Below are 72,089 nucleotides of genomic sequence, written 5' to 3'. Positions count from 1 at the left end.
TTTAATGCCCCACAGAAGAAACGTGGAGATCCCAGTAGCTTAACAAGACGGTTTTAATGCCCCTTGGAAAAGTGGTGGAGGTTGCAGTAGCTTAACAAGACGCTATTAATGCCCCTCAGAAGAGACGTGGAGGTCCCAGCAGCTTAACAAGACGGTTTGAATGCCCCTTGGAAGAGACGTGGAGGTCACAGTAGCTTAACAAGACGCTATTAATGCCCCTCAGAAGAGACGTGGAGGTTCCAGCAGCTTAACATGACATTTTTAATGCTCCTCAGAAAAGTGGTGGAGGTCCCAGTAGCTTAACAAGATGGTTTTAATGCCCCTCAGAAACGTAGTGGAGGTCCCAGTAGCTTAACTGGCGGGTTTAAATGCCCCTTGGAAAAGTGGTGGAGGTCACAGTAGCTTAACAAAACGCTATTAATGCCCCTCAGAAGAGAAGTGGAGGTCTCAGTAGCTTAACAAGACGGTTTTAATGCTCCTCAGAAAAGTGGTGGAGGTCCCAGTAGCTTAACAAGACGGTTTTAATGCCCCTTGGAAAAGTGGTGGAGGTTGCAGTAGCTTAACAAGACGGTTTGAATGCCCCTTGGAAGAGACGTGGAGGTCCCAGTAGCTTAACAAGACGGTTTTAATGCTCCTCAGAAAAGTGGTGGAGGTCCCAGTAGCTTAACAAGACGGTTTTAATGCCCCTTGGAAAAGTGGTGGAGGTCGCAGTAGCTTAACAAGACGGTTTGAATGCCCCTTGGAAGAGACGTGGAGGTCACAGTAGCTTAACAAGACGGTTTGAATGCCCCTTGGAAGAGACGTGGAGGTCCCAGTAGCTTAACAAGACTGTTTTAATGCCCCTCGGAAAAGTGGTGGAGGTCACAGTAGCTTAACAAGACGCTTTTAATGCCCCTCGGAAGAGACGTGGAGGTCCCAGTAGCTTAACAAGACGGTTTGAATGCCCCTTGGAAGAGACGTGGAGGTCCCAGTAGCTTAACAAGACAGTTTTAATGCCCCTCGGAAAAGTTGTGGAGGTCACAGTAGCTTAACAAGATGCTTTTAATGCCTCTCAGAAGAGACGTGGAGGTCCCAGTAGCTTAACAAGATGCTTTAAATGCCTCTCAGAAGAGACGTGGAGGTCCCAGTAGCTTAACAAGATGGTTTGAATGCCCCTTGGAAGAGAAGTGGAGGTCCCAGTAGCTTAACAAGACGGTTTTAATGCTTCTCGGAAAAGTGGTGGAGGTCCCAGTAGCTTAAAAAGACGCTTTTATTGCCCCTCGAAAAAGTGGTGGAGGTCGCAGTAGCTTAACAAGACGGTTTGAATGCCCCTTGGTAGAGACGTGGAGGTCCCAGTAGCTTAACAAGACAGTTTGAATGCCCCTTGGAAGAGACGTGGAGGTCCCAGTAGCTTAACAAGACGGTTTTAATGCCCCTCGGAAAAGTGGTGGAGGTCACAGTAGCTTAACAAGTTGCTTTTAATGCCCCTCAGAAGAGAAGTGGAGATCCCAGTAGCTTAACAAGACGGTTTGAATGCCCCATGGAAGAGACGTGGAGGTCACAGTAGCTTAACAAGACGGTTAGAATGCCCCTTCGAAGAGACGTGGAGGTCACAGTAGCTTAACAAGATGGTTTTAATGCTCCTCGGAAAAGTGGTGGAGGTCCCAGTAGCTTAACAAGATGCTTTTAATGCCCCTCGGAAAAGTGGTGGAGGTCCCAGTAGCTTAACAAGACGCTTTGAATGCCCCTCGGAAGAGACGTGGAGGTCACAGTAGCTTAACAAGATGGTTTTAATGCTCCTCGGAAAAGTGGTGGAGGTCCCAGTAGCTTAACAAGATGCTTTTAATGCCCCTCGGAAAAGTGGAGGTCCCAGTAGCTTAACAAGACGGTTTTAATGCCCCTTGGAAAAGTGGTGGAGGTCGTAGTAGCTTAACAAGACTGTTTGAATGCCCCTTGGAAAAGTGGTGCAGGTCCCAGTAGCTTAACAAGATGGTTTGAATGCCCCTTGGAAGAGACGTGGAGGTACCAGTAGCTTAAAAAGACGGTTTTAATGCCCCTCGGAAAAGTGGTGGAGGTCCCAGTAGCTTAACAAGACGGTTTTAATGCCCCTCGGAAAAGTGGTGGAGGTCCCAGTAGCTTAACAATACGCTTTTAATGCATCTCAGAAGAGACGTGGAGGTCCCAGTAGCTTAACAAGACGGTTTGAATGCCCCTTGGAAGAGACGTGGAGGTCCCAGTAGCTTAAGAAGACGGTTTGAATGCCCCTTGGAAGAGACGTGGAGGTCCCAGTAGCTTAACAAGACGGTTTTAATGCTTCTCGGAAAAGTGGTGGAGGTCCCAGTAGCTTAATAAGATGCTTTTAATGCCCCTCAAAAAAGTGGTGGAGGTCGCAGTAGCTTACCAAGACGGTTTGAATGCCCCTTGGAAGAGACGTGGAGGTCCCAGTAGCTTAACAAGACAGTTTGAATGCCCCTCAGAAGAGACGTGGAGGTCCCACTAGCTTAACAAGACGTTTTTAATGCCCCTCGGAAAAGTGGTGGACATACCAGTAGCTTAATAAGACGCTTTTAATGCCCCTCAGAAAAGTGGTGGAGGTCCCAGTAGCTTAACAAGACGGTTTGAATGCCCCTTGGAAGAGATGTGGAAGTCCCAGTAGATTAACAAGACGGTTTTAATGCTCCTCGGAAAAGTGGTGGATGTCGCAGTAGCTTAACAAGACGCTTTTAATGCCCCTTACAAGAGCCATACAGTACAGCATTTTAAAAATATTATTCCCATTATTGGGGAGTGGGTCTCCCACAGTCTTTGCTTATGCCTTCCAAGCAAAAGCTGACAAAAATAAGGACGGAGGAACTTTCAATAATGGCAACACGGACCACGGTCACCCTGGTGGTATAGTGGTGGTGGAGGCTGAGGATAAGGAGAAGAACATAAAACAGCCGAAATGAGGAAGCGTATACCCATGTGTGGATTTGACTTTATGTTACTCTGCTGTCATTTGGTGGTGATGAGAAGTCTGGCCCAATCCAGCTACTGTTCATTTTGATAAGGGTCAGCTTGTCAGCATTGTCAGCTGACAGGCGAGTGCGCTTATCAGTTATAATTACCCCAGCAGCACTAAAAACACGCACCGATAACACGCTAGCGGCAGGGCAGGCCAGGACCTCCAAGGCGTACAGAGCGATTTCATTCCAAGTGTCCAGCTTGGATACCCAATAATTAAAAGGCACAGAGGAATCACGGAGGACGCTGGTACGGTCGGCAAGGTACTCCCTCACCATCTTTTGAAACTTTCCACTGCTTGTGAGAGTACCCCGCGCCTCAGGGCCTGTAAGCTGGGCAGGTCTCAGAAAACTGTCCCAGAATGTTGACAGTGTTCCCCTGCCTCTGCTGGATTGGAGTTGCCTCTCTCTCGCTTGTACGCCTTGGTTGGTCAACGAACTGTGACCTCTGCCGCTAGCGTGTTCAGATGGGAATTTTTTTTTAACAGTTCTGCAGCATGAGCCTTCTGGTACTGCCCCATTTTCGTAGACCTCTCCACCTCAGGAATAAGAGAGTGAAAGTTCTCCTTGTAGCGGGGGTCTAAAAGTGTCACCAACCAGTAATGACTGTCACCCAACATTTTGACAACGCGAGGGTCACGGTTAAGGCAGAGTAACATAAAGTCAGCCATGCGTGCCAGACTGGTAACGGGCAAGACTTCCGTGTCCTCACCAAGATGACGACTGACCATGCTCTCCTCCTCCTCCTCCTCCTCCCCCCTGTCCTCAGGCCACCCACGCTGAACTGACAGTATGACAGTTGTACAGGTACTACCGTCTACAGCGCATGATACAAGCTCCTGTTCTTCCTCCTCCTCCTCTCCCTCATTGTCCCCCAATGAACGTTGGGATGAGATGAGGCTGGGCTGTGTGTAATCGACCGCTACGGCTTCTTGATCCATTTCATCATACTCTGGCTGCAATGCCTCCTCTTTAATTCTCTGCAGAGAGCATTGCAAAAGACAGACAAGTGGAATGCTGACGCTAATGATGGCGTCATCACCACTCACCATCTTGGTGGACTCCTCAAAGTTTGTCAAGATGGTACATACAGTACAGACCAAAAGTTTGGACACACCTTCTCATTTAAAGATTTTTCTGTATTTTCATGACTATGAAAATTGTACATTCACACTGAAGGCATCAAAACTATGAATTAACACATGTGGAATTATATACTTAACAAAAAAGTGTGAAACAACTGAAAATATGTCTTATATTCTAGGTTCTTCAAAGTAGCCACCTTTTGCTTTGATGACTGCTTTGCACACTCTTGAGAGACTGCCATAAAGACTGGGAGGAGGGGGCATCTTTGCATGCAGTATGGACAGGGGATTGCCATGCACACACAACAGGTGACACCCGCTGACACTGGTCATGGACCCTGGGGTTCGCCCCACAAAGTCGGGTGCTTTGCTGCCATGTGCCTGATCATGCTGGTGGTGGTCAGGCTGGTAGTTTTGTCACCCCTGCTGATGCTGGCATGGCAGGTGGTACAAATGGCCTTTTTGGGGATATCAGCAGATTCTTTAAAAAAATTCCAGACTCCACCCTCGTGTTGGTGTTAAGGGGAACTGTTGCCGGCCTTCTGTGTGCGGCCACCACACTGCTTTTTTCTGCCTGTTGGGGTACTCTGCCTCCCTCACCCTGTCTGCTGCTGGCCTCGCTCTGCAAGTCCTCCTGCCACATTGGGTCAGTTACTAGATCATCCACCACCTCCTCCTCTTCCACTTGCGCACCACGATCCTCCTCCTCACTTCCTGGCAATTGTGTCTCGTCATCGTCAACCTCTTGTGACAAATTGCCAGCGTTGACTTCCTCTGGCCGTGGCTGTTCAAATATTTATGCATCTCTACATGGGATCTCCTCTTCCACCACTTCAAGCGGAGCAGGCGAGGGGCACAAATCTGGAAATGGACCAGTGAACAGCTCTTCAGAGTGTCCAAGTGTGGGATCAGTTGCTGTCTGACGACACTCGGCATGGTGGGAGGGAGGAGCATCAGGGTGAGGAGGAGTATGCGGTCGAGACTCATGGCTACTAAGAGTTGACCGTGTGGAAGACAGACCGGAGGTGGTGGTGCCCAGGTAACTGGAAGTATTATCTGCTATCCAATTAATAACCTGTTCACACTGATCTGGTGTTGTTCTGTGCTTCCCTAGTAATTCGGTCAAGTAGTGGGAGCGAGAAGATATGGCTGTTGGTTGTGGCACATTTTCACCTTGGCCACGGCCCCGTCCTCTGCATGCACCATCACCAGAACGTCCACTTCCATGTCCCTTGCCACGCGCCTTGCCCATTGTAAAGTAAGTAAAATAGCTTACACTCGCACCATCAATGGAAAAAGGGTAATAAAGTAGATTAGAACCGTGGAAGAGGAAAACCACAGTTCTATTTCTCTGGCCTACACCCGACTCTTTTAAACAATCTGAACAATCAGGGAGAAACTATTACTGTTTTTCTTTACGGAAAAAATACCAAAAGGTGAATAATAGAGATTTTTTACCGTGGAATGGCAAATCCACAGTTATTGTTTACTGGGGTATACTAGAAAATTTTAAATAGAGATATTTGTGTCTGAACAATCAGGAGACAGTACTGTTTTTCTTTACAGCAAAAAATGCAAAAAAGCAGGATAATACAGAGATTTGACCCGTGGAACTGCAAAACCACACTTGTATTTCTCAGGCCTACACCAGACTATTTTCAACAGATATATTTGTGTCTGAACAATCAGGAGACACTACTACTGTTTTTCTTTGCGGCAAAAAATGCCAAAAGCAGGATAATAGAGATTTTTTACCGTGGAACAGCAAAACCACAGTTATAATTTACTGGTGTATATCAGACTATTTTCAACAGATATATTTGTGTCTGAACAATCAGGAGACACTATTAGTTTTTTTTTTTACGGTGACACATATTACTATAACTTGCACCCATAGTGCAAAAAAAAACAAAAACCCCAAAAAAACACAATGGGTTCAACCGTACTCAAATTGTTAACTAGGAGCAATGATTAGTGTGAATAATATAATATTTTGATTGGAGATGATCCAACGTCTGGTTCCACCACTGATCCTGAGAATGAAGGAATGGGGAACCTATCAGCTTTTTTTTTTCCTGCACAGCTGTGCTCCCAACCACCCACAGTGCAAAAAAAAACCCTAAAAAAACAATAGGTATAACCGTACTCAAATTGATAATTGGGAGCAACGATTAGTGTGAAGGATATAACATTGTGATTGGCGATGTTCCATCCACTGATTCTGAGAAAGAAGGAATGGGGAACCTATCAGCTTTTTTTCCTGCACAGCTGTGCTCCCACCCATTGCGCAAAAATACCCTAAAAAAATGCACGTACTCAAATTGTTAATTGGGAGCAATGATGAGTGTGAAGGGATATAATATCTTGATTGGCGATGGTCCGACCTGTGGTTCCGCCACCGATCCCAAGAATGAAGGAATTGAGAACCTGTAAGCTTTTTTTTTTCCTGCACAGCTGTGCTCCCAACCACCCACCCATAGTGCAAAAAATAAAAAAAACAATAGATCCAACTGTACTCAAATTGTTAAATTGGGAGCACGAAAAAAATAATGCATCCACTTCTTTCTAAATTAGGCTGTCAGACCCCCAAGAATGACATCCTAGTAATATGCCATGACTTATACCTCTTTAAATGTATGCAAAGGATAAACCTGGATATCCAGGTATACGTTCTATTGATTGATTTCTATAAGGGCCTATTTACACATGTAAATGTGTATCTGCTACGGACATGAATGATCGGCTGCAGCCCTTCCACTTGGCCAGTCAATGGATCCGCAAATCACAACAAGTAATTCAAGGAAATGGAAAAGTAAAAAAAAAATTTCTAGTAACATTGCATAGCGTACCGGTGATTGCGCTATTTAACTTGCCATCAGTGATTGACAGCATATAAATGGTTAAACAGCAGTGATTGACGCTTCGCTCTGGCCGCTGCTGTTACAGCAAGATGTCAGCTGTGTAGGATGGGGGCTCTGCTCCTGAGCCCACCCGAAACAGCAATCCAATGGACGGTTTCACACACCACATTATCCAGTGGTGTTTAATTTGCTTTTCTATTTAGGAAACAAAACCGTTTTAATAACGTTTTCCTTCTCTGGTATCTAGGAGCCATTTCAGCTATTTGTAAAGGGAATCTGTCAGCAGGTTTTTCTTGGCTATTCTGAGAGCAGCATGATGGGGTGAGCGCCACACTAGGAGTAGGACCACCGAGCCCAGAGCTATAGCAAGACGTGCAGACAATATATACCAGGTATGAATGAATCCAATACAACATTATTGTTACTTGGGAATGAACCTACTTGGATATAATACATCCCTTGATATGTATATACCAAAAGGTCATTATCTTGGGAATGCCTATATTGGCTTTTATTATTTGGGATTATATCCTTTTACTATGTGACCTAGGATATACTATCAGTATGCATTAGCACAATTGGAGCTACTACTATTTAGCCCTGGTGTCTCTGCAATTCAAATATTTACATTATACCTCCTCACTATTATATGGTATTACTATATATATGTGTGTGTGCTCTTTTCTTTCCCGCCATGTACCCAAATTATTATAATAAAGGTCTTTTTTAACACATTGACCCCTTGTCGGATGTACTATATATTGGTTGTTGTTGAGAGCAGCATGATGTAGAGACAAAGACCCTGATTCTAGGGACGTCTCACTTACAGGGCTGCTGGTTGTAGTTTAGATAAAAATCACACTTTTATTAGCAGAAGATTATCACTAGAGGACTAGTAAACCTGCAGCCAGGTAGTCCAACCACGCCCCCCACCACTGATTGGCAGTTTAAATACAGTGCACACAGAAAGCTGCCAATCAGAGGTGTGGGTGGGGTTATTATACAGAGCTCAGCATTCAGAGATCTGCATGAGAAAAAAAAAACTGCAATTTTATCAAAATAACACCAAGCAGCCCAGTAAGTGATACATCGTTGGAATCAGGGCCTCGGATTATGCTGCTCTCAAATGGGATAGCAAAAACCTGCTGACATATTCCATTTAAAGGGGCAGCTGCTACTAAATCCAGACATGGTGCAAAATGTAAATTCTGCTGCAGATTTACTGCTGTAGATTTTTAATTCCTAAAAATCCCTGTAGATTCAGAGGATCTCAACCTTTTCAATGCAAATTATTTTCAAGACTTATTCACAGATATTATGAAATATTACAGTAGAAATAAAAAAAAAAAGCACAATACCTAAACCCCTTCCTTGGGAAAAATATACGGCAAGTATAAGAAAGACAAAAATTTATTCTGGAGTCATATTGAAGTCTAAATAGAATTGTAACCATACAATGTAAACAGCAGCGAATGTAAGTAGGATCCACTGGATCGATATAAGAGGAACGTTTTCCAAAGCTGATCTTCGGAGCCCACCGCTATGCTGGCTGCACCGGCATTGTGATCGTCAGCACCTGGAATATACGTCACGTTTTACTGCAGCTCATAGAACCAAATGATAAGACGCAGAGCAGTGTGAGGCTTGTGACTCGCTATACACAAAATATACGACATGTTTGATGAATGGCATAAAGGAAAGCCGATGCATTCAGATGTCTCTGGGCAACTATATGTTGTGATAGATAAGTTCCTGTCAGGGTGAGGGGCAGCATCCTATCTGCTCACTCATCATGACAGGTTTACAACATGTTGACTCATGGACGTGATCAGTCAGTCAATCGATGACATAGATGCACGTTCTTGATTCCGACAGGTAGGTCAGAGAAGTCCGTCTCAAACAGTTTACTTTCACCCATCTAGGATGGATGGCTGCTGACATCGTTGGCCATTATGTCCATACACAATTATTATCCCCTAATTGTGATGTACAATACAAATTTATATTGTGGTACCGTGTTAGCCAGAAAATTTGATGGAAATAATTTTATGCCCAAAAATGGCAAAAGTATTCTCGGAGTGATACCTTTATTGGCTAACCAGAAAAAAATATATATATATGCAAACTTACAGAGCACACAGGTTCCTTCTTCAGGCAGGATTACAAATGTTATGAATTCATGTGTAATATTGCCTGAAGAAGGAGCCTCTGTGCTCTGAAAGCTTGCATATATATTTTTTTTTTCTGGTTAGCCAATAAAGGTATCACTCCGAGAATACTTTTGCCATTTTTGGGCATAAAAGTATTCACATAGAATTATTCACTAATTAAAACAATTTATTTTTGCTAAATAAATGTATACATTTTTTAAAATTTTATTTTATACATTTTCTCAGAGAACCTCTTTAAGAAGGAGATTTCAGAATGGGCTATAAGACATGTCCAGCTTTGCTTAATTGTCTCACCTTACTGTCCTTGTTGAACTGAGCTCCACTTTGTTCTTGGATGATATTGTAAGGAATGAAGACGTCTAGATGACACAAATCGGGAAGTCCGATTATTCTGTCTTCACCCAAGTCCAACACAAGAGATCTAGCAGAAGACTGTAAAGAGAAGACCAGCGTGGTAACAACGCTTATGTCGCTGAATGCTTCTGTACGGGAAAGAAAGTTGTAACCAACAAGTGCACAAAAATCTAAACTTTTATCTTGATACGTGGCCAACTAGAAGTTACTGTGTAGCTCCACACGTCTCCTACATTAAATCTGACACGTGGAGGAACTGCTCACAGAAAATGCTGAAAAATATTTTTTAGGATTCACACTGCATTAAAAGGGGTTGTCCACCACTTTAATACTAATGGAATATCCTTAGGATAGGTCATCAATATTAAAGTGCCAGGCAACCCCTTTAAGTGAGGCATAATGAATGGTACCAGAATTTCACATAATGTAGCCTTCATTAGGCAGAAGGCCCACTCGGTTATATGAAGAAATCTGGGGTCCCCAAAAGCAAACCCAGTAATCACCAGATTCCCGTGTGGTGACTACTTAATCTGCTTTTTGGGAAGACCAGAACTGACCCCTATATTTAACCAAGTGGGTCCCCTCAAGCTACATTATCCTGTCTGATGAAGGCTACATTAGCTGAAACATTCTTAATCTTCATTATGCCTCATTTAACGCAATGTGAATCATGGACATGAGAAAAATCAAATTAAAAAATAAATACATTTAAAGCATTTTCTGTGCGATTCCTCCAAATGTCGCATTAATATAGAAAAAATAAAGAGCGGCGTGTTCTACACTATTGCAACAAGCCTCTTTCATCATTTATATCATCATTATAACATCATTTATATGCACCAGCACCATGGAATCAATGGCACTATATAATTAAATAATAATATATACATCTTTCCACCAGCTTGTTTTCCCTCTATCTCCTCTCTGGATCTATGAAGCCAGAACTGTCAAAGAAGAGGTGATGGTGGAGATGGAGGGGAAACAAGCAGGGGGGGAGGCTTATATAAATGACTGGTCCCGCCGTGAAGCACTGGGTGTCTGTGCTTGGTTTGAACAGTCGTTCTCTGCTGACAGAGTCGTTTACAGAGATCTTCTTTCCCATTCCAACAGCTTGCAAACAACCCACCATGGTGTGAAAAAAAAATTAGATCATCATCATCCAGCAAATGTGTCACAGCTGCCAGCAATTGGCTACTGTGGACACATCAAAGCTGTGATGATAAAAGTTGGCAGAGGAGGACCGGTAGCACGAGGTTGGCACAGACTTTTAATAAGGGAAGACTATTGGAAATCACATGAAATACAAAAAGGTCACAATCCTAGACCACATCTGAGGGTCTCACCACTTTAGGTAAAGAGATTTCAGCCACCAGAAAACTTGGGTGTCCTACAGGAGGTTCCGCCACAATCATGTAATCTGGTTTCACGGGTGAACTGATAAAAAAAAGGAAGGCAGCAGTATATTGCAAGGGTACACCATCAATTTATGATGTGTTGGGGTCGATCTCTAATATAATAAAGGGGCACTGATGCTGGTAATGAGGAACAGCCCCTTTCACAGTCATTCCCTGCACATTGGCATCATGGCCTCCACTGTGCAGCGGAACGACAGCATGGATCCAGCAAAGTGAATGGGCTTAGCTGCAGTTCTCCTGCACAGTGAAAATCTGGGTAGCTGCCCCACACCAGCATATTCTTTAAAAAGGGCAGCGGGGTTACTTCCAGGCTGCAGCCCCCTTATTCTTGGAGTCCAAGAAGTTGGATATCCTATATCTTTTGTAAGATGGGATTCTAAAAAAAGTAAATGCATGCATTAAACCTCAAAGAAACCCAAACCTTTCAACTTCTGAGATGAGGGACTTGCTTGGAGTTAGCTGGGAGGGTCTGTAGGAAAAAAATAAAGAACATAAAGGCATAATAGTTAAAACAAAAACAAAAAAAAAACAATGTCCACATTGTTCTTGCACCATAACAAGCCATTCTGCAACTTCCCCCATCTGTTGGGTTTAACCCATCACCACGAGGAGTGGGGCTCCCCCATCTGTTGGGTATAACCCATCACCACGAGGAGTGGCACTCCCCCATCTGTTGGGTATAACCCATCACCACGAGGAGTGGCGCTCCCCCATCTGTTGGGTATAACCCATCACCTCAAGGAGTGAAGCTCCCCCATCTGTTGGGTGTAACCCATCACCACAAGGAGTGGAGCTCCCCCATCTGTTGGGTGCAGCCCATCACCACGAGAAGTGGCGCTCCCCCATCTGTTGGGTATAACCCATCACCACGAGGAGTGGCGCTCCCCCATCTGTTGGGTATAACCTATCACCTCAAGGAGTGGCGCTCCCCCATCTGTTGGGTATAACCCATCACCAAGAGGAGTGGAGCTCCCCCATCTGTTGGGTGTAACCCATCACCACGAGGAGTGGCGCTCCCCCATCTGTTGGGTGTAACCCATCACCACGAGGAGTGGCGCTGCCCCATCTGTTGGGTATAACCTATCACCAGGAGGAGTGGCGCTCGTCAAACTTTGTGTCCCTAGGGGAAATGTGGTATTATAAGATATCCAATCAATTGAATGGCCGACTATGTACTGCATGGATGAGCGAGGAACATCAGAGAAGAAGCCGTCAATGCTCAACAGCACCCTACTCTGTCGTCTTTTACAGACTGTATGCCATAGACTTGTACCTTAGAGTTGGGACTTACCCCTATTATGAATCATCGGTTTTGATTTGGTTCTGATATTCTGTTCAAAAATGGATCCCAGGAACTTCCGATTTTTCAGCATTTTCCACTCTGAAGGGAAACCATAGATGATTAACAGGGTCGGACTGGAACTGAAACTCAGCCCTGGCATGTGAGAGGACGCAGGCCCGCCCGACGCGCGTTGAATGTGAAATATTTTCATGAATGATTTGGGTATATGTCACAATAAAAATTGCTGCAAACTGCACTTTATCATCAATAGACAAAAACTGACATAATGTAAAATATAAACTTCCCTCCAGGAAAATGTTAATTTCTTTCAACTGGAGGGACGGACATATTTGTAATATAGAGCTCCAAGTTCCCAAAAACGCTATGCTTGATAGTACCAGGAAAAGCAGGAAAAGTGAATCCTTGCAGATTTGAAGCAGTTTCATGTCTATTCTTTCAGTATTTTTGCAGCGTTTCTAAAGAAAGGGAAAAAAAAATCTCAAAAAACGCAACATCAACGGGATTTTCCTGCCGAGCGACACGTTTTTTGTGCAGAAATGTTCTTCCCTTTCTTTTTTGTTTATATTTTGTGTTATACACTAGTGGCCAAAATTGAGGCAACACTTTCAGTTTTTCACCATCACCAATATTTAATGGAAGTTTTCACTGACCTACTTACTTGTACACACGCCCTCTTCTGCCATATGTATTCTATGTTGGTTTATAGTGACCTGGGTGTGGGTTGTAAGACAGATATTGTGCGATTAAAATGCGGTTTTTATATTTTAAAGCCAGTTTGTCATCAGAAGGTAAGCAATTACATGTTTTCGTTCTCAAAGTGTGCAAGCGTTTTCAAGAGACTGGTTCGATAAAGAATAAACCAGGTAGAGAAAGGAAGAAGGCTACAACTCCTCAGACTGATAGAAGAATTGTTAGAATCGCCCTAAATAACAGGGAATAAACTGCTGTTAACATCAACAAGGAGCTTGTCAACACCGGAGTGACAGTGTCCGATCGGACGGTTCGACGACGATTGGTAAATGCAGGGTTAAGAGCCAGAATACCAGGTAAAAAGCCATTTTTGAAAACCTCACAGCGTCAGAAACGTCTGCAGGGGCCAAAGAACATTGTAAATGGACCATTGAACAATGGTGAAATGTTATATGGAGCGATGAGACACGCATATCCATCTTTGGCAGCGACGGTGTCCGCTATGTTCGACGACGACCTGGAGAGGACTGGTTGCCAGAGGGTACAGTACCCACCATGAAGCCTCCTCTGAGTGTTATGGTAGGGGGCTGCGTGTCCAGAGATGCAGGTGGTCGGCTGCAGGTAATTGAAGAAACAGTTAATGCTGAAAAGTACATCAAGGAAGTCCTTCAGCCTAAACTCATTCCTTCGGCACACGATGTATTTAGTGAAGGGACACCGTTTATTTTAAGATGGAGCCCCATGCCATACAGCTAAAAAATGTCTCTCTTGGTTCAAGTACACTAATGTCCAGCTATTGAATTGGCCAGGAAACAGCCCAGATCTCAATCCTATTGAGAATCTCTGGGCTCGGCTCAAAAGAGCGGTGTCAAAACAGCGGGCTTCACACAAGCAGGAACTCATTGCAGCCATCATCACATCATGGCTTCATATCATCACACCATCTGATTTACACAAACTGGTAGATAGCATGCCAAGTAGATGCCAGGCCGTCATCAAGGCCGAGGGCTGTCCAACTGAGTATTAACATTTAGTGTTAGATATGAAAATAGGACAAATCAATGGCTTTTCTCCCACAGTCATCTGAGTGACAATAGTGTCCAATTTGTTGACAAATGAACAAATTTCCAGCTAATATTGTGTTTCTATATGAGATTTTATTTCTACTTAAAAACTTTACTGTGAAATCAAAAACATTCATGAAATTTGTATTTGTATTGGCAAAATGCTAAAAATTCATAAATCTTGGGGGTGTTGCCTCAATTTTGGCCACTAGTGTATAGAGTTCCTCAGTATATTTATATGTTGTCCCCCATCACCTTTTTCATCTCTCCTTACAAGTATGCCTTGTATCTTAGCTAAAACATGGTAGTAAGTAGCATATTAAACCCTTTTATAATGGGTAGTGTAGAATCGCTGCATATTTCAGGGTTATGCGCTCCTGAGGACTCATTAGTGCTGCCCTCCTCAGGCGAAACCTGGTTGTGACCTTGTATAATATGGGGCTAGCCGGTCTCACCTACCAGTTTGGGTCACAAACCCTTTTTCGTTTGCTTTGATGTTTTACTCATTGTTTATTACGTTTACACCCCAAATCTCTCCTAATCCTGGAGATCAAACCTATGAAAGCAATTTATGAATGATCATAACACCTCTATGAAGGGTAATTATCATCTCCTTCATAAATATACATTTATATGTATAAATACATATGTGGTCAATGCATAGTACTGGCACATGACTTATCACTTTCCAGGACCTTACAAAGCACCAGGAACATTCATAACAAGCGGAGGAGAAGCGATTCTGGCAACTTAATAGGAAAGGATTCTTTACAGTTAGAGCAGTCAGACTGTGGAATGCCAACCACAAGATATAGTAATGGCAGATAGTATAACAGCATTTATAGAAGGGCTGGATACTTTTTTAACAAAACATGACATTGTGGGTTATAAATAATCTAGTAATAGAAAATGTATAACTTTGGAGATAGACCAAGGACATTAAAGTTAAAACTTTTTCAACCTATGTAACTATGCAAGTATGCAGAATGCACATTAGGAAAATGCTTGAAATGCAATTCCCTATAATATTATTTTACAAGTAATTTCCTCTTAATTTTCCGCTTTGTAAAGTGCTAGTTATAAGCCCAATCTATGGATCTAAAAAGTGCAAAACACTCCTGAAACACTTGTACGTATGTTCTATAATCTTTATTTCTTATGGTGCCTAAGGGAAGCCGTAATGATAAGACTCCTGCTTGGTAACAAGTGCAGTTATTTGCCTCCATAATGAAAGTGAATTACCAATGATGAAAGGGTTAATACTTGGACCCTGCATCAGTAACAGCCCTTGTAGTAACCATGACAACTATTGTGAGGGCATAAACAAGTGTCATAAAGAAGATTCCATAAAAGAATGCCGCGCTGCCATGATCAGCGCCATTACTGATGATGCGCCTGAGGACCTTGAGCTTGACCACCCCACGTAATGTGCCAATGTTGGTGTAATTTGGAGGTTCTAGCAGGGAAAGGGGTTGTCTTCTTAGACACCCCGGGGGGAAGGGAAGGTAACAGAGGGGGGGTCCCCAAAACAGGATCCCCTTCTGTTACTATGTACAAAGAGCTGCTCTTCTTTGGGAGTTCATAGATGGATCCTTGACTTTAATGGGTGATAAATTGGGAGGGGGAGGGGATACTCATCCTATTAGGGGTTATCCATAATGAGCAACCCCTGTAACCAAGTACCCAACATCTTGAGAGACGGAGCTGGATCTGTAAGGGAGAAGTGGTAGATCCACCTGGGAAATCAGATCAACTAAATTCGTTCCAGCAATAAATGTGGTGACAGATATCGCAGCCAGATCTCTCCCACATCCAGTTTATCACATTAATAGTCTATATTTGTTATGTCGTTCTCTGTAAATATGTAGAAATTCTAAAACTCCGTCATATATCGGCACTAACTCTCTAAGCCCAAGGGAGGGCAGCCCTCCAGCCATGGTTCCCTAGAGGTTTCCTCCACAGGGGGTTTTCCTCTCCTGAGAGCTGGAGGGTGACTCTTCGTGAGTCGAGGGTTGTGCCATTTTCGGTGTCATGTAAATTTAAATAAAGTTGAGAACGTTTGACACCTAATTGCAATGATTTGTGTATTTATTTTGTATGTGTCTGATTCATTTTGTTTGGGAGTCGGGGTCCATCACACATCACTGAGTCATACGTCTGGACATCTGCCGCCAGAAGTTTTGCTCCAGGGGTTGCCCCTGCTCTGGGGAGTTTGATGGAGCAGAGAAGACAAGAATTACAGAACTCATCCTCAGAATAAGGACTTCTATTACAGTACTACAAGCAGCTTCCTCGTCTCATTCACACAGTGAGTATTTTGGGCACTAATTTACATCAGTATTTGTAAGCTGAAAACCAGAGGGGAACAAACACAGTGAAAAATAGTAACTGAAACACTTTCACCTCTTCTGTTTTGGATCCACTCCTGGCGTCTGCTAACAAATACTGATGCAAAATATCGCCATGGAAGTTCCCTAAATTCTTACTGACTGATTTGACTGTTTGAGTAGCAGTCAAGCAACAGAGGTTGCAAGCGTTAAAGGAGTTTTCTGGTATCAAAAACCCCTGTCCCCCTTGCCATTTTTCTCTATCCTGAACCTGTGCTTCCTGCCCTGATCTCGGACTGTCTGACCTAGTCCTTGTCTTCGCTCTCCTGAGTCTGGTACCCTGGTACCTCCGGAATGCTGCTGCAGTCCCGGGAACTGCACTGAAGTGGTACCTGGTGTCTACCGGAGGCCCAGTCTATCCTCACCACCAGAGGTTCTAGTGGAGACCCAGTAGACACCTAGTCACAACCCTCCCGTGGGGCAGTGGGTCCATATCCACCAGGGTTACACCCACATAGCAAATGTGGTACCAATATTCAAGAAGGGGATAACATCTGAGCCTGGAATTTATAGGTCGGTAAGTTTAACTTGTACTGTGGGCAACAACTTTGAGGGTTTTCTAAGAGATACTAACCTGGAGCACCTCAATAAGAATAACCTAAACATATGATTATGAGGGATCTGTCCTGCAAACTAATCTGAAAAGATTCTATGGGGAGGTAAGTTCAGGTTGGACCAGGGAAACTTAGTGGATGTTGTCTATCTGGACTTTTCAAAGGCATTTGATACGGTGCCATACAACAGGTTGGTACATAAAAATGTTCAATATATTATATGGTAAACTTGCTCCACGAAAGAACAAGTCCTTGTGTGGTCGATGGAAAAATCAAGGAAAAGATCAGTGATGCGGTCGTTACCTCTAGACAGCTCCATTTCGTACTTGTTCTCTAGTCCCTCCATGGCCACGGTGATAAAAAATTCCCTGAAAAGCTCATTATTCTAATAAAAAAAATACAAAGTAAGGAGCTGACACAAAGGAGAGCAGACAGCTCGTATGTCGGAATAAGCAATTGCAGTTACCGTAATTTTCTCAAAGAAGGTGCCATTAATCACTATGTCGTACGCCGAGCAGCCGCCTCTACCTGTAGGACAAAGTGCACCAGGACTTAGATACTTTGCGGTGCCGACTCAATCCATTGACCTTAGTAGGGCTGCTATGAATAAGTGGTATAAGTTCTTAAAGGGGAATCCAAGTAGTGGACAATCCCTCTAAGTCCCAAATCTAAACCAAAAAAGTTCAAAAGTCAACAACAAGATGTCAAACTTTATTCCGCAGACTGGAAGTGGACCTACCAGAACCTGTGGAGATGGCACCTTTGACCATTGAGGATTAGTAAGTTGTAATACTTGCTATTTTAACCCCTTTAAGGATATCTCTGGACTATCCCTTTAAAAAGAGAAGCGCTGTATTAAAAAAAAACGTACTATTATCAACTTCAACGTGGGGCTCTCCAAGGCTCATGGGGACTCGATAGCCGGAGGGATCATCAGATTCCAGGATGCTGACTAACTCCTGCTCCGTCAGGTCCGGGGCCGCTGGGATCTGGTTCGACTTGCAGATGTTAATAAAGATTTTGGTATTTTTGGATGTGCGAGTTTTAATGCAGAAACCTAACACAGAAATAAAAACAAAAAGTGAACAAAAACACAATAAAATCGGCAAAAGCCAAGCAGCATTTACATGTAATCAACTGCATAAGAAATTATGTGACCCCCCACGTTGGTTGCATCATGTGACCGTTGCAGTCAATAAGACCCCACTGCCCCACTGTGGTATCTGTCACATAATATGCACAAAGTAATCTGGATAATAATCAGAGGACGCCCATCTCACCCGGCTGGGGTCTGATCTGTCTGCTTTCTGGTAAGTTCGGTATTCTGCTCTGCATCTCCTGTTTGGCCTGAAATGAGGCAACAAGTGTGAATCAGTGAGTAACATGAACAGGATGGTTCTGCAAACTGATTTTTCCTGCACCAAAATAGTACAACTGTGAGGGGTCTAAAGCCAACAATACACATTAGGTAAATGTTGGAGACTGCCGCGCCCCCGGCGGCTGACGGAGGAGACATTCACCCGGTGATTGCTGGCCTCTCCAATTCATCTTTCGTATCTTCATCAGCATTTTTTCATACAGCGCTTCCTCCATGTTTGTGTTCATTTCTGCAGACAGCAGCGACTTGTCAGAGGCCATTTTTTCGGTCAAAGACAGAAGCTCAGGGATCTTGTTTTATAAGAGAAAACCTGAAAAATGAAAATATGTATTAATCTTCTCCACAGACAACGACAAGGGGAGAGTGCGGGAGCCTGACAGCCGACGACACGAGGGGGTGCGGGAGCCTGACAGCCCTCGACACGAGGGGGTGCGGGAGCCTGGCAGCCCACGACAAGAGGGGGTGCGGGAGCCTGGCAGCCCACGACAAGATGGGGTGCGGGAGCCTGACAGCCCACGACACGAGGGGGTGCGGGAGCCTGACAGCCCACGACACGAGGGGGTGCGGGAGCCTGACAGCCCATGACACGACGGGGGGCGGGAGCCTGACAGCCCTCGACGCGAGGGGGTGCGGGAGCCTGGCAGCCCACGACACGAGAGGGTGCGGGAGCCTGGCAGCCCACGACACGAGGGGGTGCGGGAGCCTGGCAGCCCACGACACGAGGGGGTGCGGGAGCCTGACAGCCCACGACACGAGGGGGTGCGGGAGCCTGACAGCCCACGACACGAGGGGGTGCGGGAGCCTGACAGCCCTCGACACGAGGGGGTGCGGGAGCCTGACAGCCCACGACACGAGGGGGTGTGGGAGCCCGACAGCCCACGACACGAGGGGGTGCGGGAGCCTGGCAGCCCACGACACGAGGGGGTGCGGGAGCCTGGCAGCCCACGACACGAGGGGGTGCGGGAGCCTGGCAGCCCACGACACGAGGGGGTGCGGGAGCCTGGCAGCCCACGACACGAGGGGGTGCGGGAGCCTGACAGCCCACAGCACGAGGGGATGCGGGAGCCTGGCAGCACACGACACGAGGGGGCGCGGGAGCCTGACAGCCCACAGCACGAGGGGATGCGGGAGCCTGGCAGCCCACGACACGAGGGGGCGCGGGAGCCTGACAGCCCACAGCACGAGGGGATGCGGGAGCCTGGCAGCCCACGACACGAGGGGGTGCGGGAGCCTGACAGCCCACGACACGAGGGGGTGCGGGAGCCTGACAGCCCACGACACGAGGGGGTGCGGGAGCCTGACAGCCCACAGCACGAGGGGATGCGGGAGCCTGGCAGCCCACGACACGAGGGGGTGCGGGAGCCTGACAGCCCACGACACGAGGGGGTGCGGGAGTCTGACAGCCCACGACACGAGGGGGTGCGAGACCCTGACAATATCGGGAGTGGGATTCTGCACACCTACAGCTAGCTACTTATTGTCCTGAATGTAGTAATCACCTTGGCACATTCCCATCTTCTTACCTGTAGTACAGACGCCAAACACCACTACTCTGACTGCAATCACCCAGCTACAGCGTCACCACGCCTCAGCAGCAGGGGAGCGTCTAGATTGGAGTTGATTTCTTGAGGGGGAGGAGTGATTTCATGGAATCATGATGTCACCGGAAGGGGCGGGGCCTTCTCAGTCCAGTGGACACTATTCCACCTGCAGCTGCAGCAGTGCGCACATTGTGCCGGGACAGGAGGACTGGTGATGAGGAGCTCGTGTTCTGCGTTGTGCTGTGAGGACTGAGGCGGGGAGAACACAATATTAATTATAATTTTTTTTAGGCTGTGTGCCCACTATGCGTTTTTTAAGCGTTTCCGCGGTGGCAATTCCGCTGCAGAAACGCTTAAAAACGCTTGATAGAAGGTCGGCCATGTTCCCCAATGATAATCCGCATGTGCTGTGCACATGCTGTGTAAATTTCCGCTGCGAATTATCATTGCGGAAAAATCCGCTGCACTACCAATTATTTTGCGGAAGCACGGCGCTTTCGCCGCCATTGACTTGCATTAGAACACATGGAATCCGCATCACTGCATCTGTACATGCAGAATCCATGCGCTTCAATGTGCGGATGGTACCCGGGTTTGGAGAAGAGGAGACTGTCCTCCGGACCCGGGTACCATAGAACCTGTAAAAAAAGAATAAAATAAAAAATAAATATTATACTTACCTTCTGATGGCCCCCGGTGTCTTTATCCGATGCGTCCTGGCTTGCCAGCAGCTCGCGATGGTCTGAAAAGGACCTGCCGTGACGTCATTTAGTCATGTGACGGGTCATGCGACCGCTGACGTCGGCAGGCCATCAGAAGGTAATTATATATTTATTTTTTACCATTCTTTTATGGTCACACTATATAAATCCATGCCGGTTGCATGTATTTATATAGTGTGACCAAGTTGTCAAGCACTTTTCAAGTGATGCTAAAATCGCTTGGAAAGCGCTTGTCAACCCGCATGCGGAAATGCAAGTGAAGAACGCTTCACATCAGGAAGTCCCAGGCAGGAAAAAAGCATGTACAATCCGCATGTACAATCCACATGCGTTTTTTCTGCCAGGGAGATGCGGAAACGCTCAAAAAAAATCCGGAGCATTTCTGCATCGTGGGCACATAGCCTTACATTAATTGTATGACTCAATATTGAGCACACGTAACCATCTATACACAGCTGGAGGCCGCACGTAGCCATCTATACACAGCAGGAGGCCGCACGTAGCCATCTATACACAGCGGGAGGCCGCACGTAGCCATCTATACACAGCGGGAGGCCGCACGTAGCCATCTATACACAGCGGGAGGCCGCACTAAGCCATCTATACACAGCGAGAGGCCGCACGTAGCCATCTATACACAGCGGGAGGCCGAACATAGCCATCTATACACAGCGGGAGGCCGCACGTAGCCATCTATACACAGCGGGAGGCCGCACGGCGCCATCTATACACAGCGGGAGGCCACACGGAGCCACCTATACACAGCGGGAGGCCCACAGCGCCCCCCCCAGAGAGAGCAGGAGGCCGCACGGCGCAATCTATACACAGCGGTTGGCCGCACAGCGCCCCCCTCACAGAGACAGCAGGAGGCCGCACGGCGCCATCTATACTCAGCAGGAGGCCGCACGGCGCACCCGACCCCAAAGACAGCGGGAGGCCGCACGGCGCCATCTATACTCAGCAGGAGGCCGCACGGCGTCACCTATACACAGCAGGAGGCCGCACGGCGCCACCTATACACAGCGGGAGGCCGCACGGCGCCACCTATACACAGCGGGAGGCCGCACGGCACCACCTATACACAGCAGGAGGCAGCACGGCGCCACCTATACACAGCAGGAGGCCGCACGGCGCCACCTATACACAGCGGGAGGCGCCACCTATACACAGCGGGAGGCCGCACGGCGCCACCTATGCACAGCGGGCGGCGCCACCTATACACAGCAGGAGGCCGCACGGCGCCACCTATACACAGCGGGAGGCCCCACGGCGCCACCTATAAACAGCGGAAGGCCGCACGATGCCATCTATACACAGGGGGCCGCACAATGCCATCTATACACAGCGGGAGGCCGCACGGCGCAATCTATACACAGCGGGAGGCTGCACGGCACCATATATACACAGCGGGAGGCTACACGGTGCCCCCCCCCAAGAGACAGCAGTAGGCCGCACGGCGCCATCTATACACAGCGGGAGGCCGCACGGCGCCCCCCCCCAGAGACAGCAGGAGGCCGCACAGCGCCATCTATACACAGCGGGAGGCCGCACGGCGCCCCCCCAGAGACAGCAGGAGGCCGCACGGCGCCATCTATACTCAGCAGGAGGCCGCACGCAGTCACGCACACACAAACATATACAGACATATACATACACGCATAAACACATTTGAAACATAAAAATACATATAAACAGACATCACACAATGACATCTGCCTGCACACACACACACATACATACATATACATACACACACACACACTCACCATCCCCCGACTCGGCTCCAGCTCTTTTCCGGTGCAGCACTGCAGGCCGGGTGCGCACTGCGTGACGTCACAGCTAGGAGACACGGCCGCACACAGGGCCGTGTCTCCTAGCAGTGACGCGGCCGGGCCAGCACAGGGAAGTTAACTGCTGCAGTGCTGGCCCGGCCGAAGAAGAAGCAGCGGCTGTGTGCCGCTGCTGGGGGAGCGATCCTGGGCCCCCCCCCCCACTGTCTGCCGGTATGTGCCGTGGCGCCGCACATATAATGAGGACAATCTGGCCATAGACACCCCGGAGCCCCCTGGAGGTTCGGGGCCCCGGGCGGTAGCCCAGATCGTCCTCATTATAATCCGCCTATGCTTATATACATGTAACACTCACTACCCCCTATTCCTGTGTATTGCTGTAATATGTAACCTATACTCGTTATCCATCATTATAAATTAAGAAGATTTTCCACTTTATCCGATATATCCACACTCAATCAGTAGATTAGATGTCTGCTGAAGAGGCAATACACATGAACGTCTCCACATCATCCTCCCCGACTGTATCTATATGTGCCCCGTGACCCCCGATCAAGTGTCTCCATCACGTGCTCGCAGCATCACAGGTCACATAGTTTCCTCGTAGCGTTGGTGCGCGTTGTGTATCGCGCCACGCCTCCTCAGCACCCATTGGTTGGTGGAGACATACCTCCATCCTGATTGGCTATAGTTGGCCGTTTAACTCTTAGCTCTTTCCGAATGATGCCACCCCCTGACGAAGACAAGAAGCCGAAACATACGTCGGGTGGACGCCATTCAGGAGTGGGATCTGCATCTGCTATAGCGTGAGTACAATGCACATGTGGTCACCTTTTTTAAAAACGCTTAAAGTGGATACAAATACAGATCTGTCAACAGCACATATGCCCAAGTCAGTGCACTACTCTCTACAGGATTCACACCGACATCCAAATAATAAGGGACCAGCCCTTGTATATATACATACACAGGTGCATCTCACTAAATTAGAATATCATCAAAAAGTTAATTTATTTCAGTTCTTCAATACAAAAAAGTGAAACTCGTATAGCCATAATCATCAGCATTAACAGAAATAAACAATAACTGTTTGATGATATTCTAATTTAGTGAGAAACACCTGTATTTGTTCACATATGAGATATATAATTTATGTAGATTTATTCTTTGGAGGCACTTGCACTTTATGTAAAGTTTATGATAATTAAACAATCATATGTACAGATATATCTAACTAATGATATGTATATATATTTTTATATACTGGATTAATTTGTGGCTTGATTCTCTGTATTATCCCTTTGCTGTTCTAATCATCATCCATTCCCACTGGTGTTAATTGTAATTCCTGTCTCGACGTCCCCTTTGCGTATAGTTAATTCCCCCCTTTTTTTTGCATTTCCTCCTCTTCCACCTGGTTATCAATATAATAATTATGTGCATCACCCACATGCCTGGACTCTTCTGGTCGATGTCTCCTTTCTGCTATACACTAGAGTGGTATACTATGTGCACAGATACATGGAGTGCCATATACTTCTCAGGAGGTGCGCAGCGTCCACCTCCTCACCGCACAGGCCCACAAGCTCCTCTCCGGCAGGAAGAAGATGCATTCAGGCGGCTCCTACCACTGCAGCAGACGGCAGTGCACAAGTATACAGGGTGCAGTGTGGATGTGTCTGCACCACTGGGATGTGGCCGACCTGCATGTATACATATGCCCCTCTGCAGGGGGGACTGGCCGACCGGAGGATCGGGAAAACCCCCGGGTCCCGATGGCCCCGCCCCCTACACCCCCTGGGCCCTGTACAGAGAACAGAGCCCCCCCGGTTCGCAGCACTGCCGATATGACTAGTGATGGGCCCTCTGCCTCCTCTGCGCAGCACGACACTGCCGGCGCGTGCGCAGGAGGTCAGTCTCAGGGTGATGACGTCATTGCCTTGGGACTGCTTCCTGTGCGCGCTGTGGAGTACGGACAATGCGTCGCTCCAGGCAGCAGCTGCAGCTCATCTCGACGCGTCAGTATGAAACGGGGAGGGGGAGGGGGAGGGGTGACTGGGAGGACCCCTGGCCGAGGCTGGCAGTAAATACTACTGGACAATGGGCATGGTTCTCATCATGCCCATTGCCCAGCATGTCCTGCTGCCAGCCTCTGGTTACTGGTACTATGCCCAGCAGCATGTACTATCACCAGGGGCTGGCAGGACATAGTGGGTGGGCCTGATAGTACCAAGGAGGCTGGCAGGACATAGTAGGCATGAATCATGCCCAGCATGTCCTGCCAGCCACTGGTGGTACCATCATGCATGCCCATTGCCCAGCCACTGGTGGTGTGGTACTATCATGCTAGTACTAACACCAGTGGCTGGCTGGCAGGACATGCCATGTGAGCTTGAATGCTAATACCACAGAGGCTGGCAGTACATACTGGGCAATGGGCATGATAGTACCACCAGTAGACTGACTAGGCGGTCTCCAGGGCTCCGTCTCCCCTTCTCGCTGCTGTTAGGCTGGGTTAACATTGCGTTTATGCTGTGCGTTACAACGCATCCGTTGTGAATCAGTGCAGACGCAATGTACCATAGACTTGCATAGCAAAAATAGGCATGCGTTTGAAAGTATGCATTATTTGCAACGCACAGGAAAACATGGTCGGCGGCTGGAGGCCAGCTGAGCGCTTCTCTGACAACTGGGTTCTAGTGTTATTCTGTGCCTGCTCATCTGTCAGCAGGCATATTTGTCTAATGGCAAAGATGTAGCTGAGCTGGAGACAGAAGATCCGTGGATTACGTCAGAGCGAGGATTTTGTTTTTAATTAAAGATGGAGTCCCTACATGTGTTTTGTGTTTTATTTTTATTAAAAAATTGTGTTGTGTTTTTTTCTGTTTACTGGAAATTCATGGTGGCCATGTGTAGTTTGGCGTGACTCCATGAATTTCAGGCTTAGTTCCAGCTGATAATACAAAGCTGGTATTAACCCCATTATTACCCAGCGTGCCACCCCCCACCAGGGCCGTTGGAAGAGCCGGATAAAGTGCCTGGAAATGGCGCTACGATGAATGCGCCAATTCCAGGGGTGGCTGCAGGCTGCCATTTTCAGCGTGGGGGGCCCAGAATGCTTGGGCCTTACCATGCTGAGAATCCCAGCCCCCAGCCCCCCCGATCAAAATATGGCGGGAGCCCACGCATTTTTTTTTTTTAATTATTTTTTTAAATAATTTAAAAAAAACATTGGGCTTTCCTGACTTTTGATCGCCAGTCAAGGTAAAACCAGGCAGATAAAGCAGACAGCTACGGGCTGCCACCTCTATCTGCGCTGAGAATCAAAATTTCTGCAGAGTGCTATGTCATTTTTGTTTTATTATTTATTTATTTTCACACTTCTATATGTGACAGTCCCAACAGCCAATCACAGACGCTGACAGAGAATGGGCGTCTGTGACTGGCTGGGGGCTGGGATTCGCAGCATGGTAAGGCCCATGCGTTCTTGGCCCTCCACGCTGAAAATCGCAGCCCACAGCCACCCCTGAAAATGGCGCATTCATCATGGCACCATTTCCAGGTGCTTTACCCGGCTCTTCCAGCGGCCCTGGTGGTGAGTGGCAACCTGGGTAATAATAGGGTTAGTACCAGGCCATCTTTGCCTTATCAGCTGGTACTAAGCCCGAAATTCATGGTTTCACGCCAAATTAGACATAGCCACCATCAATTTCTAGTAAACAGAAAAAAAAAAGACAGAATTTTTTTTTTTATTATTAAAAATAAAACACATTTAGGGACTCCATCTTTAATAAAGAAAAATCCTCACTCCCAACGGAATCCATAGGTCTTCTGTCTTCATCTCTCTTAGATCTTTGCCATCAGACAAATATGTCTGCTGACAGATGAGCAGGCACAGAATGACACTGGAGCACTGTTACTGTGTAGTGCAGTGCTATGTTTCTTTTTTTGTCATTTCATGCAGTGTAGAAATCTTGGGAAAAGTGTGGATTGTGCTCTGGAAGTGATCAGTTATAGCTAACTAGGTTATTTTCTGCAGAGATAAGTCCTGTATAGAAGATATGATATATCGGTCTGCAGTTAACTTCACCTAGAGACATCACTGGTGAGTATGTGTATTACCTATACACACACACACTGACACTATATACAGAGCTCCTGTGCATAATGTCACTGGTGATCACTGTATTACCTGTACACTGACACTATATACAGAGCTCCTGTGTATAATGTCACTAGTGATCCCTGTATTTCCTATACACACACACACTGACACTATATACAGAGCTGTGCATAATGTCACTGGTGATCCCTGTATTACCTGTACACTGACACCATACACAGAGCTCCTGTGTATAATGTCACTGGTGATCACTATATTACCTGTACACTGACACTATATACAGAGCTCCTGTGTATAATGTCACTGGTGATCACTATATTACCTGTACACTGACACCATATACAGAGCTCCTGTGCATAATGTCACTGGTGATCACTATATTACCTGTACACTGACACTATATACAGAGCTCCTATGCATAATGTCACTGGTGATCACTATATTACCTGTACACTGACACTATATACAGAGCTCCTATGCATAATGTCACTGGTGATCACTATATTACCTGTACACTGACACTATATACAGAGCTCCTGTGTATAATGTCACTGGTGATCCCTGTATTTCCTGTACACTGACACTATATACAGAGCTCCTATGTATAATGTCACTGGTGATCACTATATTACCTATACACTATATACAGAGCTCCTGTGTATAATGTCACTGGTGATCACTGTATTACCTATACACTATATACACAGCTCCTGTGTATAATGTCACTGGTGATCACTGTATTACCTGTACACTGACACTATATACAGAGCTCCTGTGTATAATGTCACTGATGATCACTGTATTACCTCTACACTGACACTATACACAGAGCTCCTGTGTATAATGTCACTGATAATCTCTACATTATCTGTACACTGACTCTATATACAGAGCTTTTTTACATTTTCATTATCAGTCACTATCTGGTGCCATTATGTGCCATGGTCATGGCGTGGCGGTATTTGTCCCTTGTATGTGGTATTATTCAGACAGTCACTATGTTGTGCTAATATGTGGTCTTATCATGGTGTGGCAGTATATATACCTTGTACTTGGTAGTATTTGATCACTATGTGGTGGTATGTGTTCTGGTCATGGTGTGGCGGTATTTCTCTCTTCTATATGGTATTATTAGTCTAGGTATAGTGGATTGTTGTCAGTCATTTGTTTTTTCGGATATTAAGAATGGGAACATTCTTTATTTGCAATACATATTAAATACTTGGATGTTTAACCTCTCCCTGTGTTGTGACTACTACACAGCAGCAGAGATTTATTGGTTAATAAAGTTGATTCATTTTGAAAGAGTTTGTGGACTTATGTTATTCCTATATACGGTAACTGCATGGTGCTGGTGGGCCCCAAGATTGATTTTTTCCTGGTGGGCCCCAGGTACTCCAGTCCGGCGCTGGTCCCAGTTACCTCCTCATCTGTCCTGCTGCCGGCTGGGAGTCCTGTACAGCGCAGCATGTAGTGTGATGTGAATGCCACACTATGGAGATGCTGCTCCTACTACTGCCAAGTGAGGATCTCACCTCGCCAGTATGGTGCCCTCAGGAGCTCCCACAGGGCATCACAGGCCTTAGTATGAAGCAATACCACAAGTCTTCTAGTATTGCTTCATACTAAGGCCTGTGATGCCCTGTGAGAGCTCCCTGAGGAGGGGAGAGCCTCACCTCATACGGCCCCATGATCTCTATGTGCGATCCCTGACTGGGCCCCATGATCTCTATGTACGATCCCTGACTGGGCCCCATGATCTCTATGTACGCCGCTGACTCGGCCCCATGATCTCTATGTACGCCGCTGACTGGGCCCCATGATCTCTTTGTACGCCGCTGACTGGGCCCCATGATCTCTATGTACACCGCTGACTGGGCCCCATGATCTCTATGTACGCCGCTGACTGGGCCCCATGATCTCTATGTACTCCGCTGACTGGGCCCCATGATCTCTATGTACACCGCTGACTGGGCCCCATGATCTCTATGTACGCCGCTGAGGGGGTCCATGATCTCTATGTACACCCCTAACCTGATTGGCCCCATGATCTCTATGTACGCCGCTGACTGGGCCCCATGATCTCTATGTACGCCGCTGACTGGGCCCCATGATCTCTATGTACACCCCTAGCCTGATTGGCCCCATGATTTCTGTATACGCCCCTGACTGAGCCACATGATTTCTATGTACGATCCCTGACTGGGCCCCATAATCTCTGATCTCTCATGATGTTTTTTTTTTATTAAAGATGGAGTCCCTAAATGTATTTTGTGTTTTATTTTTACTGTGTAGTGCGGCACTATGTTGCATTTTGTCATTTCATGCAGTGTAGAAATCTTGGGAAAAGTGTGGCTTGTGCTCTCGAAGTGATCAGTTGTAGCTAACTATGTTATTTTCTGCAGAGATAAGTCCTGCATAGAAGATGTGATATATCGGTCTGCAGATAAAGAACTTCACCTAGAGACATCACTGGTGAGTATGTGTATTACCTATACACACACACTGACACTATATACAGAGCTCCTGTGCATAATGTCACTGGTGATCACTGTATTACCTGTATACTGACACTATATACAGAGCTCCTGTGTATAATGTCACTGGTGATCACTGTATTACCTGTACACTATATACAGAGCTCCTGTGTATAATATCAATGGTGATCATTGCATTACCTGTACACTGACACTATATACAGAGCTTCTGTGTATAATGTCACTGGTGATGACTGTATATCCTGTACACTATATACAGAGCTCCTGTGCATAATGTCACTGGTGATCACTGTATAACCTGTACACTGACCCAATATACTGAGCTTTTTTACATTTTTATTATTTTAGCATTATTTGTCACTATGTGGTGGCATTATGTGCTTTGGTCATGACATGACGATATTTGTCCCTTCTATGTGGTATTATTCAGTCACTATGTGGTGGTAATATGTGGTCTCATGGTGTGTCAGTATTTATACCTTGTATCTGGTAGCATTTGATCACTATGTGGTGGTATTATGTGCTTTGGTCATGGTGTGGCGGTATTTGTGCCTTGTATGTGGCATTATTTGGGCATTATGTGGTGGTAATATGTGATCTGGTCACGGTGTGGTGGTATTTCTGCCTTCTATCTGGTAATATTGGTCTTGGTAGAGTGGATTGTGGTTGGTCATTTGTTTTATCTGATATCAATAAGGGGAAACCTCTTTATTTCCAATAGATATTAAATACTTGGATGTTTAACCCCTCCCTGCCCTGTGACTATTACACAGCAGCAGAAGTTCACCAGAGAAAGCAAGTTGGCATTTGGTGAGATTTTCACCTCTGTATTTATAAGACAAAACCAGGAGTGGGTGAGAAATGCATAAAACATGACCTCGGATTGCTCCACTCCTGGTTTTGTCTTATAAATACTGAGGTAAAAATCTCACCAAATAGTCAAAGTGCCACAATCTTCAAACAGTGCGGATTCCACCAATAAATAAGTGATCACCTTCCCAACCTGTGCATCGCTGATAACTTGTTTTCACCAATAAAATCCCTTTAATGCAAACTACAGTAATTGTACATCGCAGTTCTGGTGAGCGCACAGTGATGGGCAGGAGCCGCCAATATAATGGGTATAACGGCTAACAGGTATTTGCAAATAGCTGAAGGGTGGGTGGGCCCCTGGAGTCAATGTCCCTGGTGGGCCCCAGACACCCCAGTCCGGCTCTGCCCCCGCCCCAGCCCGCCCCTGATTTGTCACGCACGGACCCGAAGCGACTGTGCACTGCGATACACACATCCTGTTGAAATTTCTGCTGGCGTTTACAAGCCCCAACCCCCCCTGGGCCCGGTCGCAGTGACTGCCACTGCGACCGCGGACATTACACCCCTGGCTACGTGAATCATATGTCCCATTTTGGTGCTCCTCACCATTTGCATGGCACAGTCATGCATGCTTCTCTATCACCATAGCATGCTGCAAACAATCAGGATGGCTTCTGCTACATCTCTATATAAAAAGATAGTATATCTGTATTTCTATGATACGTAGAGTGAATGGAAATCATACATCTTGCTAATATTTATTATATTACATTCATCTGATGCTCTGTAGTAACAATGTAAATTAAATTGGCGACTTAGTGCAGTTCTATTACTATTAGTAAATGTGGCACCTTGTGTTCCACAGAATATCTGAATATTACCTGAATATTTAATCTCAGCTAATGTTCATTTATCTCTTAAATATCATTGGTCAGATGCTGATCACATGACCAGTGGTGGTGCATGCATGATGATTCCATATGAAGTGCAGTGAGTGACAGTTGGAAGTGACAGTTGGAATTGACCAACAACAGTGGAGGAGATGTCGGCTAACTCTAAGCAAAGCAATAATATGGATATAAAAGAGGAGGAGATTGTGGTGAGCAGAGAAAGAGTGAAGACACGAAGACCTTCCCATGACACATCTGATGATGAGAGGAAGTCTTCAGTCAACAGGACAAAACCACCAGTCCAGAAGAAAGAAGAAGTAGAGGAGAACGTGGTGAGGAGAGAAGGAGCGAAGAGACTAAGACCTTCCCATGACACATCTGATGATGAGAGGAAGTCTTCAGTCAACAGGACAAAACAACCAGTCCAGAAGAAAGAAGAAGTAGAGGAGAACGTGGTGAGGAGAGAAGGAGCGAAGAGACTAAGACCTTCCCATGACACATCTGATGATGAGAGGAAGTCTTCAGTCAACAGGACAAAACAACCAGTCCAGAAGAAAGAAGAAGTGGAAGAAAAGGAGAAGGTAGAAAGTCAGAAGATGGGAGCCAAGAAGAGAGGAGCCATCTTCATCTCATCAGGGGACAAAAAGGAGAAGAAAAGAAGAAGGATTACATTAGGACAGAAACCCATGGATCTAAAGCAGAAGGCTGAAGAAGCTGAAGGAAGCAGCGGTGTTCGGCCAACCAGCTCCAAAAGCACAGTCTCTGATACCATCAAGAGGAGATTATTATTCCATCAAGTGCTTGGCCGGGGATGCTATGGAACGGTCCTGCTGGCGGAAGATTCATCTACCCGCAAACATTTTGCTGTTAAGATCATCGGCAAAAGAGCCCTGCTTGCTGACGGTGATGAGCGTATGATGGTGGAACGACGGGTTTTACAGCTGGCATCTGGGAGCCCCTTCCTTGTCCACGCAGACTTTGCATTCCAGACCAAGGTACAGTATTGATTGCTCGATATTAGGAAATGTCACACGTACCACACACTGCTCTGCCTCATGGACCCCACTGATATCATCTTACATTTCAATATAGCATGTCCCAAGGTAACCGCTGACAATAAGATGAATGTGATGACTATACACATGGGATATTGTGGCCCCTACTGTAATCAATAACATTTATGGCGGGGCTTGGTACATTGGGAATCATTTATTAAAACAGCCTTTTTGCTTATCCCAGCCAATCACAGAACAGCTTTTACTTTTCCAGGTCAGTTAAAACAACCTTAGCTGAGTTCTAATTGGTTAGTATGGGTAACTAGTTCTCTAGTGAGCAGATTTATTAATGAGGCCCAATGTACCCCGCTCTATAAATGATTGAAAATATTAGATGTCATCATAGAGGTCAATGAACTGTAGAAAATCACTTGCCTGGACCTCATGTGTCTAATTGGGTGACTGGTAATATTTGTATCATTTGCAGCATTAGCTGGGCATTATCTTGTGTGTAGGCATCATCGCCATGTAGTAGTCTCTAGCTCATTTCTTTGACACTGTAGAATTTTACATATTATTATCTTGCATAGACATGGGATTTCAGAATAGATTAAATGTATTTGTTATTTTTTGTTATTTCCTGGATGACATTGTATTTTGTGTATACCATGTGGGGGACCCTGTGTACACTATATGTCAGGGCTATTGACTTTTGTGCACTTTATATACAATTTGAGAATGTGTTAATATTTTTGTATACAAGTATTATCTGTATCTTAAAGGTTTTTTTTAATTAATGTTGGGACATTTTTATGCACGTGCATCTACTTGTTTTTCATTGCCATGTTTTCTATGTATATACTGGAATAAAGTACAAAATCCACTGTCTTGGAGTGAAATTTCTTCTAACCTCACCAAGTAATGAAAAAGATGGTATCATATTGACCAGGGGCGAGGTGGGCCAGAGGGGCACATGCCCTCCAAGCCGGTGGCCAAGCAGCTGCTTCTTTACAGACTGCAGGGCGGCCCTGTATCTTTCATTGTGTACATGTGCCAGCTGGGCATCTGCAGCGCAGAACAGCCGGCACAGGCCACGTTCTTATGCCTGCCGGAGAGAAGCTTCAGCCGCTGAGCAGTACGAGAGGGCAGACATCTTTGATTCTTGTAAGGCCACGACCCCACTATCAGTATTTGGTCAGTATTCGGTCAGTATTTTTTCACAGGAGTGGGAGACAAAACCAGGAGTTGGTGATAAATGCAGAATTGGTGACTTGTTTCTATTATACCTTTTCTCTGATTGTTACTGACCTGGTTTTGGCTCCCACTCCTGAGAAAATATACTGACCAAATACTGATAGTGGGGCCGTGGCCTTAGCCTGAGCTCCAGATAGTGGTCAGGACAGGAGATTTATACTTTTTGTAGAGTGTGGAAGTGGCAGGACGCTGCTCACCTCCTGACAAGTCCAGGGCCAGATCCTGAATGTTATCTATGGTCGCTCTGCTGAGGATCAGAAAGATTTATTGTAGCAGATGGACCCTTCAAGCAGGTTGGGGTCGTGCTGTCAGTGTGAGATCATCGGCTCTCGATCTGTATGAATGTTCAAATCACATCGGACCTGAGATCGAGACACTTCAGACCTTACTATACAGACCCCTGCCCCAGACTAATCCTGCACCAGCTACAGGGCCAGAGCCGGCATAACCACCCATTGCACCAGGGCAAGTGCCGGGGGGGGGCCCACTCACAGTTGGGGACACTGGAACGCTATTGGGCCTGTGAGTTGGGGGGGCCGGGAAACCCCCCCCCGTGCTTTACGGTGTTTGAAATACTCACCTCTCCTCATACCCTGCTGGCCGCAGGTCCAGTCTCCTCTGCGTCTTCTGACTCTGTGACGTCTCAGTGTTGAAGAGACAGGACCTGTAGCCAGCAGGGTATGAGGAGAGGTGAGTATTTTATTTATTTTTTTATGGATCGAGCCCATTCTCTATGGAGCATTATATGGGACCCATTCTCTATGGAGCATTATATGGGGCCCATTCTCTATGGAGCATTATATGGGGCCCATTCTCTATGGTGCATTATATGGGGCCCATTCTCTATGGAGCATTATATGGGGCCCATTATTCTGTATGGCATATTTCATGACGCCCATTATTCTGCATGGAGTAATATATGGGGTCAATTATGGTGTAATGAGCATTATATGGGGTTCATTATTCTGTATAGAGCATTATATGGGGCCTATTATTCTGTATGGAACATTATATGGGGTCCATTATTCAGTATGGAGCCCATTCTGTATAGAGGACTATGTGGTGTCCATAATACTGTATGGAGGACTATGTGGTGCCCATAATACTGTATGGAGGACTATAATGTACAGTCTAAAATGAAAACTTTTGAATCCCCCCATGACACGCCCCATGCACTGTGAGGATTCGCCGGTTTCTGAGCTATTATAGAATTTACAATAGATATCACTCATGTAATGTATGAAGTACCGTATTTTTCGGACTATAAGATGCACCGGACCATAAGACGCACCTAGGTTTTAAAGGAGGAAAATAAAAACATTTAAGCCAAAAATGTGTTCATGATGCACTTTTAAGGGGGAGGGGGTCTTCTGCTGACACTGGTATAGGGGTAATGTCCCCCAATTCTGACAATATCCCCCATCCTGGTATATATGCCCCCCCCCTTTTATACGTAGTCCCCATCCCCATCCTGGTATGCATGGCACCCCTCATCCCTATCCCGGTATGCATGGCACCCCTCATCCCTATCCCGGTATGCATGGCACCCCTCATCCCTATCCCGGTATGCATGGCACCCCTCATCCCTATCCCGGTATGCATGGCACCCCTCATCCCTATCCCGGTATGCATGGCACCCCTCATCCCTGTCCTGGTATGTATGGCACCTCTAATCCCCATCATGCTGCACATTGCCCCCTCAGCGTTACCCTGGTATGTATGGCCCCCTCAGCGTTACCCTGGTATGTATGGCCCCCTCAGCCTTACCCTGGTATGTATGGCCCCCTCAGCCTTACCCTGGTATGTATGGCCCCTCAGCTTTACCCTGGTATGTATGGCCCCCTCATCCTTATCCTGGTATGCATGGTCCCCCTAATCCTTATCCTGGTATGCATGGTGCCCCTAATCCTTATCCTGGTATGCATGGTCCCCCTAATCCCCATCATGCTGCACATAAAAAAAAAAAAAAAAAAACACTGATACTCACCTTTCTTCTTTCCTCCAGCGCTGCGTCCTGTCTGCCCGCACTGATCTCTCCATGTGAGCCGCGCATGATATGACTGCCATGCGTGGCTCACAAGGAGAGATCAGCTGCCAGAAGTCACTGCTCCCCATGCCGGGACTGTGTGCGCGGGGAGCAGTGACTTCACTCTCCTTCATAGCCGGCACACAGCGTAGCTAAAATTTTGGAGGGAAAAAAGTGCGTCTTATAGTCCGAAAAATAAGGTAAGTGAAATCTTTGGCATTGTACTATATCTATATTTCTCCGCCTTATCTGTGCATCATGAATTGTGGTATGTGTTAAAGGGGCCACTGAGACTCTTTTGAGCCTACGAAAACCTGGAGCCGGCCCTGTACAGGACATCACAGATTATATCTATACTGCCATCTATACAATGTGATGTCTGGTAGTCGGTGCAGGATCAGTCCAGGGCATATATGATCTAATGTCAGTGCACAATAAAGTACATACTGTACATTGCTGACATACTGTGACTACAGACATCAGATCTTATACAGTATATATATTGCTGTATGTATATACATGTATATGACTGTAGATACCACCAAAATAAACCAATAGGTGCTTATTGATGCTAAAATAAATATTGCAAAAATTAAAAGACAATTCTACAGAGTATAACATTGGAGGACCCCAAGTCACCAACTCATGAGTATCACATATATAGAGACATTAGTGAATATATATATATATATATATATACTAGATGGTGGCCCGATTCAAACGCATCGGGTATTCTAGAATATGTATGCGGTACACCGGGCGCAATCAGCACAGCGGTTTTAAATTTGGCACCAATATCGCTGATTGGCCGCGACCAATCAGCGAATTGTATTAGTGAGGACCGGGGAGCGGCGCTGCGGGAGATGACCGGCTGCTCGCAGCAGAAGTATCCCGACCGGCGGCGCCGCTCCCCGGTCCTCCCTTCACACTTACCGTCGGGAGATCAGCAGTCCTAGCCGCTGATCTCCCGACGGTAGCCGCATGGAGGTCAGCGGCGCTGCCGGTCATATCCCGGCTGCATCGCCGCTGACCTCCGTGCAGCAGATGAGCCGCTAACGGCCGCCATCCGCGTCGCGGACCAATCAGCGACGCGGGATTTTCTGGACAGACAGACAGACAGGTTGATGGGATAAGACAATTATATATATTAGATATATGCCTATAACATGGTTGCCAAAAAAAAATCCTAATGATTGCACGCATATGTAGCACAATGTGCATGTTAATCTATATAGTTGACAATAACCAAGGGGAAATGTAAGTGTCTTTAGAACTACTAAGAAGATAGCTTCTTACACTCACAAGCCCAAGTGAGTACACATATATAGTATATAATATTAAACTCTGTAAAGAATCTCCTATAAAATAATACATTCAAAATGGAGGAGCAGTAGTTACAAGGCAACTCAAATGTCCAAGTGAGTAAATGTGGGATGTGGTCCTATGTGCACCAATGTACCTTTCGTCCTTGCTTCATCAGGGGCCCCCAAAACATCCATTTTGTTTTTTTTATTTTATAGGAGATTCCTTATAGAGCTTAATATTATATACTATATATGTGTACCCACTTGGGCTTGTGAGTCTATTGTGGTATAGCGACAAGCTCGGCTGTATGCGTAGGTAAAACACAAGATACTGTCTCTTTAAATTCTCAGGTTAGTTTATTTAGCAGTCATAAACTACCCTTGAGTCCATAAATAAAAACACAGCCCATTCAGCTAAAGAGACAAAACTAAATGCAAAACTTTCAGAACTTTCAGCAGAGTCCTTATCTCGGCAAAGGTCTGGCCACTCACAATTAGCTACACACAGGTTCATCACAGCATGTGCTAGCTCCTTCCTAGAACAAAGTTTCCCCAGGTACTGAACACACCTGAGTGTCAGGGCTGACTATTTAAAGCCCAGACACTCCCCTGATTGGAATGAAGGTGGATAACGTTCCTCCCTACACTTTCGTTATCCACTGAAAACATTCCCTTGTAAATATCGTTCTATTAACTCTCTCTGCAACTACTTGTGCATGAGAACTTGCATGTTTTCACATCACTGAGTCTAAGAGTCTCAGCGACACATACCTCCCTTCTGACACACTACCAGAGACTTTGTCACACTATGAAGATATCCTTTTAGTAGTTCTACAGACGCTTACATTTCCCCTTAGTTAATGTCAATTATATAGATTAACATTCACATTGTGCTACGTATCTGTGCAATCACTAGGATTTTTTATTTTTGGCAACCATGTTATATATATATATATATACACACACACACACACACACACACACACACACACTAGCTATTGAACCTGTTCTACGCCCGGGTGGCGAGCATTTTTATTGGTATATGGTCTCCCATGCTGGTATGTGCTGTCCCCCATCCTGGTATTTGTGCTGCCCCCATCCTGTCCCCTCATCCCCAATCCGGGTATGCATGGCACCCCTCACCCCAATCCGGGTATGCATGGCACCCCCTCATCCCAATCCGGTATGCATGGCACCCCATCTCTCATCCTGGTATGTATGGCACTGCTCATTCGCCAATCCTGGTATGTATGGCACTCAATCCCTCTTCCTGATGTGCATGGCACCCCATCCCTCATCTTGGTATTTATGGTGCACCTCATCCCTATCCTGTTATGTATGTTACCCCTCATCCTGGTATGCATGGCAACCCATCCCTCATCCTGGTATGCATGGTACCCCTCATTCCTATTCTTGTATTTATGGTACCCCTCATCTTGGTATACATGGCACCCCTCATCCCAATCCGGGTATGTATGGTACCCCTCATCCCCCAATCCTGGTATGTATGGCCTCCTCATCCCCCATCCTGGTATGCATGGCTCTCTCATCCCCAATCCTGGTATGCATGACTCTCTCATCCCCAATCCTGGTATGTATGGCCTCCTCATCCCCCAATCCTGGTATGCATGGTCCCCTCATCCCCCAATCCTGGTATGCATGGTCCCCTCATCCCCCAATCCTGGTATGCATGGTACCCCTCATCCCTATTCTGGTATGCATGGAACCCCACTTTCCTATCCTGGTATGCATGGTACCCCTCACCCCCCCAATCCTGGTATGTATGGCACCACTCACCCCCCAATCCTGGTATGTATGGCACCCCTCACCCCCCAATCCTGGTTTTCATGGTTCAGTCACCCCCCAAGTCCTGGTATGTATGGCACCCCTCACCCCCCAATCCTGGTATGTATGGCACCCCTCACCCCCCAATCCTGGTATGTATGGCACCCCTCACCCCCCAATCCTGGTTTTCATGGTTCAGTCACCCCCCAAATCCTGGTATGCATTGTACCCCTCATCCCCCAATCCTGGTATGCATGGTCCCCTCACACCCCTTTCCTGGTATGTATGGTACCCCTCACACCCCTTTCCTGGTATGTATGGTACCCGTCACACCCCATTCCTGGTATGTATGGCACCCCTCATCCCTTTCACGGTGCACACATACAAAAAAATAAACACATACTCACCTTTCTTCCCTGTGCTCCAGTGCTACTGTATCCTGTTCTGCTGGGGGAGCAGTGCGGCGCCAGAGTACGTGCGTGACCATACCGTGCTGTTCAACGCCATTTTACTGAAGACACACTGCAAATTTGTCTTCAGTAAAATGGCGCCGGATAGAGTTATGCACATGTGCCGATTCCAACACCTTCACTCCTGCCCTGGTCTCCGGCGAGAAGAGAAACGCCGCTGCAACGCTCCTCCCGGTCAGGTAAGTATGGCGCCGGAGATCGCGGTATGTGTTCAGTGTCTACGCATACCGCAATCTCTGGCGCCATACACTCCTCTTACCTGTAACGTAATGGGTTCTTCTGTCTAGAGCCAGACTGCGCAGGCATGTAGCACTTGCCAAGTCTTTAAAGGCTTCAGACAGAGGGAGACATGTAGCATTATATTATATATACAGTACAGACCAAAAGTTTATGTAAAGATTTTTCTGTATTTTCATGACTCTGAAAATTGTACATTCACACTGAAGGCATCAAAAGTATGAATTAACAAATGTGGAATTATATACTTAACAAAAAAGTGTGAAACAACTGAAAATATGTCTTATATTCTAGGTTCTTCAAAGTAGCCACCTTTTGCTTTGATGACTGCTTTGCACACTCTTGGCATTCTCTTGATGAGCTTCAAGAGGTACAGTAGTCACGGGAAATGGTCTTCTAACAATCTTGAAGGAGTTCCCAGAGATGCTTAGCACTTGTTGGCCCTTTTGCCTTCACTCTGCGGTCCAGCTCACCCCAAACCATCTCGATTGGGTTCAGGTCTGGTGACTGTGGAGGCCAGGTCATCTGGCGTAGCACCCCATCACTCTCCCTCTTGGTCAAATAGCCCTTACACAGCCTGGAGGTGTGTTTGGGGTCATTGTCCTGTTGAAAAATAAATGATGGTCCAACTAAACGCAAACCGGATGGAATAGCATGCCGCTGCAAGATGCTGTGGTAGCCATGCTGGTTCAGTATGCCTTAAATTTTGAATAAATCCCCAACAGTGTCACCAGCAAAGCACCCCCACACCATCACACCTCCTCCTCCATGCTTCACGGTGGGAACCAGGCATGTAGAGTCCATCCGTTCACCTTTTCTGCGTCGCACAAAGTCACAGTGGTTGGAACGAAAGATCTCAAATTTGGACTTATCAGTAGTGTTGAGCGATACCTTCCGATATCAGGAAATATCGTATCGGATTGGATCGGACCGATACCCAAAAAGTATCGGATATCGCCGATTCCGATACCGGAAACCAATGCAAGTCAATGGGACACAAATATCGGAATGAAAATAAACCTTTTCTTTCCTTGTAGGTTAATTCTACATGAAGTAAAACAACTAAGAATAATGTAGAATGTATTATGCGAAAAGCCGGCAATTGATCAGCGGCATACACCTTTACCCGACAATTTACAACAGAAAGAATAGAGCATCACACATAGATTAGATAGATAGAAACATGTCAGTCACATATATATGAAGTACAGTGACAGTGTTGATTACTGTACTTGTCATTTAGTGTTAAAATAAGGATTTATTTTAAAAAAAATTGGCGTGGGGTTCCCCTTAATTTTAGTCTCTAGCGGAGGTTAAGCAGACAGCTGGGGCAGATGTTTGAAGCCTGGGAAGGGGGTAATACCCACGGAGCTTCCCAGGCTACTAATATCAGCCCCCAGCTGAATACCTAGCCTTTACTAGCTATTAAAATGGGGGACCCCCAAAAAAAATGGCGTGGGGTCCCCCCTAATTTAATAGCTAGCAAAGGCTAGGCAGACAGATGGGGGCTGATATTAATAGCCCAGGAAGGGTGCCATGAATATTGGCCCCCTCCCAGGCTAGAAACACCAGCCGTCAGCCGCCCCAGAAATGGCGCATCCATAGGATGCGCCAACTCTGGCACTTAGCCTCGCTCTTTCCACTGCCCTGTAGCGGTGGCAGTGGGGTAATAGGTTTGGGGTTGATGTCAGCTTATAATGGAGACACCCCCATTACTAACCCCATAGTCAAAGTTAAAAAAAAAAACACAAACACCCAGAATAAACTCCTTTAATTGAAATAAACACACAATTCTTTATTGTTCTAAATTAAACTCTACTTACCATCACGCCCATTCCAGCTGAAGCCAACGATCTCCTGCAATAAAAGAAAAATAATAAACCAACATCATCCTTACCTTTCCATGGTTCCCACGACAGCTTCAGCTCTGCTACATCGAGATGACAGGCTGGACCGCAGCAGAACGCTGCCATCCAGCCTGTCATCCCGCGGACACTGAGAAGCGCAGGCATGCTTGCGCTCCTCAGTGTCTCTCTGTGACGGCATCCAGATGAGCCGAGGTCATGTCCAATGAACTCAGCTCACCTCATGCACGTCACTGAATTCTCCTGCACTCAGCGCTTCAGCGTGAGAATTTTCCCACGCTGTCAGTGACGTGCATGAGGTGAGCTGAGTTCATTGGACATGACCTCACCTCATTCACGTCACTGACAGCGTGGGAAAATTCTCACGCTGAAGCGCTGAGTGCAGGAGAATTTTCCCACGCTGTCAGTGACGTGCATGAGGTGAGCCGAGTTCATTGGACATGACCTCGGCTCATCTTTATGCCGTCACAGAGAGACACTGAGGAGCGCAAGCATGCCTGCGCTTCTCAGTGTCCGCGGGATGACAGGCTGGATGGCAGCGTTCTGCTGCGGTCCAGCCTGTCATCTCGATGTAGCAGAGCTGAAGCTGTCGTGGGAACCATGGAAAGGTAAGGATGAGGTTGCTTTATTATTTTTCTTTTATTGCAGGAGATCGTTGGCTTCAGCTGGAATGGGTGTGATGGTAAGTAGAGTTTAATTTAGAACAATAAAGAATTGTGTGTTTATTTCAATTAAAGGACTTTTTTCTGGGTGTTGTGTTTTTTTTAAATACTTTACTAGAAATTCATGGTGGTCATGTCTAATATTGGCGTGACCCCATGAATTTCGGGCTTAGGGCCAGCTGATAATGCCAAGCTGGCCCTAACCCCTTTATTACCCAGTGAGCCACTGCACCAGGGCCCTGGATGAGTTGGGTACAGCGCCAGAAGATGGCGCTTCTATGCCCCCCCCCCCCCCCCCGGTGCAAATTGCAGTCCGCAGCCACCCCGGAAAATGGCGCGTTCATAGAAGCTGGATGCTGTACCTGGCTGGCATACAAAAATATGGCAAATAAATAATAACTTAGGGACTGCATCTTTATTAACTCCTCAAATGTCATTTAGTGTTAAAATAAAGGATTTATTTAAAATAAAATTGGCGTGGGATCCCCCATAATTTTAGGCTCTAGCGGAAGTTAAGCAGACGGCTGGGGCAGATGTTTGAAGCCTGGGAAGTGGGTAATACCCACGGAGCTTCCCAGACTACTAATATCAGCCCCCAGCTGAATACCTAGCCTTTACTAGCTATTAAAATGGGGGACCCCCTATTTAATAGCTAGCAAAGGCTAGGCAGACAGCTGGGGGCTGATATTAATAGCCCAGGAAGGGTGCCATGAATATTGGCCCCCTCCCAGGCTAGAAACACCAACCGTCAGCCGCCCCAGAAATGGCACATCCATAGGATGCGCCAATTCTGGCACTTAGCCTCGCTCTTCCACGCTGCCCTGGTGCGGTGGCAGGGGGTAATAGGGTTGGGGTTCATGTCACCGCCAGCTGCCATGAAGCCCAGGTTAGTAATGATGGGCGTCTATAAGACACCCCCATTACTAACCTACAAAGTGTTAAAAAGAAAAAACACACTACACCCAGAAAAAAATAATTTATTTGAAATAAAACACACCATTTTATTTAATTCTTAGTTTACTAAAAAAAAATAGTTACCTGTCCACGTTCCTGCGCTGATCTCCCATGTACAGCTGTCACATCTGGAGATGGTGACAGCTGTGCATGGCTTCTGTAAGCTCACACTGCCGGGAACACGTCCGCTCCCAGCAGCATGAGCCCCTGACTGAGGTCACCGGAGTGCATTCAGGCAGCGCAGCTCCGGAGACCTCCTTTACGGCAGTGCTGTACCGTGGGAATTTCTCACGATACAGCAGGGCCGTAAAGCAGCTAACCGGAGCAGCGCTGCCTGAACTCCGGCGAACCCGCTTATGCAATGACGGGGCTGCTTTACGGCCCCATCATTCTAGCAGCGGCAGCGGTTCAGAGCGGTCACATTCTATGTGGCTGCTCTAAACTGGAGATCTTCGTGGGACACTCGTGGACTACTACGGAGGGGTAAGGATAAGGTTGTGGTTTATTATTTTATATTTTATTACAGGAGATCGCTGGCTTCGGGGAATTAGGTGTCTAGGTGAGTATAGGTGTAGTTTTTTATTTTTTACTTTATTTTAGGTGCCGATCGGCTGGGACAGGTAATGTATAAACTAATTTATTGTAGGTAACCACTGGCCACCAATGACATGTATTTAACATTTATTGGGGACACAGTAGGGCAATTTAAATAGCAGGATCAGGCTGATGGGAACTACTGCTCCCATCGAGCTGATCCTGCTGGCACGAGTGGACGGGGAACAGACATAGGCTGATGGGAGTAGTAGTGTCACATCGGCCTATGTCTGCCTGCACGCACACACCCGCAGACATCGCACAGACACCGCACACACTCGCAGACATCGCACAGACACCGCACACACCCGCAGACATCGCACAGACGCCGCACACACTCGCAGACATCGCACAGACACCGCACACACTCGCAGACCTCGCACAGACACCGAAGGCATCGCACAGACACCGCACACACCCGCACACATCGCACAGACACCGCACACACCCGCAGACATCGCACACACCCGCAGACATCGCACAGACACCCCGCACACACTCGCAGACATCGCACAGACACCGCACACACTCGCAGACATCGCACAGACACCGCAGACATCGCACAGACACCGCACACACCCGCACACATCGCACAGACACCGCACACACCCGCAGACATCGCACACACCCGCAGACATCGCACAGACACCCCGCACACACTCGCAGACACACGCACAGACACCCACACACACCAATCATGACGGGCTGATCGTCTGGGAGGTGAGGCTGACCTGTGCGACCGTGGGAAAGTTCATGTGAGTTCATGCAATGCAGTCAAGCATGAACTCACATGAACCCTCTGAGGGCAGCGGCTACTTCAAATGAACAGCTGATCAGCATCACCTGATACCTCAGCTGTTCATTTGAAATAACCGGCGGGAAAGCGCAGCACAGAACGGGAAAGCCGGCGGTGAAGTCTTTTCACTGCCGACTTCCCCGCCCGGGTCCTTCGCTCCCCGCTCCTTGGTGCTGCGCTCCCCGCCCGGTCCTAACTTACGATCGGGATGGGAGGTGGCGAGGGGAGCGGAGGATCGGGTGGGAGGCTGCAGGGAAGCAGTATGGGGCTGTGTGATTGTTTAAAAGCCGGCGGCTTTTTACCGCCCGCCGGCTTTTAAACGATCAGGAGAATTCTCCCACGCCGGGATGGCATTCTGATGAGAGGCTGGATCTCAGCTGAGCGCTGCCATCCAGCTTGTCATCCTTCAGAGACACTGCAGAGCGCAGGCATTATGGGAACTTCCGATTCCGGTATTCGATATTGTAAAAGTATCGGAATTAAGTATCGGAATTCCGATACCGCGAATATCGGCTGATACCCGATATTACAGTATCGGAATGCTCAACACTAGTGATGAAAAAAATGTGAACATTTGTAAATAAAAAACCATTGGGTTTGTGCGTCCATTTTCTAAGACCTGCAAATGTTTTATTCTTTTTTTTGTGAGGTGGGGAGATGTTTTGATCACATTTTATTGCCTTTTGTTAAGAAAGTGTGTCGGCCAAAAACACACTTAATTGAATATTTTGATAATAATATAATTATTTTTTTTTATACTTAATAAAGGAAAAGGGTTGATTCAAATTATTATAAGTTTTTATTTGGTTTATATTTTTAACACTTTTTTATGTATGTTTACTTTATTTTTTCAGTTCTCTTATGGAATTTAAAGGGTTTTCCCACAAACAAAGTACATTTTAACTAATAGATCTTGGAGTAAAAATAAGTTCTACAATTGGATGTGTTAAAAACATGTTCCTGTGCTGAGATAATCTTATAAATGTGCCCCTGGTTTGTACTGTGTAATGGATGTGTCTGACCTTACAGGGCCATGGTCTGATCATACCACAGCTCCTGGGCAGGGGAGGACACAAAAGAGTATACAGACATTACAACATGGGATCACAGCTGATTCATTTTGTGAGGTTAAACATTTTGCTGTCTGTTTTTAAGCAATATTTTTCCTGAAAGAAATAATCATTTGTGATCCTGTCTGTATCCTCTTTTGCTTCCTCCTGCCCAGGAGCTGTGGTATGATCAGACCATTGTCCAGCACGGTCAGACACGGCCATTACACAGTACACAGCAGGGGCACATTTATAAGATTATCTCAGCACAGGAACATTTATTTTAAACTCATCCTAGTAGTTCTCATAGTCAGCTGCCATGATAACCCATCCGCAGCCAGTGATCAGTGTAACAGCAGCGATCAGAACAATCTCTGATGGCTGCGGTTACAGATGCCGGCTGTGTACAGGCATCTCCCTGTAGAACCGCGAGCAAAACGCCTGTGGGTGGAGGTCACACAGCCCTACCCCGCTCATGCCATACTGCCTCTGGATTTGGCTCATCCCATCTTTATTTCTTCATTATATCCTGATATTTATTCTTATGTTGGCCAATGACTTTTGCACTATGTACATTATTACGGCCATATATTCAAGTTATGTGTCACAAGAATTATATGAGATTTTTCCTATTTATTATATTAGATGTACTGTTTTTCTCTTTGATGTTATTCTGGTATATACATATATATATCTGCACATGCACTTTATGTATTTAATATATCGATGGTGTTAATTTACTTGTATTCATGTATTTACTGGATGAAATCCAATATATGTGCATCCTAGGGAGAACCACTATTCAATACATAGGCTGTGTCTCTACACCCCACGTGTGTTTTAATGTATAGTTGTCAATTACATGTTTTTTAACGTATTTTTCATGTCTGATCACTGATTTATCCAAATAAAGAATTTACTCCATTATGTCTGCTGTATTATTTAATCCTTACTGGATTGTTGTAGGTCATTTCATACTTGAATTGTGGTCCAGTGGACCTTAATGATTCTACACATCTATTTTTTTTCCTGAATGTGTAGCTATACCCCATTCATTGTCGGTGTTATGTGTACAGGCATCTGCCCAGTATGATGCGGGCTCAGCTCCTGAACCTGCTCCATATATAGAGACCTGACATTGGAGGAGCTATTACATCATATGTCGGCAAACGCTTTTCTGCCTCCTTTATAAGTTAGCAGTGGGAGAGCATGATAAAAAGGCTTACCTACCCCCCCGAGACCGACTTTAGCTCTTAGGCCACGGCCCCACTATCAGTATTTGGTCAGTATTCGGTCAGTATTTTTTCTCAGGAGTGGGAGCCAAGACCAGGAGTGGGTGATAAATGCAGAATTGGTGACTTGTTTCTATTATACCTTTTTCTGATTGTTCCTCACCTGGTTTTGGCTTTGGGGTGACAGCTAATATTTTAACAATAGTAGGGGTAACATTAGGCCTTATTCAGAAATACTGTCTGTTATTAAAATTGGCTTTGTTATCAATAGTAATAAAACCTCAATTTTTTTATTTATTTTATTTTTAAAAAGCAGATTTATCAGCCATCACCCCAAGATTCCCATGATTCTTTAGGTCATGGTGCTCTTTGGATGACAGCTAATATGTCTAGAGTTTACAGTAGGATGCACTGGTCCATGTTTATAGACGGCACAATGATTTAGTAACGTGCGGCATTGTACTCATTACACTGAGCTCTGACTTCTTGGGATGGGTAACAAGGACATTTTTGTGGTAAATGAGGCCCAATATACCCCTTACTATAGATTATTACATTTTTCGCAGTGTTCCCTCATCTGTATAATAACATCTTAGCTCCTGATGCTCCTAGGGAAACCACTAATATTAGTATAATTTGGAAAAAAACAGAGAAACTAGGAGTTTCTTATGCAAAAATATGACAAAATCTTTATTAAATACACATGTATACATAATAGCAAATAGACAATAAAGACAAAAACCGTGTGCATAGGGGTAAGTGTAAGGAAACCCCCCAGGGGAAAACCAATCAGAGATTATATATAGCTCTATGCAAGGTATAGGCTGGGAAAAGCGGGGTGTTTTAGGCTAGTGGTAACAGGTTGACCCAGGTAATCTATATAGGGCAAGTGGTGAGAGTATAAGACTAAGTGTGCCACTAAAATACCAACTCCCAGGGCCACCATCAGCAAATGTATAAGTATCAGAATAATGGACCAAAGGGCCTATGACCGCTTACCCTAAATTGTAGTATCCCAAGGACCCTCAGACCGGTGGCTAGGGTGGTTTAGCTTCTTCCCAGGGAAACCACTAATATTAGTATGATTTACAGTATGGGGTAAATTATCACATGAATGTAAGCATCAAATCCATTTAGTAGCCCTTGGACATTGAAGACCATCTCTGAGACCAGCACAGTTGTAATATGTGATATGTCTGTTTACATGTATTTTTCTGTATGTCTTCAAATATGTTTATGTCTGTATGTGTCTTTGTATATGTCTGTATATGTTTGTGTGCGCACATTTCTGCGACCCGTATATGTGCAAGTCTGCATGTGTATACGTGACTCCGTGTGCGTATATGCGTGACTGCATGTGCATGACCGTGTGTGTATGACCATGTGTGCGCATGCCTGCTGGTGTCTGACTGTGCATGACCGCGTGAGTGTATGTGACTGCGTGTGTGTGACTGCTTGTGTAAAAGACTGCATGTGTGTACAAGACTACGTGTGTGCGTGACTGAGTGTTGACTGCATGTTTGTGTATTTGCATGACTGCATGTGTGTGTATGTGCATGACTGCGTATGTGTATGTGCGTAACTGCATGTGTGTGTATGTGCGTGACTGCATGTGTGTGTATGTGCATGACTGCGCGTGTGTGTATGTGCGAGACTGCATGTGTGTGTATGTGCGTGACTGCATGTGTGTGTATGTGCGTGACTGCGCGTGTGTGTATGTGCGAGACTGCATGTGTGTGTATGTGCATGACTGCGCGTGTGTGTATGTGCGAGACTGCATGTGTGTGTATGTGCGTAACTGCATGTGTGTGTATGTGCGTGACTGCGTATGTGTGTATGTGTGTGACTGCATGTGTGTGTATGTGTGTGACTGCGTATGTGTGTGTATGTGTGTGACTGCATGTGTGTGTATGTGTGTGACTGCATGTGTGTGTATGTGCGTGACTGCGTGTGTGTTTGTGCATGACTGCCTGTGTTTGTGAGTGAGTGTGTGTGTCTACATGTGCGTGTGGACCAGTGTACAAAAAACTGATGTATATCTGAGGATTAGTAATAACTAGCTAACAAATTTATCCATTTAAAAATTAAAAATGTATTCAATTTAGATTAATAGCAAAGAGCTATGCAGGGGCTCATACTGTATCTAGGAGGCTATGTGGGGTCTCATACTGTATCTAGGAGGCTATGTGGGGTCTCATACTGTATCTTGGGAGCGATGCACGGGGCTCATACTGTATCTTGGGAGCTATGCACGGGGCTCATACTGTATCTAGGAGGCTATGTGGGGTCTCATACTGTATCTAGGAGGCTATGCGGGGTGTCATACTGTATCTAGGAGGCTATGTGGGGTCTCATACTGTACCTTGGGAGCTATGCACGGGTCTCATACTGTATCTAGGAGGCTATGTGGGGTCTCATACTGTATCTAGGAGGCTATGCGGGGTGTCATACTGTATCTAGGAGTCTATGTGGGGTCTCATACTGTACCTTGGGAGCTATGCACGGGTCTCATACTGTATCTAGGAGTCTATGTGGGGTCTCATACTGTATCTAGGAGGCTATGCGGGGGCTCATACTGTATCTTGGGAGCTATGCACGGGGCTCATACTGTATCTAGGAGGCTATGCAGGGGCTCATACTGTATCTAGGAGGCTATGTGGGGTCTCATACTATATCTAGGAGGCTATGCAGGGGCTCATACTGTATCTAGGAGGCTATGCAGGGGCTCATACTGTATCTAGGAGGCTATGCGGTTTCTCATACTGTATCTAGGAGTCTATGCGTGGTCTCATACTGTATCTTGGGAGCTATGCACGGGGCTCATACTGTATCTATGGAGCTATGCGGGGGCTCATACTGTATCTACTGTATCTAGGGAGCTATGCGAGGGTTCATACTGTATCTAGAGAGCTATATGGGGGCTCATACTGTATCTAGGGAGCTATGCGCAGGCTCATACTGTATATGGGAGGCTATATGGAGGCTCATACTGTATATAGGAGGCTATATGGAGGCTCATACTGTATCTAAGGCGCTATCTGGGGGCTCACACTGTATATAAGGAGCTATGTGGGGCTCTTACTGTATGTAGGGGGCTATGTGGTGGCTCATACTGTATGTAGGGGGTGATGTGGGAGGGCTCATACTGTATATAGGGGGATGTCAGCATACTTAATTGTGCTCAATATTAAGTTATTATTATTTATTATTATTAAATATTATATTATAAAAAATAATTATAATTAATATGTTAATATTAACATTGAGCAGAATTAATTTCAGCCTATTGGTTTGGTCTCCACAACAATCATGGTCTCTCATGTGGCCCCTTGGGAAAATTAATCTCCCACCCCTGCTCTATTTTATATAGCGCCATTTTATGTATGGTGCTGTACATAAGGGTAAACTTTGCGCTGCGCGCTGTGTGCACCGCTGTCTTTGTCCATCTACAGATGTGTACAAGCGCACCAATGTGTTACTTTTCTTGGTCATGCCCCTCAGCACTCTCTTAAAGGAGTTATTTGACGAGCCCCACGTGAATGGCGCAGCAGTGCGCATCATCAACCACAGCTCCATTTATCTTTTCACAGTTCCGTTTCTCTGGATCATGGTGGTCCCAGTGGTTAGGTCCGCAGTGATCAGAAAGTCATCCCCTATCCATAAGAAGGGGGATAACTTCCAAACTTGGGATAACCCATTTAAATAGGATTTCAAAATGTATTTTTATTTGCCCATAGGAATGTAGAAAATTATAAACCAATAATGACTCTACCTAACTGTAATACAGTCTCTCCAAGAATAGGAGAGAGGAAATGGCACTGTGCAGTCTATATGTATACAGAATAATCCAAATACTGAAAATTACACTCCGTATACAGGACAGGAGAAGTGGTACTGTGCAGTCTATATACAGTCTATATACAGTATATACACAGAATAATACAGATACTGAGAATTAAAACCAGTATACAAGACGGGAGAAGTAGTACTGTGCAGTGTATATATACAGATTAATACAGATACTGAGAATATTGCAGTCAATTTATATACACAGAATAATACAGATACTGAGATTTACATCAGTATACAGGGCAGGAGAAGTGGTACTCTGCAGTGTATATACAGAATAATAAAGATACTGAGAATTACACCCAATATACAGGGCAGGAGAAGTGGTACTGTGCAGTGTATATATACAGATTAATACAGATACTGAGAATATTGCAGACAATTTATATACACAGAATAATACAGATACTGAGATTTACATCAGTATACAGGGCAAGAGAAGTGGTACTGTGCAGTGTATATATACAGAATAATAAAGATACTGAGAATTACACCCAGTATATAGGGCAGGAGAAGTGGTACTGTGCAGTGTAAATATGCAGAATAATACAGATACTGAGACTTAGGCCACAGCCTCACTATCAGTATTTGGTCAGTATTCGGTCAGTATTATTTCCGCAGTATCTGTATTATTCTGTATATACAGTATACACTGCACAGTACCACTTCTGTCTGCATGCTGGTTGCAATTGTCAGTATCTGTATTATTCTGTATATATACAGTACACTGCAAAGTACCACTTCTCATGTCCTATATATACTGTGTGTAAGGCCACGGCCCCATTATCAGTATTTGGTCAGTATTTTTTCTCAGGAGTGGGAGCCAAAACCAGGTGAGGAACAATCAGACAAAAGGTGTAATAGAAGCAAGTCACCAATTCTGGATTTATCTCCAACTCCTGAGAAAAAATACTGACCGAATACTGACCAAATACTGATAGTGGGGCCATGGCCATAGGGAGAATTATACACAGCATACATAGCTCCAAAATATATGCTACAAACATCTAAATATATATATATATATACCCACACAAACACTGGGACCATTGTATATACATGTAGTAAATATTATAGAATATATATTATAGTATGAACTATGGAGCTGTGTATATAGTTATTTAGTGTGGTGCTGTGCCTGAGTACATAACTTTTAGTGGGAAGTCCACACCATATACAGAGCTCCACACTATATACTGGGTTATAAAACATGGTATGGAGCTGTGTGTATACTATATAGTGTAGAGATGTGCCTTTTATATGAAATGTGCAGCCCACACTATATGCTATACACACATATTATATTCACATCACATCTACACTATATATTACACACAGCACCTCACTACATGCTATATACACAGGTCCACACTATATACAGTACTTAATTATGCTGTTTACATCAGATAGTATAATCTGGGGCCGATGCATATACATTACATAGGATACACTGGGGATGATATGTATACATTACATAGGATACAATGGGGCCGATGTATATACTTCTGAGGGGATGTGCTGGGGGCGATCTATATACATCACATAGGATACACTGGGGCCGATGTATATACATCAGATGGGATACGCTGGGAACGATGTATATACATCACATGGGATACACTGGGGCTGATGTATATACGGATTATAATGAGGGCAATTTGGGCTACCGCCCGGGGCCCGGGGCTTCAGGGGGACACATGGCCAGATTGCCCTCATTATAATGTTTTGTGCAGAGGCAGGGGCAGGTTTGGCAGGGGGACCGCACTGTACCTTTTAGACGCCGGCCACATCACAGGGAGGCAGACACGCACCCTGCGCGCTGTGTGCTGCGTCTCCAGGACTGACATCACACAGCAGCGCCTGGAGCTTCTTTATCCTGCGGGAGAGGAGCTGGTGGATCAGGTCAGTGAATGGCGGTAAATATGAGGTCTGGAGAGGATGTCTGGAGTGAGGAGGGGGCTGCAGGATGCTGCTCCCCTCCTGATGAGTTTGCATAAGATTCCATAGTGTCAGTTCAGCGGCCGCTCTGATAGGGCTCTGTATAAGTTATTGCAGGACTTTCATCGTTGCTGCAGATCAGGTCACTCTGGGTCATCGGCTCCAGCATCACCAGATCTGCAGGAAAATTCAGAGTCCTGTAATAAATCCCACTGAGCCCCAGCAGAGCAACCACAGACATTGCATAGAGGATCCTGCACTGACTGATCAACCCTGAACCTGCAGGACATCACATACTGTACTGATCCATATATGATATGTGAGGTCCTGTAGGCAGGTGTGATCAGTACAGTGTATATCCCTGTACAAAATGTCACATCCAGTAAACAGATTAGTGTATGGTATACTGTGGTACAGACATGAGATGGGATATAACAATGAGTATAGTATAACATCTAATGTCTGTATCACAGTATATTATACTAGCTATTGAACCCGTTTTACACCCGGGTCACAAGCATTTTTAGTGGTACATTTCTGGCGCCATTTTTTTTAAGACACTGTGTCTGCGAATTCTCATAAACACTTCAATAAAATGGCGCTGGATAGCGTGGTAAGCGCATGCACTGACTCCGGCACCATTTCATTGAAGTAATGTGCTACAAAATTAAAGGGTTCCCTTCATCGGAAATAACGCTATTAACCTGCGTTCAGGTAAACAGCGTTTTTATACTGCCCAGTAGCTGAATGCAGTGGGGAGAAAATGATCTTTATTCTCCTCGCCAGCATTCGGTTTCAGTCATGAGGGCAGTGCCGGTTCGGTCACCACTCTGAGTATACAGAGCGTCCTCTGCAACCGAGCCCCCGGCCCTGACTGACACTGACTCTACATTGAGACCGGCTGTCAGTCAGGGCCAGGATTACAGGGGTTGCTCTGTATACTGAAAGTAATGACTGAACCGGCGCCGGGCCAGACCCCATTACTAAAACCAAATGCTCCCCCATCCTGGTATATGCTCCCTCCCCATCCTGGTATATGCTCCCTCCCCATCCTTATCCCCCATCCTGGTATATGTTCCCCCATCTTGCCTGCTCTGATGTTCTTCCTTCCATACAAAAAAAAAAACAACACTCCTACTCGCCTTTTCCCCTCTCGCTTGCAGCGCATCCTCGAACACCGGCAAGGCTGGAGGAGTGTGGCGCCAGAGTTCGCACCTGCGCATGCATGAACCACAACGCCACACTCCTCCAACCTCGCCGGACATCAAGGTATGTGTCCTAATGGCGCCGAAGATGGCAGTATGAAATCAGCGTTTACGCACCCCGTGATCTCCGTCATTACAATCCTTTATCCTCGTCCTCCTCCCTGTCACCTGTAACATCTGATGTGTTCTTCTGTCTCCGGCCAGACTGTGCAGGCGCATTGCGTGCACAGTCTATAGAGGCTTCGGACAGACGGACACATCCCTGATTATATTATAGATAGTCATGTATTCTCATATAGACTCTACAGGGCCGTACCTAGGGGAAGAGGAGGGGCATGTGACCTGGGTACAGCCGTCAGGGGGGTGCCTTCGGGCCACCTCATGCGGTGGTCAGAGGTGTCTCCCAGGCAGCTGCAATTTGCCGCCCCCAGAGTGGGAGTCGACCATTCTCTGAGCTTGCTGCGGAACCAACAGTCGATCAGAGAAGGGAGCTATGTGCGGGCTCATACTGTATATAGGGAGCTATGTGCGGGCTCATACTGTATATAGGGAGCTATGTGCGGGCTCATACTGTATATAGGGAGCTATGTGCAGGCTCATACTTTATATAGGGAGCTATGTGCGGGCTCATATTGTATATAGGAAGCTATGTGCGGGCTCATACTGTATATAGGGAGCTATGTGCGGGCTCATACTGTATATAGGGAGCTATGTGCGGGCTCATACTTTATATAGGGAGCTATGTGCGGGCTCATATTGTATATAGGAAGCTATGTGCGGGCTCATACTGTATATAGGGGCTATGTGCAGACTCATATTGTATCTAAGTAACTATGTAGGGGCTCATACTGTATGTAGGTGGCAGTGTGTGGGCTCATACTATATGTACAGGGCTATGCGGGGGCTCATACTGTATGTAGGGGGGGTGTGGGGGCTCATACTATATGTACAGGGCTCTGCGGGGGCTCATACTGTATCTAGACCGCTATGTGCGGGCTCATACTGTATATAGGGAGCTATGTGCGGTCTCATACTGTATATAGGGAGCTATGTGCGGGCTCATATTGTATATAAGGAGCTATGTGCGGGCTCACACTGTATATAGGGAGCTATGTGCAGGCTCATATTGTATATAAGGAGCTATGTGCGGGCTCATACTGTATATAGGGGCTATGTGCAGACTCATATTGTATATAAGGAGCTATGTGCGGGCTCATACTGTATATAGGGGCTATGTGCAGACTCATTTTGTATCTAAATAACTATGTAGGGGCTCATACTGTATGTAGGTGGCAGTGTGTGGGCTCATACTTTATGTACAGGGCTATGTGGGGGCTCATACTGTATGTAGGGGGCTGTGTGGGGGCTCATACTATATGTACAGGGCTCTGCAGGGGCTCATACTGTATCTAGGGAGCTATGCGGGGCTCATACTGTAAATAGGAGGCTATGTGGGGGCTCATACTGTATATAGAGGGGCTATGCGGGGGCTCATACTGTATCTAGGGAGCTATGCGGGCGCTCATACTGTATCTAGGGAGCTATGCGGGGGCTCATACTGTATATAGAGGGATGTCAGCATACTTAATTCTGCTCAATATTAAGTCATACAATTAATATTATTTTTTTTAATTATTTTGTTAATATTAATATGGACCAGAATTAATTTCAGCCTATTGGATCGGCCTCCATAACAGTCACGATCTCTCATGTGGCCCCTCCGGAAAATTAATCTGCCACCCTGATCTACTATATATAGTGCTATGTTATGGAAATTTTTTTTCCTCATTCTCTGTCTATAGATGTGATCAGAACATCTGTGTGTTGATCACATGTCCAATCACATGATCTATCAAAGGGGATCATGTGACATGTCACTCACGTGATACATCCGGTACCTGCGGGGGGTGGGGCACACCTTTTAAACTGCCCGGGGCCCTGGCTACTCTTAATCCACCCCTGTGTATATACATCATATAGGATACGTTGGGGACAATGTATATACATCACATAGGATACGTTGGGGACGATGTATATACATCACATGGGATACACTGGGGCCGATGTATATATAGGTGCATCTCACTAAATTATAATATCATCAAGAAGTTAATTTATTTCAGTTCTTCAATACAAAAAGTGAAACTCATATATTATATAGAGTCATTAATATAATTGTCTTATCCCGTCTGTCAATCTGTCTGTCCTTCTGTCCAGGAAATCCTGCGTCGCTGATTGGTCCGGCGCGGCCAATCAGGGACGCAGCATTTCAGAAAAAGATGGCGGCCGTTAGCGGCTCATCTGCCGCACGGAGGTCAGCGGCGATGCAGCCGGGAGATGCAGCCGGCTGCTCGCAGCATAAGTCCCCTGACCGGAGGCGCCGCTGACCTCCATGCAGCTACCGTCAGGAGATCAGCGACTACGGCCGCTTTTCTCCCGACGGCATGTGTGACGCCCCCCCTCCCCTCTCCTCTCCTCCCCTCTCCCCTCCTCTCCCCTCTCCTCCCCTCCCCCCGCTTGCTCAGGGCCCCAGCACCCGGCGCCATACTTACCCCTCCCTGTGCCTCCGCAGCAGCTCCTGTGTCTTCCGCTGCTGCTCTGTGACGTCTCAGGTCAGAGGGCTCGGTGACGTCTTTACACTGCGCTCTCTCCTGAGCGGTCACAGCGCGCAGCGGGAAGATGCCGGCTACGCTGGAGTCCGGAGCAGCAGCTGAGAATTGAGGTGAGTATTGGATTTTTTTTTATTGTATGGGGGCATAGGGCATTAAATGGTGGGGTGGGGGTGTGTGACATCGTGGAGGGGCCATTAAAAGCGAGGGGGGGTGTGACATCCTGCATGGGCCACTATGGGGGGATGTGACATCCTGCATGGGGTATTATATAGGGGGGATGTGACTTCCTGCATGGGGCATTATAAGGGAGGGGGGCATGTGACATCCTGCATGGGGCACTATGGGGGGGATGTGACTTCCTCCATGGGGCATTATATAGGGGGGATGTCACTTCCTGCATGGTGCATTATAAGGGAGGGGGGATGAGACTTCCTCCATGGGGCATTATAAGGGGTGTGGTGACATCCTGCATGGGGCATTTATATGGTGGGGGGGGAGTGACATCCTGCATGGGGCATTATAAGGGTGGGGGGAATGTGACATCCTGCATGGGGCACTATGGAGGGGATGTGACTTCCTCCATGGGGCATTATATAGGGGGGATGTGACTTCCTGCATGGGGTATTATATAGGGTGGATGTGACTTCCTGCATGGGGCATTCTATAGGAGGGATGTGACTTCCTGCATGGGGCATTATAAAGAAGGTGGGGATGTGACTTCCTGCATGGGGCATTATAAAGAAGGGGGGGATGTGACATCCTGCATGGGGCATTATACAGGGGGGATGTGACATCCTGCAAGGGGCATTATAAGGGAGGGGGGATGTGACATCCTGCATGGGGCATTATCCTGCATGGGCCATTATATGGGGGGGATGTGACATCCTTCTTGGGGCATTATAAGGGAGGGGGGGATGTGACATCCTGCATGGGGCATTATATGGGGGGGAGTGACATCCTGCATGGGGCATTATAAGGGAGGGGGGGTGACATCCTGCATGGGGCATTATAAGGGAGGGGGCGATGTGACATCCTGCATGGGGCATTATAAGGGAGGGGGGGTGACATCCTGCATGGGGCATTATAAGGGAGGGGGCGATGTGACATCCTGCATGGGGCATTATATGGGGGAGGGGGAAGTGACAACCTGCATGGGGCATTATAAGGCAGGTGGATGCTCCCCGATCCTCACTAACACGGTTCGCTGATTGGTCGCAGCCACCGGCCGCGACCAATCAGCTATTTCAGCGCCAAATTTAAACACCGCTCTGCTGATTGCTCGCGGCCGCCCGCGGCGACCAATCTGCGATTGTGGCGCCAAATTTAAACACGGTCTTCGGCCAATTGGCGGCAGATTTAAAATAAGTACGCCACCGTCGGGAGACATATTCTAGAATACCCGATGCGTTAGAATCGGGCCACCATCTAGTATATTATATAGAGTCATTACAAACAGAGTGATCTATTTCACGTGTTTATTTCTGTTAATGTTGATGATTATGGCTTACAGCCAATGAAAACACAAAAGCCATTATCTCAGTGAATTAAAATAATTAACAAAAAAACACATGCAAAGGCTTCCTAAGCATTTAAAAGGTCCCTTAGTCTGTTTCAGAAGGCTCCACAATCATAGGGAAGACTGCTGACATGACAGATGTCCAGAAGGCAGTCATTGACACACTCCACAAAGTCCCAGAGTTCCTATTTTCATTTGGAAATCAAGGTCCCAGAGTCTCGAGGAAGAGTGGAGAGGCCACAATCCAAGCTGCTTGAGGTCTAGTGTGAAGTCTCCACAATCGGTGATGGTTTGGGGAGCCATGTCATCTGCTGGTGTAGGTCCACTGTGTTTTATCAAGACCAAAGTCAGCGCAGCCGTCTACCAGGACATTTTAGAGCACTTCATGCTTCCCTCTGCCGACAAGCTTTTTGGAGATGGAAATTTCATTCTCCAGCAGGACTTGACACTAGTGTTGAGCGAGTATGTTCTATTAACCCTTTCGCCGACTATGCTCGGGCCGAGCTCCGAGTATTTACAGCTGCTCGGTGATAAGGTTAAATCGCTCCTGTGTGCATGATTATTTCTCACACATTCCTCACATGTAATAAAGCTGTCAAACAGTTGCAAATCATGCACACGGGAGCGATTTAACCTCATCACCGAGCAGCTGTAAATACTCGGAGCTCGGCCCGAGCATACTCGGTCAGAACATACTCGCTCAACCCTACTTGGCACCTGTCCACACTGCCAAAAATACCAATACCTGGTTTAAAAACAACAGTATCACTGAGCTTGATTGGCCAGAGAATCTATCGGGTATTGTCAAGAGGAAGATGAGAGACACCAGACCCAACAATGCAGACGAGCTGATGGCTGCTATCAAAGCAACCTGGGCTTCCATAACACCTCAGCAGGGCCACAGGCTGATCGCCTCCATGCCACATTGCCGCATTGATGCAGTAATTGATGCAAAAGGTGCCCCGACCAAGTATTGAGTGCATTTAATGAACATACATTTCAGTAGGCCAACATTTCGGATTTTAAAAACATTTTTCAAGCTGTTGTTGCTGTAAAGTATTCTAATTTACTGAGATAATGACTTTTGTTCATTGGCTGTAAGCTATAATCATCAACATTAACAGAAATAAACACTTGAAATAGATCACTCTGTGTGTAATGACTCTATATAATATATGAATTTCACTTTTTGCATTGAAGAACTGAAATAAATTAACTTTTGATGATATTCTAATTTAGTGAGATGCACCTGTACATCATATAGGATGCTGGGGCTGATCAGTATACATAATATAAGATACACTGGGGCTGATGTATATACGTCATGTAGGATACACTGGTGATGATGTACATACATTACATAGGATATGCTGGAGACTATGTATATACATCATATAGGATACGCTTGTGCCAGTGTATATGCATCTCTATAGGATACCTTGGGAGCGATGTACATAGATCATATAGGATATGCTGGGGCCGATATATATACATCATATAGAATACACTGGGGCTGTGTCATGGTGTGACTGTGGGATAGCAAGTGTGCTCCTATTCTGACCCTCAGGCTCGGGGTCCCTAGCTATTTCTGTTCCCAGGATTACTCCTGAATGTGGAGATGCCCGAGCCTCGTTCCTTACTATGCTCCTAAGCAGCACTAGTTTGTACAGTGTATGGGGGGAATACAAAACAAGATAGGACAGAACTGAAGCACAGTCACACAACACGCTCTCAGGGAAATACACAAAGGAATATAAAGTCTAAAACCCGAGAGGCAAGAAAGTAATATAAAGACACCTAGGGAAAAAGGAAAGGGTTACCAAACAACTCTTGCAACAACTTTAGCAATAACCACTAAACCAGTATGTGTTCACCTTTCCAGAACAGGATAGAGAAAAACTATACTGGCATTGCCAGCAAAGCACAGCCGGCTTAAATGGAGAAACAGCAGACACGACTGGTTCTCCTCTAGCATGTGATCAAAGGCAGTCAACAACCTCAGCCCAGCAAAGACTAACTTTTGCTCACCTGCCAAGGAGCTGCAGCTCTAAGAGTCGATGCCCTAGTCACCCTGCACTGACCATAGCTATCAATGGAGTTACAAGGAGCAGTATATGAATCTGTGGAATCCACAGACTTGGACGCCGCCATCACAGTTTGTGATGTTAGAGAAAACCTCCTTGTGACATGCTGATGTACAAACATCATATAGAATACACTGGGGCTGATGTATATATAGTACATCTTAAAGGATATACGGGTGCTAATGTAGAGTATATACATCATATAGGATACACTGGGGCTGATGTATATACATCGTATAGGATACACTAGGGCTGATGTATATATATCATATAAGAGATACTGGAGCTAATGTACAGTATATACATCGTATAGAATACACTGGGGCTGATGTATATACATCATATAGGATATACAGGTGCTGATGTACAGTATGTACATCACATAGGATACACTGGGGCTGATGTATACACATCATATACAGTAGGATACACTAGGGCTGATGTATATACATCATATAGGATACACTAGGGCTGATGTACATACATTACATGGCCTCTGCTTGTTAACTCATTCATAGCCTGGAGATGAATCAGTGTAGCATGCAGCCCTCCCAGAGCTTGAAGATGAGCCTGCAGGAAAGTAAGGAGCCGGCGCGCAGAGAGCGGTAGCCCCTCCTGCCAAGAACATCCTGATAACACTATCTGGCACTAGGCCTGGCAAAGAGTACGCCACTGCGGTGTACTGAACGCTGTGCGTGTGCGTCGTGCATGGGCATGGGCACGCATGGGCGGGTACACACGACATGGACATGAAAAAATATTAAAAGGCCAGCAGCTGCAAAACCACGGCCGATGGCCACAATGTAGGTGAGGGCTGCAGCCCAGTGAGCATGTGCCTGTTGGGCTTGTAGTAGTGGCATGGTTCTAGAGGTCAATATATCTTTGAACATAAGTATGAGATATACAACCAATACCATTTTAATGGCAACTCTCGTATATATATATATATATATATATATATATACAGTATATATATACATATATATATATATATATATATATATATATAGTGTCGGACTGGGGTGTCTGGGGCCCACAGGAGGAATTGATCCTCAGGGCCCACCTTACAGCTATATGTAAATACCTGATAGCCGATATCCCCGTTATAGTGGAGCGTCTGCTGTAAATCACAGGCGGCTCCTGCACATCTACTGTGCACATGCTATAACTAGGATGTACAATGTTCTTTGGTTAAAACAAGTTATCACCGATCCAAGGGCTCCACGGGATAGGTGATAACTGACTGATCGTTTGGGTCCGAACATTGGAAACCGCACCGATCAGAAGAATGGGGAAGTTTTATCCCTGTCAGGATACTTATCCCCATTTTAAAATGCAGCGGCAGGTGGGACGTCTGACTGCAGCTCCCTTCATTCTCTTTGGGATTTCCAGAAAAAAAACAAGAACAGCCACTGAGGGAATGAATGGATCAGTGGTCAAGTCGCACATGAGCTCCAGTCTAATGGGGATAAAAGCTCCACATTCTACCAATCGGTGCAGGTTCCAGCATTCAGACCCCCACTAATCAGTAACTTATCACTTATCCTGTGGAGAGGTGATTACTTGTTTTCATCGGAGAACCCCTGTAAGTGCATCTTGTTCCAAGTATTTAATTAATCACTAATGGAAACAAAGAATCTTCTCCTAATTAATATCAGAGAGAACAGATGACTGCCATACACAACACAATCAACTGTACCAACACAAACAGTACCACATACAAGGGAGAAATACTGCCACACCATGACTGGACTACATATTACCACCACATAGTGACCAAATAATACTACATACAAGGGAGAAATACCACCACACCATGACCAGACCACATATTACCACCACATAGTGACCGAATAATACCACATACAAGGGAGAAATACCACTAAACCATGACCAGACCGCATATTACCACCACATAGTGACCGAATAATACTACATAAAAGGTAGAAATATCACCACACCTTGATCAGACCAGATATTACCACCCCATAGTGACCGAATATTACTACATACAAGGGAGAAATACCACCATGCCATGACCAGACCAGATATTAACAGCAAATAGCGTCCAAATAATTCCCCATCATTTCTCTCTCCTACCTCCATAATTGCTCTTCCCCATCCCAATCATTGCTCTACCCCACCTTCTCCAACATTGTCATATCTCCCCCACCTTCTCCATCATTGCCATATCTCCCCCCACCACCTCCATCATCATTGCCATATCTCCCCCCACCACCTCCATCATTGCCATATCTCCCCCCACCTGCTCCGTCATCATTGCCATATCTCCCCCACTTGCTCTGTCATCATTGCCATATCTCCCCCAACCGGCTCCGTCATCATTGCCATATCTCCCCCCTCCTACTCCATCATCATTGCCATTTCTCCCCCCACCTGCTCCACCATCATTGCCATATCTCCCCCACCTCCTCTATCACTAATGCCATGTCATATCTCCCCCTACCTCCTCCATCACCATGCCATGCATATCTCCCCCCACCTCCCCCATTGCCATGCCATATATCCCCCACCATGTCATATCTCCCCCCACCTCCTCAATCACCATTGCTCTCCCTCAAAAAAACCCAAAACTTATCTCTCAGCGCGCTCCCCCGCAGCACTGTCCTCTGCTTCCTGCCCGGCATCTTTCTCCCTGACACAGGTCCATGCTGCATGATGACATCATCAAGCAGCGCGAGCCTGTGTGAGGGAGGAAACGCCGGGCAGAAAGCAGAGGTGAGGACGGATCCCTGCAGCTATGCTGCCATTTTCCTCCTGTCGGCAGTGGAGCTGGAGGGATCGCTCCTTGCCTGCCGCACAGGATGAGGGCAATCTGCCCATGGGACCGAGAAGCAGGCCAGATTGCCTTCATCAGCCGCACTGCAAGGGCCCCCCTGACCCTCCAGGCCCTTGCAGTGCGGAGCACCGGCGGCCATGTTAACCAGGGGCACCCGTGTGTCCTGCTCGGGGGCCCGCTGAGGACCCGGGCCCACCGGAGAATTCTCCGGTGCCCCAGTCCGACCCTGTATATAGACACACTTACACATTGGTGTGTACATACAGTACATGTGCATGTGTGTGAGTATATACAGTATATGTATATGTGTATAGTGGCGTTGCTTGAAGTTTATAGGCCCTGTAAGGCAGCGCTAGTCATCATGCTGGGGGACACTCGCTGCATCGGGTCAATTAAAGCACACCAGCCACGTTTTCCAGTATTTCACAATCCAGCAGTTTATTACACTTCACTACTGCTTATCACCGAGTCCAACTCAGTGGCTCGCCGACATACACATATAATGTCCAGGAGCCTTTCAAGTGGCAGACAGGCCCACTTGGCTCCAGTTACAGCCATCAGCAAAGTCACTTATATCAACGTCCATATAATGCAGTGCTTTACCTTTGCCCGGTTTTAGCTGCTTCAGTCAGATTTGTTCTGCCACCACTGTGGCTTTAGGGCTTCCCAGATGGGGGTCTCCAGCCCTCGTTCCTTCAAAGGCTACTGGTATGTTTTCTCACCTAACATCCAGCCTCTGCCTTCCAGGACTCTTGCCTTCCAAGCCTCTGGCCCTCAAAGGCTACTGGTATCGCTTACATGTAAGGATCCAGCCTCTGCCTTTCAGGCTTCACTAGGCCTCACTAAGCCTCTCCAGGCTAACGGTGTCCCACACAGGGGAACAGGCCTCACGCCTTTCACACCTGTCTCAAATCTACCAGGGTTTATATATCCTCTAGTGCACACACAGGACCTGTGCTGATGTCACAGTCATGTGATCAGACCTTCTGTATGCACAGGACCTGTGCGATGTCACAGTCATGTGATCAGTCACCTCGGGAGGTACATGGTCGGCCAAAACACACCCTGGACCATTACAGTAATGCCGCAAGCCGCTGCATTACAGCCCCAATGAAAAATTTCCAACATGGCCCCCAAGCATTACAGATCTTTAATAGTACTGGTGTTCTCTTATGGGCCAAAAGGATATTTTGGCCCCATAGGCTCCAGGGCTAAGTGCGACTGCAACACATGTACCTACTATAGTTATGTCTCTATGTTTGTATCTGGACAATCAGACAGGCATTTACCATGTAGCCTATAGTTATTCTGTCCTATTGTGTAGTAGATGTGTAGGTACTGTAGTAATCTGGCAATTCACCTATATCTCTGCTCTGTACAACAGCTGCATTTGCTCCTTGGTCTGGAATACGTGAGCTGCGGGGACTTTTACAGCTACTTACTGATGAAGGGGCAGCTTGACATCCCCAGTGCAAGGTAAAGTTTTATTTTTATGTAATTATACACGAATAGAAATATACAGTATATATAAACAGCAGTTCTGTCATCAGTATTGATTGCTCTTTGATGGCAATATGGATTAGACTAAAGCAATATATTAGTCATCAGAACCTGGACAGAATCCTGACCGGCCACTTTATTACACTATGGATAGGGCAGGATTTCTTGTATTTCTGTAGACAGTCACTAATTTCTTGTCTCTCTGTCAGATTCTATGCCGCTGAACTCGTCTGTGGAATCCAACATCTCCACTCAAAGGGCGTCATCCACAGAGACCTCAAGCCCGAGAACATCTTGGTGGCTGAAACGGGCCATATTAAGATCACAGATTTCGGTCTCTCAATTGACAACATGCATGGAGACCGAACAGCCACTGGATACGCTGGAACTGCAGGCTACATGGCTCCTGAGGTGAGAAGAACAAGGATTTTCTCTTTTTTTCATACTATAATTGTATGTCTGCCTGGATCACACACATAATCCAACAAATGTCCATTACAATAAATGGGACATTCTGGCATTGACATCTGGCATGCCATACACATTAGATAGGCAGCTTGCCTCAGCTGAGTGTACATGCGTTCTGAATGGGAGGGGGGAGTATGACCATGCCAGACACAAAGGATCGGGCACTGAAATTCAGCATCCAGTGTTTGAGCTGAATTGGGATGTCTCCATACACATTAGATGATCTCTCCGGAATCTGTGAGTCCGGCCACAATACATGATCATGCTATATGTTTTGCCAGCATTAGAGACCCAAAGAGTTACAAGTCAGCCAACAAAGGTTCTGGCGCTCAGAAGAGCAGCATGGCTCCTTTCAGTCATTAGTGTAGTAATCATAATATTCAAGTGATGCCACAACCAGAGGAATCATCCACTCTCACTATATTACATAGTCTTACAATTATTATGCTGAGAACTTTGTTACACTGAAGATATGGAACTTTTTGACCAACTCTTTATCTATTTTCTTCTTCTTTATGTAGATTTTGGCTGGGAAGGAGTATAACGCCGGAGTAGACTGGTATTCTTTTGGTGTCATCTTAAAAGAAATGGTTACCGATGAGTGCGCCTACCATCAGACACTCAACGATAAATCCTCCGGCATCAGGAACATCATTAAACAGGTCAGTTGTCTTAACAGTCATTAGTACTATGATGTTTACAATGTTATTGTTGTAGAGATGAGCAAACCTTTTGAAATTCAAATTAACCAGCTTGTTCCAATTTTTTCCCAAAAATGTTAAAATCGCAAGTACTCAACATAAATGGGTAAACTTGTGGTAACCGTTCTTTACTGCTGTGCTGTCACATACTATCTGTGCAGTCTTTTACTGTTTTATGTCTTTCTCTCTCAATCTCTACTGCTAAGCTGTGATGTGCTCTCCCTATCCAGATTCACCACAAAATGACTCCTACATTCATTGCTTTGGCTTTCATACAGGCTATGATAGTCCCTCCTGATTGTGCTATAACATGTGATGTGACACCTTAAAGCATTATGGTGAAGCCTGGACGGCTTACATCAGAGGTCCTATAAGTCTTCTCTGGCTGATGTAATTTTTAGTAATACTGTATGAAAATTGGCTGCAATTATTTTAGGTGATTCCCAAGAAGCAAATCACAAATTGTTGAAATTCACCGGGTTCAGCAGATTCACAAAAATTCAACACAAATTCAGTTTGCATCAAGTGGATTTGCTCATCTCTGCATAGTAGTCATCATTTTCTCTCCAGTTTACATTCATGGATTTTGGTTTTATCTTTATTAGCTCCTTCAGAAAGATCCTGCCAGTCGCTTAGGAGCCAACGGTAACATCAGAAAGCACAGGTTTTTTCAGCGTATCGACTGGGTCTCTGTGGAAGCCCTGAAACTGCCTCCACCATACGTCCCTGTAGTAAGTATATGAGCAGATATGGTTTCTTAGTATTAAAATCTTTGTGTCTATTCTTTTACTAGTTTTCAATCAACACAACTTGTTTTTAACAGAGACTCTGATATAAAGTCATAATATTAATGTTAGAATTCCTTTTTTCCTTTATAGCCATCTGAGCCTCCCCGTCGTCATAAACCATTCCATCTGGAGAAACTAGAAGCAGCAGAGGCCACAGCACCTATATCAACAAAGGACCAGGCATTGTTTGAGGGATTTTCATTTGTCAACTTGGAAACCCTTGAGCAGACCCCAGCTCTATAGTCATCAGAGCGAGCGGCCCACCTGAGCCTCCGGAAGACTGAAAATCAGAAGACTGGACATCACTGGAACAAACGCTGCAAGAATGAAGGTGACCATGGAGACGTCGAGGGACCCCGAATGAAGACACAGAGAATGACGGAGCCAGCAGATCCACCTATGGGCTGGCGGTAAGAATAAGCGCCATAATATCTGCGCTTTATTCCAATCATAGGCATGTGCCAAACATTTTTCACTGACCGGTAATAGGATTTCCTCCTGCTCATTTTAGCTCCAATTTTTGGTGCTGTCTTGGGCAATGATGAAATACTGAGGTGCGTGATGGCCAGCTATTAAGGGGTGGCAGGAGGCCGGATTTTTTTTTTTTAACAACATCTTGCACTTGCCTATGATAAATCTACCATTACCGGCAGTTGGATTTCCTCATACTTATGACAGTGTTGTCATAGGAGTGGGGAAAAAGGTGAGAGATGGCCGGCTATTAAGGGGTGGCAGGAGGCCGGATTTTTTTTTTTTTTTTTTAAATAGGGAAAATTTGGCCTATGGAGAACACAAGAGCTTACAGCTAGTGGACTTGCACATCCTCCAGATGTAAGTGTAAAATGAGAGCCGCAGTCCTAAAAAGTACATTTTGTTAAGACCCTGAGGATGGCAGAGCCGGCAGATCCACCTATGAGCTGGGGGTAAGAATGGAGGACTATTTCATCAAAGTCCTGTGAAGACACCCATGCCAATGTCATTCCAGTCCATGCCAGGGGTACCCATTCCAGAAGCCATTGAGCCTTCTCATGGAACATCTATATAGTTAAACAAAGCAAAAAAACCTGCAAAGCTTTTTAATGCAACTAAAACCTCTTACATTTTTCTTACATCTGTAAATAACAACAGAATGAAGTGGGTTAAAAGTGTATTTTGAATATTCCCATTTTTTAAGGCACCTAAACAGGAAAGGGTTCTTTACAGTCAGGGCAGTGGGACTGTGGAATTCCCTACCACAAGAAGTAGTGATGGCAGACACTATAACAGCTGTAACATACCTGGCGGCGTCCTTGCATGGTGGTCCATCTCCCACTGTGCAAGAGCGCGCACTTGATCTCCAGTCCAGAATGTCTCTCTGGCTTCCCTCCTTGCTGTCTGTTTGTCTGTTTTGGCTGCATAGGGCGACGCCCGCTGAACTTCCTGTTTCTTGTACCTGCTGCGGACACGCCCCTGTTGCACCTTCAGCCTATTGCTGTCCATCTTTGGGTATTTATACCACCTTCTTCCTCAAGATGGCGCCTGAGCATTGTTTCCTGTCAGTTGGCGTTTTGTCTCTGACATGCCAGGTCCTATCCTGTTTTCCTGCCTGTTTTCCAGTTCTGTGTCTGAACTGTGGTCTGTTCTTGTGAACACGCTTCTTGCCTGTTCTTTCGCCTTCTAGGGGCCGTATTCCTAGATCTGCCTGTCTGTGCCTTGCGGTATCTGTTCCCGTCTGAACAGAGTCCTGTTTGTGTCTCTGCCTTGCGGTATCTGTTCCCGTCTGAACAGAGTCCTGTTTGTGTCCCTGCCTTGCGGTATCTGTTCCCGTCTGAACAGAGTCCTGTTTGTGTTCCTGCCTTGCGGTATCTGTTCCCGTCTGAACAGAGTCCTGTTTGTGTCCCTGCCTTGCGGTATCTGTTCCCGTCTGAACAGAGTCCTGTTTGTGTTCCTGCCTTGCGGTATCTGTTCCCGTCTGAACAGAGTCCTGTTTGTGTTCCTGCCTTGCTGTCTCTGTTCCCGTTCCTCTGTTCCCTGTTGTCTGTGCCTCGTTTCTACTTTAACCTTGTCTCCCTTTTCCCTCTATGTCTGTTTTCTGCGTCTTTCTGCAGAGTCTGAACCCGCTCCTAAATTCCTTCTCGTCGTCTCTGTACCTCTGTTGTGAATTTAGTGTACGCTCGCTACTTCTATGTAAGTACTGTGCGTGCTTCTGGTTCTGCCTTTCCTTCTCCGTCTGTTCTTTGTGAACAGAGTCCTATCCCCTTGCCTTGTTTACCGCTCTGCGGTGTCCGCTCTGCTCCTGCTTAGCTTGCCGCTCTTGCGGTTTCTGCTCTGCTCCTGCCTTGTTTACCGCTCTGCGGTGTCCGCTCTGCTCCTGCTTAGCTTGCCGCTCTTGCGGTTTCTGCTCTGCTCCTGCCTTGTTTACCGCTCTGCGGTGTCCGCTCTGCTCCTGCTTAGCTTGCCGCTCTTGCGGTTTCTGCTCTGCTCCTGCCTTGTTTACCGCTCTGCAGTGTCCGCTCTGCTCCTGCTTAGCTTGCCGCTCTTGCGGTTTCTGCTCTGCTCCTGCCTTGTTTACCGCTCTGCGGTGTCCGCTCTGCTCCTGCTTAGCTTGCCGCTCTTGCGGTTTCTGCTCTGCTCCTGCCTTGTTTACCGCTCTGCGGTGTCCGCTCTGCTCTTGCTTAGCTTGCTGCTCTTGCGGTTTCTGCTCTGCTCCTGCCTTGTTTACCGCTCTGCGGTGTCCGCTCTGCTCCTGCTTAGCTTGCCGCTCTTGCGGTTTTCACTCTGCTCTTGCCTTGCTTGCCGCTCTTGCGGTTTCTGCTCTGCTCTTATCTTGCTTACTGCTTCTGCGGTTTCCGCCCTGCCCTGCTTCTGCCGCTGCTCCGGCAGTCCTGTCCTGCTCTGTTCTTGCCCACCGCTTCGGGCGTTCCCTCTCTGCTGTGGTTGTCTACCGCATCTGCGGTTCTGTGACCCAGTCTGTACTGGGTCTTAACCTCTCTGTGCTCCAGCCCGTCCTTTCGGCCAGTACCTCCCTGCCTGCATACTCGCCTGTATCCACCCATCTGCATACCTGCCGTGTTTGCTTACATCCACCAGTCTGTGCCAGCCTAACCTGCCTGTTCCAGTAATCCCAGTGTGGGTCAACCCCCGTGTCCGGAGTTTGACCTGGAGTAGCACCTGGTCCCTCTGCCCGGTTTCTCCCTGGTGCACTGGCGTCGTATGGCGTCGTGCCACCTTGGTCGGATCGGCCAGATACTTAGTCACGCCCCTCCAGGCACTCTCCGGTCCATGGTCCAGTGGAACCAGAACACCCGCACACGCCAGTCAGTCCGGGCGTGTGCATAACAGCTTTCAAAAAAGGGGCTGGACGATTTCCTCGCTACACATAACATTGAGGGTTACAGTTAAATTAGACAAAATGTTACACCTATAGAAGTACATTTAATACCATAATAGTAATTACATAATTAGAATCATAATTAGGTTTGATCCAGGGTTCCAGGACTGATCGCCTATTTTCGGGGTCAAGAAGGAACTTTTCCCCTGTGACACAAATTGGCTGAAGGTGTCCTGGGGTTTTTGCCTTCTTCTGGATCAACAATGTAGGCATAGGGTAGTATTATTAGTGATAGGAAAGTTAGAATAATACTATAATAAGATAGCAGGATGTTAATAATAGTAACTATATCAAATAGTCACATTTATAAAAATAAAAACAAATTAAATAATAACTGCAGTAGTACAATAAGTAGTGTAATATTAAATATATAACTAGTAATAACATAATTAGGTTTGATCCAGGGTTCTAGGACTGATCGCCTTTTCTTGGAGTCAAGAAGGAATTTTTCCCCGTTATGCAAATTGGCGTTAGGTGTCCTGGGGTTTTTGCCTTCTTCTGGATCAACAGATTTAGGCATAGGGATTCTGGTAATACCATTATTAGAATCACAAGAGTAATAAAAAACATAAAATTAATTAAAAAAATTAAATTATAAACGGGTACATTCTTAATTGTTATAGGGCAGCAATAATAAAAAAGGTAATAATAATACATTTGTGAGGCCTAGTGCCAGTTAGTTAGTAAGTTAGTGTAGTGTTAGTGTACGGAGTACAATTGGGGGAGGAAAGTTGAACTTGATAGACCGAGGTCTTTCTTCAACCTACGTTACAATGTTACTAATATCTGCGCTTTATGCCAATCATAGGCATGTGCCAAACATTTTTCACTGACCGGTAATAGGATTTCCTCCTGCTCATTTTAGCTGCATTTTTTGGTGCTGTCTTGGGCAATGATGAAATACTGAGGTGCGTGATGGCCGGCTATGAAGGGGTGGAGGAGGTTGTTTTTTTTTTTTTTAACAACATCTTGCACTTGCCTATGATAAATCTACCATTACCGGCAGTTGGATTTCCTCATATTTATGACAGTGTTGTCATAGGAGTGGGGAAAAAGGTGAGAGATGGCCGGCTATTAAGGGGTGGCAGGAGGCCGGATTTTTTATTTTTTTTTTAAATAGGGAAAATTTGGCCTATGGAGAACACAAGAGCTTACAGCTAGTGGACTTGCACATCCTCCAGATGTAAGTGTAAAATGAGAGCCGCAGTCTTAAAAAGTACATTTTGTTAAGACCCTGAGGATGGCAGAGCCGGCAGATCCACCTATGAGCTGGATGTAAGTATAGGCGCCATAATATGTAAACCCAGATCGCCAAATGGAGGACTATTTCATCAAAGTCCCGTGAAGACACCCATGCCAATGTCATTCCAGTCCATGCCAGGGGTACCCATTCCAGAAGCCATTGAGCCTTCTCATGGAACATCTATATAGTTAAACAAAACAAAAAAACCTGCAAAGCTTTTTAATGCAACTAAAACCTCTTACATGTTTCTTATATCTGTAAATAATGAATAAAGTGGGTTAAAAGTTGATTTTGAATATTCCCATTTTTTAAGGCACCTAAACAGGAAAGGGTTTTTTACAGTCAGAGCAGTGGGACTGTGGAATGCCGACCACAAGAGGTAGTGATGGCAGACACTATAACAGCTTTCAAAAAAGGGCTGGACGATTTCCTCGATACACATAACATTGAGGGTTACCGTTAAATTAGACAAAATGTTACAACTATAGTAGTACATGTAGTACGGTAATAGTATTATTATTATTTATTTATTATTATAGCGCCATTTATTCCATGGCACTTTACATGTCAAGAAGGGGTATACATACAAGAACTATTACAATAATCTTGAACACAATGTGACGGCGACTGGTACAGGAGGAGCGAGGACCCTGCCCGTGAGGGCTCACAGTCTACAAGGGATGGGTGAGGATACAGTAGGTGAGGGTAGAGCTGGTCGTGCAGCGGTATTGGTGGAGTGGTGGTTACTGCAGGTTGTAGGCTTGTCGGAAGAGGTGGGTCTTCAGGCTCTTTTTGAAGGTTTCCACGGTCGACGAGAATCTGATGTGTTGGGGTAGAGAGTTCCAGAGTAGGGGGGAAGCACGGGAGAAATCTTGTATGCGATTGTGGGAGGAGGAGATTAGAGGGGAGTAGAGAAGGAGATCTTGTGAGGATCGGAGGTTGCGTGCAGGTATGTAGCGGGAGACTAGGTCAGAGATATATGGAGGAGATAGGTTGTGAATGGCTTTGTATGTCATGGTTAGGGTTTTGAACTGGAGTCTCTGGGCAATGGGGAGCCAGTGAAGAGATTGACAGAGAGGAGAGGCCGGGGAATAGCGGGGGGACAGGTGGATTAGTCGGGCAGCAGAGTTTAGGATGGATTGGAGGGGTGCGAGAGTGTTGGAAGGTAGGCCACAGAGCAGGAGGTTGCAGTAGTCAAGGCGGGAGATGATGAGGACGTGCACTAGTGTTTTTGCAGATTCATGGTTGAAGAATGTGCGGATCCGGGAGATATTTTTGAGTTGGAGTCGGCAGGAAGTGGAAAGGGCTTGGATATGTGGTTTGAAGAAGAGTTCAGAGTCCAGGGTTACCCCAAGGCAGCGAGCCTGAGGGACAGGGGAGAGTGGGCAGCCATTGACTATGATTGATAGGTCAGTTGGGGGGGTTGAATGAATTGGCGGAAAGATGATGAATTCTGTTTTGTCCATGTTAAGTTTTAGAAATCTAGCAGAGAAGAAGGATGAAATAGCAGTCAGACATTGTGGGATTTTGTTTAGTAAGGAGGTGATATCGGGTCCAGAGAGGTAGATCTGTGTGTCATCAGCATAGAGGTGATAATGAAAGCTATGAGACTCTATGAGCTGTCCCAGGCCTAAGGTGTAGATGGAGAAGAGCAGGGGTCCTAGAACTGAACCTTGGGGGACACCGACAGATAGGGGGCGAGATGAGGAGGTGGTCTGTGAGTGAGAGATACTGAATGTCCTGTCTGTTAGGTATGAGGAGATCCAGGATAGGGCCAAGTCTGTGATGCCGAGAGATGGGAGAGTTTGTAGTAAGAGGGAATGGTCCACTGTGTCGAAGGCAGATGACAGGTCTAGGAGGAGGAGGACAGAGTAGTGTCTCATAGATTTGGCGGTTAGTAGGTCATTGGTGACTTTAGTCAGTGCAGTTTCAGTAGAATGGTGGGGTCGGAAACCAGATTGCAGGCTGTCGAAGAGGGAGCAGGAGGAGAGGTGGGAGGACAGCTCAGAATGGACGCGTTGTTCCAGTAGTTTTGAGGCATAGGGGAGAAGTGATATAGGGTGATAGCTAGACAGAGAGGATGGGTCAAGGGAGGGCTTTTTGAGGATTGGTGTGATTGAGGCATGTTTGAAGCATGAGGGGAAGACACCAGTTGTTAGTGACAGGTTGAAG

General features: G+C 46.1%; 1 long non-coding RNA gene across 1 annotated transcript; it reads left to right on the top strand.

Moving 5' to 3' along the window:
- Nucleotides 1–28,823: 28,823 nt before the first annotated feature.
- LOC141212401 (uncharacterized) lies at nucleotides 28,824–63,661 on the top strand. The gene is made up of 3 exons (XR_012282168.1): nucleotides 28,824–28,894; nucleotides 63,232–63,323; nucleotides 63,557–63,661. It is a non-coding gene; the product is annotated as an uncharacterized lncRNA (long non-coding RNA).
- The last annotated feature ends 8,428 nt before the right edge of the window (nucleotides 63,662–72,089 follow it).

This window comes from Phyllobates terribilis, unplaced genomic scaffold, assembly GCF_046119375.1.
Source record: "Phyllobates terribilis strain yellow unplaced genomic scaffold, ASM4611937v1 Scaffold_173__1_contigs__length_4020020, whole genome shotgun sequence".
Taxonomy (NCBI): Eukaryota; Metazoa; Chordata; class Amphibia; order Anura; family Dendrobatidae; genus Phyllobates; species Phyllobates terribilis.
The sequence above is the reverse complement of the archived record's forward strand: the minus strand, read 5'-3'. Positions and strand labels throughout refer to the sequence as shown.